Raw genomic sequence first — 59384 nt, forward strand, 5'->3', positions numbered from 1 at the left:
GCCAGGCAGGGAACTTGGAACCTTCTGCTCTTCCCAAGGTGGCTCCATCCCCTGAGAGGAATATCTTAGAGTGCTCACACATGTAGTCTCCTTATCACATGCAACCAGAGCAGACCCTGCTTAGCTAAGGGGACAAGTCCTGCTTACTACCACAAGACCAGCTCTCCTTGATCCAGCAAGGCTCTTCTCATGATCTTGAGACAGGAGAGGAAACAATCCTAATGTATGGAAGCTAGATATTATTACATGGTTATCATTAAGCATTCATTTCATCCTAATCTCTACTCAGAGAATGTACTACTACCACTGAGTATTTACATATCGCTTTTCAACAAAAGTTCTCAAAGCAGTTTACACAGAGAAATAGCAAATAAATAAGACCGTTTCCTGTCCCCAAATGGCTCACAGCCCCCCCCCCAAAAAAACACAAGGTAGACACCAGCAACAGCCATAGGAGGGATGCTGTGCTGGGGCTGAATAGGGCTAGTTGCTTTCCTCCTGCTAAAAACAAGAGTATTGCCACTTGAAAAGGTGCCTCTTTGCTCTTACAGCCCATGTAAAAGGGACGAGAAAACATCAAAAAGGGTTTTCTAACTATTCAAATAATGAAGCAATTATAGGGAGGCCAACTTTCCTTTCCTTGCAGATTTCTCCCCAAAAAGCTGTTCCGTGGCCTCGTGCCAGGAATGACATGGGCCAATAGTAGCCACCCATTTTGCCAGGTCAGTGCAGCACATGTGATCTTTTGCACAGTGTTTTACTCTTTCAATTCACTTGCTTCACTGTCTATCACTCTGCTTTTGCTGTGAGATGTTCTGGGGCTTTTTGAAAAACGTATCTTTAAAAACGGATGAATTAATTAGAAACTGACCAGCTGCAAAGGAAGTCAGGGCTCCTGTGCCACTTTACTGCACACAACAACAACAACAGTCCACATGTCAGCAATGTCACTCTTCCTGGTGGGATTTTGTCAGGGTGACATTATCCTTCACAAGTTTGCTCAGAAATAAATCCCCCAGAGTCTAAGCCAGAGTGACTCCCAAGTTAGTGCATGTAGGGCTGCCTACTGAAGTGGAGAGCAAGGCAGCAGCACAGCATCAGAGAGGCAGGCAGGATTCTATGCCACAGCCAAGAGGGTCCACAAGCCCTCCTGTTCCTGTTCAGATGAAAGGTGCCATGGCAGTTTAGCAAATATGGTTTAGAGGCCCAGGGGGCTCAATCTCTAGCAGCCCTACTTGCTCTGCCTGCCCCTGCCAGATGAGGTGAGGTGGATGGCTGTTAGGGAGAGGGCCTTTTCGGTGGTTGCACCTCGTTTATGGAATAGCCTCCCCAGTGAGGTCCGCCTGGCTTCATCACTTTGTTCTCTTAGATGCCAGGTAAAGACCTTTTTGTTCACTCAGGCCTTTTAAATTTTGATTTTTAACTGATTTAAAAAGTTTTTAAATTGCTTTTTTAATATGATACGTGTTTTTATTTCATGTTTTAATGCTGTGTTGCGAGCCACCCAGAGAACAATTTCTTACGGGGTGGCTAATAAATAAAGTTTATTATTCGTTGAAAGAATCTCTGGTACTAAGGGAAGGAAGTTATTTGCTCTGACTGGCAGCATCCACTTTCCACAAAGTGACTGCTGCCAGTCAGAGCAGACAACCCTGGCTCAGATGGACCAATGGCTCGGTATAAGGCAGCTTTGTGTGTTCAGGGGTGTGCTGTGCCTCCTGCATCTCAGAAACAGAACAGCCGTGTCAGAGGTACTCCAGTCCATTACTAAGGAGCCATCCTCCACGTTTCCGGTTTTTTTTAGCACCCTTACTCGGCACCGGAGTGAGGCGGCTCATGCCTAGGCACTTCAGGTCCATGGCCTATGTCTCAACCTGTATCGCTCCAGAATGCAGGTTGTCATGACTGAATGCTCTTCTATACAAGAAGCAAAAAAAAGTAGCAGTCCCAGCACACCCTAGAAAACAAACATGTTAGGGAGAAGAGTTGAGCCTAGACGTCTCCCCCTGACACGCTACTCTTCCACGTGCAAGGATTTTTTTTGGGGGGGGGATCTTTGTGCGGAGGGAGCAGTCAGGCATGGCAACCTCTCCGCCTGCCTGTGCCTAGTGAAGTGATACAGGTCGACCACCTCCGTGAGCATTAGGCCAAGGCAGGAGACAAGGCCGGAAAGGGAAGAGAAGGCTGCGGCCACCGTACAGACAAAGACCCCTCAAAAGTCTCAAGCCAGATCGCGTCTCCAAGCAGGACTTCTTCGTCCGACTCCTAGGTCGTCCCGCGTCTCCAAGCAGGACGTCGATTGCGGACAAGACAAGCGACTGCCGGCGGCTCACGGCATCGAAGATGGCCGCTGAAGCGAGCGGCAAAAGGCCGGCTTCCCCCTCCCCAAGGCTGGAGCCTGAGACCTCCCTTCTCTGGCTCCGGCACGTCTTTAAATAATAATGAAAAAAACACCCGCCCGCCTCTTCTTGGACGCGCTTGCCAGAAGACGGAGGAGGAGAAGGAGGCGTGTCAGAAGGCGACCGACTCCTCCCCCCCGCTTTTCTTTTTGTAACTGGCAACGCCGATTGGCCAATCAGAGCGCGAGCCGGCAAGGGGCAGCATTCCATTTCGGAATGTTGATACAGCGAGCGGGCCAATGGCGTGTCGCGAAGGTGGGGGAGCGGAGAGAATGTATCTTTTGCCTTTTTTTTTTTTAAACCCGGCTCGCTCTTGCACGAGCTCCGAGAGGGGCGGGGGAACGAAGCGCCGCCGCTGTTGCCAGCGCGGGCAGGCGGCAGGGAAGGGGGGCGTGGTCGGGGGGGAGCCGCTTGCTGGAGGGAAAGTCTCGGAGGCAGCGCGGGGGGCTCGCCCTGCACGGCTTTTCCCACCCCCGGGAAAGGGGGCCTGCTGCACGCCCCCCCCGCAAGCCCCGGTCATGGACCCCAAGCCGCGTCTTTTCAAACGTTCGGCCTCCCCCGGCGGCGGCAGGATCTGCTCCCCTCCGCCTGGCTTGACGTCAGCGGGATCCTGCTGCTGCCCTGACAGCAGCCCCCAGGCAGCCGGCTTGTATTGTGGGGTGGTCTCCGCCTGCAAGCCGCCGTCCTCCACCGCCCCCGCGGGCAGCAACGCCGTTTACACGGTGCTGGTGGAAGACGCGTCGCTCCGGAGGAGAACCCGGCGCAGGAGCTGCGAGGACGGCGCCGGCAGCAAAGGCAGGCTCCAGCTTTTACAGAAGGTAAGAAAATAATCGAGGAGGAGAGTTGGGGGGTGGCTTTCCACTTGGCGCCCCCCTCCCCCCCGCTCCAGCTGCACGCCGGGCCTTTGCCTTGCTGTCGGAGCTGCCACAGGCTTCGAGCGGGTGGGTGTGTCCTCCATGGCCTACAGCGGCAGCGACTTCGCGGGAGGGGGGGCGTCCTCGGCGGGGGGGGCGGCGGAGAGAGAAAGAGGCGCTGACACCTAGCTAAGTTGTCAGGGCGGGGAGGGGGAGGCTGGAGCAGCCTCTCGGGAGCATCGGACGCCTTTCTCGGACTTCCATTGGGGGGCGGGGAGGAAGTGGGTTTCCTGCGGTGGTGCACGCGGGGAGGGCAAGGGAGCCGCAGAGGAAGGCGGCGGGGGTGGTGTGTTAATGTGTTGTGTTGTAGAGAGAGCACCTAGGAGGGGGGAGGCTGCCTTGCGGGGGTGGGCTCTGTATTGGCAAGGGGAGGCGCTGGTGTTGGAAGGGGAGCACCCATATATGGCACCCTCGAAGGTGGGGCAGAGGAGTTGTATGGAGAGAGGGCTGGAGGGTCGTGTACGGAGCGCGGAAGAAGGGCCACGGCTGCAGGCCGAAATCCGACGGGTGAAGCACTTCTGCAGGAGTCCTCTTGCAGTGGAGGGAGGAGGGCACGCGCAGACGAGATCTGGTTTGGCAGAGGGGAAAGTGGAGTAGAGCCGACCCTAGGTGCGTCCTCCTACTCCGAAGTAGAAGCTCAGTAGGGCCTTCCTCCCAAGTAGTCCTAGCATTGCGGCATAAGCGCCCCTGGGTGGTTCCGCAGAAGCCCCCGGAGCAAAACAGCCGTGACAGTTTCCGAGTCTCTGCCCCGCTGCGCTTGCAAAGAGCGTGAGCGAAAGAAATCGCCGGCTGCAGCCGCCCTCGCCTTTGCAGCCTCGGCTCGCGCGGACACCCTGCGAGGGCCTGAACTTGCCGGCTTGCGCAAAAAAAAAAAGCCAGAGCCGCGGCTTCTCTGGTGCGGGGGTGGGGTTTTTAAAAAAAGTTTCTTCGTTCCTCTCGCTGGTGAAAAGATGGCGCCGCTCTCGGCGTCTGCTTTTGCTGCGCCGCGAAGTTGGCTGCTGCTTCTTTTAGAGGAGATTAGTGTGGCGCGGCTCACAAGTGAGCCATAACCGCCATGAATTGCATACAGTTCTGGGACTGTTGTCCAGAACCTTTTCTAGAAGCGGGAGTCTCAGAAGAAAATCCCCAGGAGACAAAAAGCCTGGTCCCAGCCTTCGCGGTTGCCAAAAACTGCACACGGGTCGCCATTTCCCGAAGACCCAAGGCAAGCGCCGCCGGGCCTCGAGAAACTTGACTCTTTGCCGAACACCGTGTTCTCCACAACCCCATCATACGTGGCCTGCTGTTTCCAGGAGACCCCATCTAGCACAGAGTGCCCGGTCCACTTTTCCGAGCAGATAAAGTTTTTCGGGTAGGGCACAATGGCCAGAGAGAAGGCGTCTCAAAATAGAGAGAGAGAGAGAGAGAGACTCTCTTGGCGTGGTGCAAAGTTTTGATCGAGGGGAGGGGATTAAGTGGGGCTGGGCCTTGGAGCCGAGCCGCCCCTGGCCGGAGTCCATCCCCGCCCAATCCGATCTCCACCCCTGCAGGTCGGGGCGTGAGGGGCTGGAAGGGACGGACCATCCATCATTCCCCCAACAGGACGCTGGAGACCCCCACGGCCCTGGGTGGGGGGAGGTTCTGCCTGTCGGGGGGCGGGGTCTGCCTAGGCTTATGGGCGTGAGCCGCGCTTCGCCTTTGGAGATCACAGCGGGGAGTGGGGGGCTGACACGTGCTCAGTGCCGGGCGGGTGGGGGGGGGAGAGAGAATCCAGGGGGCGGAGCACAGGAGTGGGTTTGGTAGACGGAGCCTGCCTGACGGGCTGGTGCTGAGTGGGAGGCAGCTGCTGCAGGAGAGTTGCAAGGAAGTTTCAGACGGCTGAGCCTCTGCGAACTTCCAGTCGTGGGGTAGCCCGGGTGGCCTTCTTTCTGTGCTCGATTGGAGTCAGAGCGCAACAGACTCCCACCCTCCAAAAGGGAGGCTTCAGCTGAAGCCACCGGGAGTCTTCAGACTGATGGGATTTGTAGTCCAGCAACCCCTGGGGACCCAAGCTTGAGAATCTCTGCATTAAATATAGTGAGGGCTCTCCTACTCGCTCTGCTCTCACAACATCCCTTCTCCTTGAAGCTGGGGCAGGGCTTTTTAAAAGGGAAACTCAGTACTGCTTGCTGGTCTTGTGGTAGCCACCATGACTTGTCGGCCCTAGTTGCTGCTGCCAGTCTGTGCAGACATTGCTGAGCTAGAGAGACCAATGGTCTGACTCAGTATATGGCAGCTTCCCATGTACTAAAGTAAACTTGTTGTGCCGTTGAGTCGGTGTCGACTCTTGGTGCCCACAGAGCCCTGTGGCTTTTCTTTGGCAGAATACAAGAGGGGTTGACCATTGCCTCCTCCCGCGCAATCTGAGATGATGCCTTTCAGCATCTTTCTATATCGCTATATAGGTGTGGGGAACATCCCAGCAGGGATTCAAGCCGACAACTTCTGGCTTGCTATTCAAGTCATTTCCCTGCTGTGCCATTAGGTGCCTACTACTACTATGAAATTGTGGCGGGGGGGTGATGGGAGGTGCAATTCAGCAACAGCTGGACAGCCAAGGTTGCTTATCCCTGAACTGGGGGGAGGGTGTTTTCTCTCTCCAAGGCACGATCTGCAGGCACAATCTTTGGGACACAAACTGGGAATTGCTGTCCTGGGGGGAGATCTGCTTCACCTTTGGTTTGTTTAAAAGAGGAGGTAGAAGGGCTTATGCAGGCTAGGAAACCATGCTGTTCGGAGGGCTTTATAATAGCAAAACAGAACATAAATGGAAATACTTTGGATGTCCACCATATTCACCCTGCATACATTTCTCACTCCCAGAGAGTGAGAAAATTCACATGATCCAAAGACTCATCACGTTAAGCCTCTGATTAAGAGATGGGCTTTAAATGTGAAGTGTTTTTTTGGGACTGTGGCATGCAGGGGTGGTTTAAGAGAGAGGAAAATCCCCAAACACCTCTCTCCCCTGTGCCTTTAGCCTGTTGAAAAATCGACCACCCAAAGCTGCTGCACGTCCCCGTTTTGGAGGGAAATAGCCTTTTTTGGGTGGGGGTGGGGGGAGCTTTAACTCCCCCGATGGTCCTGATTCAGATCCTGGTGGCTGCTCTGTAACACAGAAGAGCCGTTTCCTGTTAGATTCCTGTTTTAAACTCCTCTCTTAATGGCAAATTTAACAGCTGAATATATATAATGTGGTTTGGCCCTTTCTCTCTCCTGTTGCTCAGGGGATGGGAAATGGCAAAGTGAGACTGGCAAATCTGAGGGAAGGAAGGGGCCAGCTGAGAATCAAAGATGGATGGAGTAGAGCAGGGGTAGTCAATCTCGGTTCCCCAGCTGCTGTTGGACTACAACTCTCATCATCCCTGGCCACAGCATGACTGTGGGTGATGGGATTTGTAGTCCTGGGTTAGAGGGATGTGAGTAGGCCATGGAAGTACCATTGGGCCTCAGGGCCAGGGTGTATGCCTGGGTGTCTAATAGGCTGTGGCTTTTGAGATTGATCAGGTCTTAGTATCTTTGGAAATGATGCAAGACTTTTCTGTTTGGATCAGGGTTTTGTGCTGGAAAATAAGCAAGTTTTAGGAGTACATTTTGATGCTCTTATTGTGGTACTCTATTGTGCAATAACACATTTTTTAAGAGAAAGGGCGTTAACCTTCCCTGAGCCCTCATGGTTAGCTTGAGTTACATATTAAAAGCAATGAACAGTGAATGCCTATTGAAATTTCATAGTTTCCTTCCTAAAGGCTATTGGAACACATTCAATTTCAGAAGAACCATTCAAAGGAATGGGACCCAGCGTGATTTTGCTGGTTTCACATTAGTTTCTAGGGACTGTCCACAAATGGGCAAACAAAAGACCATCTCAAAATAAGAAGCATGAGCAGTGGATTTCAATAGCCATTAGCTGTTATTTTCACGAGTCCTGTTGAGCACTTGGGATTTACTTCTGAGTAGGCCCCTGTCTCCAGGATTAACTGAAATGGACTATTTAAATTTAATTTTAAAGGATTGTAAAGAGGAGAATTTACTGAATGCTGCTAAGTTTTGTTATGTTTGTGGTGTTATTCGGAATGAAGTTGTTAGTTCTAAATGATTTTATTTCAGTAATTCTGGCCATTGGCTGTACTAATAAAGACTGAGACTGAGTAGTACACCAGTGTGATTTTCTTAATCTGATGATTGGGCAGCTGAGTTTTGTGTGTGTTTATTTCTAAGTGTATGTGTCGCTTTTGAAACCGAAAAGGATTGAACCCTCAAAGTGGGATGCAGGAAAAATAAATCACCACAGTTCAGCACAAGGTCTTGTGCAGCACAGAACACAGCCAAAAGTTTCAGACAGTGCTGCTTTTGGGGGCTGGGGGCTGGTGGAGGAGGGGAAGGGAGCCAGGGGTAACCATAGGCAGGACTAATAGCAGGCAGGCCAAAGTCCAACCCTAAGTTAAAAAGAAATAAATCAGCAGCCCATGGTTTTCTCCATCTGTGAAGTTGTTTACTTGTCTCAACCAAAATCTCCATCATTCACACCAGCACTTGGCAGCTGGATATTTAGTGCTAATTTAGTGCTAAATTCCCCCCCCCCAGTTGGCTGTGAGTAAAGGAATCCTGCCCTCTAGTGTGGTTCATGGTGGGTGTCAGTGTGGAAAGTAGCAACCCCCCCCCCCAGTTCCCCTGCCTCTCCTTCCCCTCAGTAGCTCCATCCCTCCTTCTATCAGCATTGCCTCCATTTCTCCCCTCTCCTTGCAATCTCAGCCCTCTCCTCACCCCATGCAGGACTAGGCTAAGAAGATCAACTTAGTGGGGGCGGGGAGATTTTGAATATTGAGCCCCTTGCAGGTAGCACCTGCTTACACACATTTCATGTTGCTTGAAAATACCACAGTGTATTTGGCCCCACACAGAGCCCTCTAGTTTTCTTTCTTCTCACACACATGAACATGCATCCTTTTTTTTTTTAAAGCAAGCCTTATTTCTTCCTTTCTCACAATATAAGCATTTCTGGGAAATGTCTTTGGGCTGCAATCCTATGCACACAGCAGTTACTTGGGTGTGAGCCCCAATTAGTTTATTAAGGCATTTACTTGGAATAAACTGTATAGAATTGGCTGCAGTTCTATGCAACGTTTACTTGGGAGAATCCTTTATCAGATTTGGAAATTAAGGCTTATAAATCACAAACCTGCCTAAAGAACATATGCTGAGGACCTCTCCTTTCACCACTACTACTACTAACCAAATTTTTTAAAAGGTAAAACATAAAATAACAGCAAACAAAAACTAGCATCAGGACTATAGAGTGGTGGAACTACTTTATTTATTTTATTTATTTTTCTTTAAAATATTTCTGTACCACCCAAAACTTGTGTGTCTGGGCGGTTTACTTGACTATTTTGGACTGGTCTGGTTTCCAAGTTTTGCCTGTTTGGTTGCCCATGAAGAGAAGGCAATCATCTCAGAATTCTTAAAAAATAAAACATATTTCTGCATTAAAGACACACACACTTCAAGTAGGCCAAGTTTCAAGTTGTCCAATTAGTAATTTCAGTTAAAATTCCTAGTTTTATTTGTAAGCTATAACCCCCCTCCCTCTCTTTTACCCTCAAGAGAGGTGAGAGAGAAAGAGAAAGGAGCTAGTATGAGGCTTTGCTTAAAGTCCCAAAGAGGGAAAGCTGGGGGATGCTTGCTTGCTAGTAAAAGAACTACCCAGAAGAGTGCTGGTCCACCATATCCCCCACTTTCCCCCTCATTCTCTACATCTCTGAATTCTGCCAAGATTTGCTTGTGGCATTTTTAAAAGAAAAAGAAAAGAGCTCCCAGCAAATGCTGCAGACATCCAATACCTCCTGAGGACTTGGTTGGGGTACTTACTGAGTGAGGAGTAAAGGGCTGGCTTCCCTCTGGAGAAAGGTAAGCAGGGCTCCTACCTGTTCTGAACTCCGTTTGTTTGCAGACTGAATGCTCCCATTTTGCATACAAATCTCCAGAGAGTCTGCTCAGCCTGCCTAGAAGGACCTGGAAAATAAAATGACCGGGCTGGCCTTGTTTGGCTATTGGTCAGAATAGCTGCCTGTAAGCTGTTCTGATTGGTGAGGGGCTCGAATGGCCCCTGCCCACCCTTGGTGGGGGAAGAAAAGACAGGTGCATCTTGATTGGTGCTGAGGCACTAAATATGCAATTTGCATAGTGACTAAATATGATGATTGCGTCATATGGGGGACAACAGACCCCACTAAACAACCTAAGAGGGAGGAAAGGGCTTTATAAAGGAATTTAGAAAAACAACCAAGAGCCAGTGCCATCTACTGGCAAGCAGTGAAAATGCAAAAGCAACACATTCAAGCAAGAGAGAAAGGCACACAGAGGGAGAGACTGAAAGGAATTGATGGTATGTTTGGTGAGAGAATGAGGGGCTGGCAAGAATGTGGGATGGGCAAAGGGGGGGACCACCCCCTCTGCCCCAAATTAATAATAATAATAATAATAATAATAATAATAATTCGATTTCTATACTGCCCTTCCAAAAATGGCTCAGGGCGGTTGAGGAGGAGCCTTCTCTAGATTCAGAGAATGTCGCCCTCATTAGACCATTAGGCAAACTGCATGTAACAGCATAAAAAAGACCGGAAGCTGATCTGTTAATGGGGGGGGGGGGGCTTATTGGCAGGGGTGCACATCTCAAATACCCTGGTGGGCCAGAACCAACCATGACTTGGTATGCAGGGCCCGAGGTAAATTTTCAGTACATTAAGGGTTACATTAAAAGTATTAAAAAATTAGTGGTGTGCATGGTTCGAATTTCCCACGGTCCGGCACGGGGGGTAGTTTCTCTTTAAGGGGGGGGGTAGTACTTCCCACCCCCCCGCCGCCGCTCTTCCCCCTCCGGTGCTGGCAGTTTTCAAAACATTCTTGGGGCGGCAGAGTTCCTCCCTGCTAGCTTAAAAGTAGGCAGAGCTTGTGGCGTGCATGCGCCCTTTGCGGTGCGTGCGCTTGTCTCCGCCGCTGGTGTGCGTGCGCCGCAGTATGTGGTGCGCGCGCCAGCGGCGAAGACAAGTGCGTGCACCGCAAAGGGCGCATGCGCGCCACAAGCTCTGCCTACTTTTAAGCTAGCAGGGACAATGACGGGGGCAGGGGCGGCAGGGAGGAACTCTGCCACCCCAAGAACGTTTTGAAAACCGCCAGCGCCGGAGGGGGAAGAGCGGCGGGGGGGAGTACTCCCCCCCCTTAAAGAGAAACTACCCCCCCGCCCTTCCGAACCGAACCGGGGGAATTCCAGACCGGTCCGGAGGCCTTGTCAGAGGCCTCTGGACCGAACCATGCACACCACTATTAAAAATATTAATGAAAACCATTATGAGTTGTTAGTTGCCCAGGACAGCATGAGGATGGGAGAGGAGGCTCCTAGCACCCTTTCCTCTTCCCTGTGTCACATGCACTTCCAAAGCCTGCAAAGGTCAATTTTGAAAGCGGGGCTGAACCCACCAGATCCATGGGGCAAGGTGGCATCTTGCAGCTCACTTCAGGCACCACAATACTTTGGAGCCCGCAGAGGCCAGCAAAAAAGTCCCTGCGGGCAGGATTTGGCCCCCGGGACTTAGGTTGTGCAGGCCTGGCCAATAGGAATGCATTGTGGGGCAATCTGAACTTTGGGATCTGTTGAAGTGGAAACCACTATAAATGCTTTCGCATTCTGTTGTCCTGTTCTTCTCCCCACCCCGAAAGGCCTGCTGGGTCTGCCTTACGACATCTTGTGACTGGTGTATGCTGCTTTGCTCATCTTCCTCATGTTGAGCTGCATTCAGTGAAAACCAGTGGATGGTCTCCTAACTCGGATCATTTTTCACAGAACAAGCCTTCTGTGTGTGCCAGTGGTTTCCCCGGGCTTGCAGATGATGATTCACTGGCACAGTTGTGTGGCATGAAAACTGGAAGAATAATCCATTGTGGCAGATTTCAAAATAGTCTGCAATTCTGGGGGAAAGGTTATTTCAGACCTATGAAACATTGAAAATAACACCATTTATTTAGCCTGTACAGGAGGCGGGGGGAAAGGAGAAATCTCTGTTTCCCTAATACTTGAACTGTATGTGCTTTCAAGTACTATAAAAGTACAGCCGAATGCCACTCGTACACCTGGGCAACACTTGTATCTTGGAGTACACTGTAACCCTCATTGCAGAAGGAAAGTTTTAGTTCAGAAGCCTCTCAACTTCTCTCAACCCGCTTAACTATTAAATGAAAAAATAAAATAAATTTTTTCTTATTGACCTTTAACTTCTATCTGAAGTTTATTGGTTCCCTTTTGTTTATTGTGTTGCTTTTTAACTCAGATGATCTTCAAAGTAACACACCAGAGGGAACAAAAGTAAAAACAGAATTAAAAATGAATACAATAAAAATTCAGTATGAAAAGTTATGTAAATACAGATGCAATCTTAAGCATTCCAAAAGACAAAGACAAAGGCTACTGAGATTGCTGCTTTGCAGAAAACCATTAGCTATATTTCTTGCATCAAAGTATGGCCAGATTATTATCTGTCAGTAGCCTGTTTAAGTGGTGTAGAAAGCAGGGACGGTGTACTCACAGCATCCCTAAGAGAGCACTCTGTGACCCCGCCAACGGGCTGATGTGCTCAGAAGCTGAGGCAAATGCAATTGTAGACACATTCTTCCCCATGAAGAAGAACCTGTCCACAAGTACAGCATTTGTCTTTGCAGACAAACGTTGGAACCATGGATAGTGGGGTGTGCATGTATGTGCACGCACAGCTTCTAAGCATGTCTGCTTGGAGACGGGGCTTCAGAGTGCATACTTGGGGATGTTGTACATGAGTACAGCATCTCTGCTTTTTAGAACGTTGAGCAAGGCTTATGAATTACCATATTTATGCACGGAGACGAAACCAACGCTTCATGCTGATTGTGATACATTGCTGTGAGGCTGATACAACTAAATTACGTAAGTCCTTTGTACTCATCAAACACCTACTATTCTTCAGTAGGTCTTCTCTGGTTAGACAAGAATATATGTAACTGAATTGCCAACACTATCTTGTTGGCAGACTTATATATAGTATTCTGAGTTGAGGAATTTCATGTTACTTTAGTGGTTGGAATGAAGGGAGAAGACTATTCTTTAGAAACCTTGATTTAAAATACCATCATGCCAATGCAGAATTTCAGAAATGGTCTCAGCTAATAACCCATATATGACTGATCAGTCCACTGATCTTCCCCTGTCAGAATTGCTCAGGATACTTTTTGAGCAAGCCCTTACTCAAGCAAAGGTACTCTCAATCCCACCCATACTTCCAAAGGGTGCATGTGTGGATTATTCTTTTCTGAAGAGTCAGAACATCATATGGATTTTTGTTTTGATTTTATGGATTTCAAAGGGATCTGTTCTGAAAATATGGTGACACAAATGATGAAAAGATACTATTTTTTGAAAGATCCCAATAATTCTGAGAAACACACACTCCTTTACTTTAAAAATCATAGACTCTTGCCTGTGTGAATCAGTGGTGGTAAAGAAATCCCATGTAATCTATTACATAGCAAATGAGGGCGTGCATTGCTCTCCCAGCTATGGAAAGCTGTGTCTTCTTTGAAACCTTTTTCCAAGAGTGAAAAGTGATTGATTGATTAAGCGCCGTCAACTCTTAGCGACCACATAGATAGATTCTCTCCAGGATGATCTGTCTTCCACTTGGCCTTTAAGGTCTCTCAGTGGTGCATTCATTGCTGTTGTAATTGAGTCCATCCACCTTGCTGCTGGTCGTCCTCTTCTCTTTCCTTCAACTTTCCCCAACATTATGGACTTCTCAAGGGAGCTGGGTCTTTGCATAATGTGTCGGAAATATGATAGTTTGAGCCTGGTCATTTGTGCCTCGAGTGAAAATTCTGGATTGATTTGTTCTATGATCCATTGGTTTGTTTTCCTGGCTGTCCATGGTCTCCTCAAAAGTCTTCTCCAGCACCAAAGTTCAAAAGCGTCAATACTTTTTCTAGCTTGCTTCTTCAAGTCCAGCTTTTGCATCCACAGAGTGACATGGGGAAAACCATTGTCCAAAGGATTCTAATCTTTGTAGGTGTAGACACGTCACAGCATCTCAGTATCCTTCCCAAGGCCTTCATTGCAATCCTGCCAAGTGCTAGTCTGCGGCATATTTCTTGACTGCTGGTTCCTTTACTGTTGATGGCCGATTCTAAAAGGCAGAAGCTATCCACCACTTCAATGTCTTCATTATCAATTCTGAGGCTGGTTGCTGTACCCGTTGTCATTAGTTTAGTCTTCTTTACAATTAATTGTAGTCCTATTTTTTTTCACTGTGCTCTTTGACTTTCATTACTAGAGCTTGCAGATCATCCACATGAAAAGTACAATGATAAAAATGGAGGATGCTGTCTCTGAAGGCTCCAGTGAGTGTATAGAGCCACTTACTAGGTGCAGAATAGATGTAAAGGTTTTGCTGTGGGTTATCCCAGAAACTTGTAGCAAGTTCAGAATATTGGCCAGAAACCCCAGAACAAGAAAAAAATAAATAAGCAAAAATACTTTGCCTTTGTTGAACTATCCACATACATCCAGCCATATATAATATGGCTACATATTCTCCCAGATGTTACGGTTTCCTTTACATGCAATGATTGTGGAAGAAACTTATAAATGTATCTTATTGTCAAATAAAGATACTTCATTGCCACAGCTGATTTCACATGATGTTACATTTAGCCCTAGTCACTTCCATTTGTCCCCTCTGGTTATATACTACTCTGAAGAATGACTCAATATCATTCTGCTGAATTCTAGTAAGTTTCTAGAATGAAAGACCATGAAGAGGTCTTGTATTTTACTAGAAAGCAAATAAAGTTGACCACTTTAAAGAAAAACTGGGTATGAACAACGTGACTGATACTCTGTAACAGATCAGGAAAAGGGTGTTGTGAAGGCTCTTGACAAGAAGTTTCAAAAGATTAAAATGTGCTTTGCACAAATCACATTCTAAAAGATATGACCACTCAGATAGAAAAACATAGAGAAGAAAAAAGAGGGCCTGATCCTTATGAGGGACCACATTGGAAGTAACTCAAAATCCAAAATCAGTGCAGCCAGTCATTCAGTATTTTTGACCAAACTGAAGAATGAAATACTGAAGCACACAACCTCTTGTTACAAATTGATGTGCAGTCTTTAGCAAAGCACTTTGCAGCAACCAATAATATTAGTGAGAGGTCAAATAGAGGTCAAATTTATCAGAGGAAGGAGGTTGGAAGGAGTGGATGCCACGATGCTTTTGCAGTATTCCACATGCAGTCTTGCTTCCTTCTGGAATTTGAGCAAGCATATTGTGGCTTGGGAAAATACGAGCTGAAAGAGGAATTTTAACCAGTTAGGAAATGTGCATCAGAAGCTCAGTTTCCAAAGTGTCAACACCTTGAGGGGAAATAGTTGAAAGCACAAAATACAGTGTTCACACTAAGTAAAAAGGGCGGAGAAGAAGCCACGTATAGAATTACTTAGAAGGCTGTTGAAAGATTTATTGTAGACGCTGGTGGTAACTCTCCTTGTGCCCAGTCTGCTTTAACAGTGTGAGATGTTTGTGGTCTCAAAGAGCAGTCAGTTGTGTCAGTTTGTAATGCAGTCTCTTCCTGCATCAGAAGCGGAGTTTGCTCTCTCACTAACTGCCCAAATGGCAATGGATGTGCAGAAATTGAACATAAGACCAGCCCTGCTGGATCTGGCCCAAGGGCCATCTAGTCCAGTATCCTGGACTTTACACAGTGGCCCACCAGATGCCGCTGGAAGCCACAGGCAGGAGGTATGTGCATGCCCTCCCTCCTGCTGTTGCTCACCTGCAACTGGGACTCAGAGGCATCCTGCCTTTGAGACTGGAGGTGGCCTATAGCCACCAGACTAGTAGCCGATGATAGACCTCTCTTCCATGAAGTTATCCAAACCCCTCTTAAAGCCATCCAGGTTGTTGGCTGTCACCACATCTCATGGCAGAGAATTCCACAAGTTGATGATGCGTTGTGTGAAAAAGTTCTTCTGTTAGCTGGTCCTCAATTTCCTGGCAATCAATTTCATGGGATGACCCCTGGTTCTAGTGTTATGTGTGAGAGAGAAGAATTTCTCTCTCTCCACTTTCTCCATACCATGCATGATTGTATAGACCTCTACCATGTCTGCCCACAATCGTCTTTTCCCCCTAAACTAAATAGCCCCAGGTGTTGTAGCCTTGCAAAAAAATTGCTTCTAAACATTTTTACCCCTTATTGATGATGCTACTGAGAGGAAAACTTGGATGAGCACTGGAATCTGGAAGAAAGAAGTGGAGGCATGTGGATTTTGATGACACGGTTTACCCAGCTGCAGCCTGTGTCCTGCATGGAAGCATGTTAATATGGCAGTCTTTGGGAAGTATACAGCATCTGAGGTGACAAGAGATCGTGTTGGATTTTTCAGTACATTTCAGTCAGAAATATGTCTCACCAGTAATTGACACCAGAAAAACTCACCAGAAAGTCACAGTGGCTTTATGAAGAAGTCCTAGAAGTAGTAAGAAGGACTTTGATCTGTGGACCAAGACTCAGTGATGAGATCCTTGTATATCAAATAAAAGTATGTCCAAGTATTGCTATCAATAACCAAGATATGTTTTACCACAGTTTCCTGTACCACAAAGAAGTGCTAAATAAATATATTCTTCTGGTACCTTACAGTGCTGGTATTATGGAACCTGGACTTTATCTCGGTGTCAACTTACCTTTCTTTAAATATAATATCATTATGGATTCACATATGAATAGGAAGCGGGCCAAAGAAAATGCCACAATATTCCTTTCCATTGCAATAGCATGTCTTCAGTTGGCTGGGCTGTCTTTTTCAAGTAGCAGAATGGAAAATGTTGTTATACACTGATGCAGGCCAAAGGTGGATGACTTTGACTGTGGCATGTTTAGAAGTCTTGATTATCTACTTGGTTGTGTTTGGAGAGAAATACTCAGGTGTAGTAAGCTGGTATTCTGCTTGCATGTGGAGTGGAGTCAGTGTCGTAGAGCACAGCATGTACTGCTGGAGGAGAAGAGGCTATTGGAAACTAGTTGGTAGAAATCCATTCAGAAAAATTTTGATATGGTTTACTTGCCCTGAAGCTTCATGAATTGATAACTTTACCTGATAAGGCCAAATGATATTTTGGTAACTTGATCTTATCCGATAGCTTTTACCTGATAAGGCCAAAGTTCTCGGACCACTTTGAGAACTTTGGCTGAAAGGCGGTATATAAATCTTCCTAGTTGTAGTAATAGCAATAACTTGCAGTGTGTGTAAAAAAATAAATAAATTACTTACTTGCTGTAATGAAACCGTTATGGAACTTGCAGCTTGTTTTGTGTGTCCATCATGCAGAACTCATTATGGTAAGAGTAGACCTTTTCAACATATGCCATTACCTTTGTGCTAACTGGGCAAGGAGGCAACTTTTAAACGTGGTGATTCTCTTTATTTAGCAGGGGGAAAGTAACTGCCCCCCTATCCACCCCCAGCACAGGACCTCCAAAGACTGTTGCTGGTGTCTGTCTTATCTTTCTTTTCAGATTGTGAGCCCTTTGGGGACAGGGAGCCATCTTATTGATTTATTATTTCTCTATGCAAACCACTTTGGAAGTTTTTGTTGAAAAGTGGTATATAACTATTTGTTGTTTTGTGGGTTTTTTTGTTAACGTTGGTATCAATTGTTACCTTTTGTGAGTTGCACAGAGATGTAGACCTGCTACTGCACCAACACCACATCATAAAGCAGTCCTTGAGCAGGGTGAGGAGTCCCAGTCTTGGAAAGGGGCCCATTTGCTTCCCTTTCAGCCCTTGTGGGGGTGGAAAAGGGAAGGAGAGTGCAGGAGGCTAGGCAGGTACATAGATAAAGTAAAGTGTGCTGTCAAGTCGATTTCAACTCCTGGTGCCCACAGAGCCCTGTGGTTTTCTTTTGGTAGAATACAGGAGGGGTTTACCGTTGCCTCCTCCCATGCAGTATGAGATGATGCCTTTCAGCATCTTCCTATATCTCTGCTGCCTGATATAGTACCATCATAGGGAGCCCTTAATGCAGTCACACAGAGGGAGTCAATATAACTTAATAAAAGGAAAATGTCTCTCTTTCCATTCTGCTAATTTTGTACTAGCAATGATTGGAATGTGTTTTAGTCCTCATTTTCCCCACCTTCCGGCCAAGGGCAACAACAATTTAGAACAGCACTTGTTGCACTATTATTATTAATTCGATTAATAATTCTACTATTCTGCTCTTCTGGTTCTTTTCAGATCAGCACATTTTTACTTTTACTTTTTTGTAGTTTCAAAGTGTAGCTAGGAATGAGTTGAGAGGCTTTTGAATTAAAACTTTCCCTCTGCAGTGCAGGTTACACAGTTCTCCAACCAGGAGCCATGCAATACAGGGAAAGGGACAAGCGTTGCTTGTGTGTACGAGTGGCGCTTGACTATGAGTTGACTGTGGACATAGTTCAAGTATTGGTGAAAGAGAGAGGTTTCTGCTTTTCATGCTGGACAGGCTAAAAATATGGCGTTTCATATGCTCCAAGTAACCTTTCGCCCAGAATCTCAGACTATTTTGAAATCTGCCACAATGGATTCTTTGGCCAGTTTTCATGCCACACAACTGTGCCAGTGAATCAGCATCTGCCAGCCCAGGGAACCCACTGGCACACACAGAGGGTTTGTTCTCATGAAAAAACAATCCGAACTAGGAGGCCATCCACTGGCTTTCACGGAATGCAGCTCAGCATGAGGAAGATGAGCAAAAGAACATATACCAATTGCGAGATGTCCTGAGATACAGTAGACAGACCAGCAGAGCTTTTTGGGAGGGGGAGAAGAGGAGAATGACAGCACGTGGAATTATGAGCTAGATTTTTCAACTGAGAGCCAGTCCCATAGAGACTTATTATTGCATTGGCATTGTGTGCCGATTATAGATATATATTTTATTATCATGTGCGTAATGGGGTTTATATATGTCAATGGAGATTCCAAAAGGGCATCTATCCACATCTGGAAGCTCTCTCCAGTAACACCTGAACATCTCCGTGTTCTGAGAATGGGATTTCTTAGCCTTTGCTGTCTTGTGTGCATACCGACAGGGGTCCTATCAGGAAGCAGAAACTCGCAGCTGAGTCGTGATTGAGGCTTCCAGCCTGGTGACAGCCATAGAGTGCAGAGTGAAATAACTGGTCAGGAAGGACAGAAATTGAAGCCTGGGGGTGGACTGGGTTTATAGTGGTGGTACTGGGCGGGCACCGTTTTGAGGGTGAGGGAAAGACCATCATCCAGTGAAAAGCCTGGCTGCTTCCCAAAGGGCAGGAAGCTGTTGTTTGGGCTTCTTGGCCAGCTACTAAATTGGGCTGAGAGCCCAGGAGCATCTAAGAAAAAAGCAAGAACTGCTAACGGTGATCTTCCGGAGCTGTCTTCTACTGAGCTGTGGCGGCACCGGGGAAAATAATAATTGTGGGGGCACAGAAGGGCCAGAGTGTGTTTCTGGGTGGGTGAGCTGTGTCCCGCATGCTAGGGGCATTCTGAAACAGAAGAAATAGGGGCGGCAGCGTTGGGGGGCACCTACTTCGTGAGCCACCCTAGCTGCTCTGTCAGAGCATTGGTCCATGTTGTTCTAATTTGTCATAGAATTGCAGAATATTGCAGTTGGAAGGGACTTTGGAGCAAGGGCAGCTGGCCAGTGGGGGCAGGGGTCTGTGCCCCCCTCCCCCCCCCCAAACAACAACAAGCCCATTGTAGAACTGGAAAAGGTGCAGAAGAGGGCAACCAAGATGATCAGGGGCCTAGAGCACCTTTATTATGAGGCAAGACTACAGCACCTGGGGCTTTTTAGCTTAGAAAAAAGACGACTGTGGGGAGACATGATAGAGGTCTATAAAATCATGCATGGTGTGGAGAAAGTGGAGAGAGAGAGATTCTTTTCCCTCTCACACCACACTAGAACCAGGGGTCACTCTATGAAATTGATTGCCAGGAGGTCTAGGACCAACAAACGGAAGTACTTTTTCACACAACGCGTGATCCACTTGTGGGATTCTCTGCCACAGATGTGGTGACAGCCGACAACCTGGATGGCTTGAAGAGGGGTTTGGATAACCTCATGGAGGAGAGGTCTATCATCGGCTATTAGCCGGAGAGCTATAAGTCAGCCTCAAAGGCAGGATGCCTCTGAGTACCAGTTGCAGGGGAGTAACAGCAGGAGAAAGGGGGCATGCCCTCAACTCCTGCCTGTGGGCTTCTCAGAGGCATCTGGTGAGCCACTGTGGGGAACAGGATGCTGGACTAGATGGGCCTTGGGCCTGATTCTTATGTTCTAAACCCAGGATCTAGCAGAATATCGGGCTTACCAGCAGCCAGAGAACTCTCTCAAACAGGGAGCTTCCTCCAGTCCCTCCTCCCCATGCCTGCAACTTCCTGGCTGGGACAGCTACAAATCAAGCCGCTCCAGCATTTGATCCCTAGTGGGCGGCTCCTGGGATTGCCCACTCAAGGAAGTAAAAGCCGGGTGGGACAAACAGCCCCTGAAGCCTGAAGGAACTGTATTCACCCACTTTGGGAGGTGGGGCTGGGCCAGGCCAGCGCCCCCTAGCAATCAGACTGGCCGGAGCAGCTTGATGCGCAGGCTGTTCCAGCCAGTAAGAGCAGGACGGGAAGTGAGGGGGAGGGGGAAGCTCTCTGCTTGGGAGAGTTCATTGGCTGTGCTTCCTGTGTTGGGTTCTTTTTTGGGGGGGGGGTCAGAGCGAAAGACAGAGAAAAGGGTGGGGGGTTGGATGGCAAGGCTGGGAAGGAGTTTGGGGGGCTTGGTGAGAGAGGGGGCTCTGTCTGACACATGCGCACACACACCATCGAGCTTAGTGGGGCGGGGGAGGGCTCACAGTTGGCTCCACCTCTCACCATTCCTGGCTGTGCCCATTACCTGCCCTGCCTAGCACCGCCCCCAGTCTCAGGAGCCACCAGCCACCTCCACTGCCTTGGAGGTCTTCACATCCGACCCCCTGCTGTTACCTGCCACAGCATCTCATGGCTGTATGAAACCCTTCGGCTCCCTTGTCTGCTCTGACAGCAGGCAGCAGCTCTCCGGCACGTTTCCAGTCGCCACACCGGGATGGAAAAGCTTCGCCTGTTGAGTTTCAGCCTTATGCCGCCGTTGTAGTCCCCAAAGCCCTGTGGGGAAGGTGGCAGGCAGCCTTACTTGCCGGACTTGTGCACGGCTGAGAGGCACAAATGCGACCACCCTCAGGCCTTCGGGAATTGTATTTGGCTACTGTAGTTCAGGCAAGGGTCCCTGGTAGGTTCACTGCGTATTCTCTTGTGCAACGTGGCCGTTCTAGAGCTGCTGAGGCCTCAGACTGTTACTGTGGCTGATCTGGATCAGTTCCTATCTTGGCCCTGTCTCTTCTTGTTGCTTCTGCAAAGAGGAAAGCCGATTGTCACAGGTTCTGATCAGAATGACTGTTCTCCAGCCTTCCTCCTTGAGAGCTCTTTTGTGGTTGTGGTTCTTAATAGAATTGTGAGCCAGGACAGAAATAAAGTTATGTGCTCCATTCAGCTGATTTAGGTTGCCCCCCTCCCCAACATGTGGCCAGCAAAGAGCTTTAATCGGCTCAGACTTCCCCAGAAGATGGCACTGTGGTCAGTAGAAATGCCCTGAGCTTGGAGAGGTTTTTTGCGGGGGGGCAGCAAGGCAGAAATCTTATTGAAGTAGACCAGGGCTGCTCAACTTCGGCCCTCCTGCAGATGGTTGGCTTGCAATTCCCATAATCCCAGGCACTTGGCCACTGTGGCTGGGGATTATGGGAGTTGTAGTCCAAAAACAGCTGGGGTGGGGGCTAAGTTGAGCAGGTGGGAAGTAGACCGATCTGTTTTGGCCCCCAGCTTTCTGGGTTGCAGTTTCTCTGCTCAGCAAGCACAACAGAACCAGCATTTTAAAGCCAGCATTCTCAAACTGGAGGAGGAGAACTGGTCTTAGGATCATAGGAAGCTGCCCTATACTGAGTCAGACCATTGGTACTTCTGGGGACCCAGGTTTCGGAGCATAGGAAGCTGCCACATACCGAGTCAGGCCCTCGGCCCATCTAGCTCAGTATTGTCTACACAGACTGGCAGCAGCTTCTCCAAGGTTGCAGGCAGGAGTCTCTCTCAGCCCTCTCTTGGAGATGCTGCCAGGGAGGGAACCTTCTGCTCTTTCCAGAGCAGCTCCATCCCCTGAGGGGAATCTCTTACAGTGCTCTCATTCATATGCAACCAGGGTGGACCCTGCTTAGCTAAGGGGACAAATATTGCTAGCAACCACAAGACCAGCTCTCCTCTCTTGTGGTAGGGTAAAGTAAAGTGTGCCATCAAGTCGATTTTGACTCCTGGCGCCCACAGAGCCCTGTGGTTGTCTTTGGTAGAATACAAGAGAGGTTTACCATTGCCTCCTCCCATGCAGTATGAGATGATGCCTCTCAGCATCTTTCTATATTGCTGCTGCCTGATATAGTACCAGTGGGGATTCGAACTGGCAACCTTCGGTTTGTTAGTCAAGCATTTTCACCTGGGCCACTTAAGGTGACAAGCATGAATTGTCCCCTTTGCAAAGCAGGGTCAACCCTGGTTTGCATTTGAATGGGAGATAAGATGTGTCTCCTGAGCACTGTACGATATTCCTCTTAGGGGATGAGACCACTCTGGGAAGAGCACCTGTGTGCTTGCATGCAGAAGGTTCTGGTTCCCTCCCTGGCATCTCCAAGATAGGGCTGAGAGAGACTCCTGCCTGCAACCTTGGAGAAGCTGCTGCCAGTCTGTGAAGACAATACTGAGCTAGGTGGATCAAGGGTCTGACTCGGTATCTGGCAGCTTCCTATGCTCCTAAACTTGCGTCCCCAGATGTTGTTGAACTATCACTTCCCTTTGGCCATTGTGGCTGGGGGTGATGGGCTTTGTAGTGCAATAAGACCCGGGGACCCAAGGTTAAGAAGTCCTAAAGAATACAGCGTATGAAAGCCGTCTCTGTCTTCCAGAAGAGGGAGGTTGCCTTGCTGCGGTGCTAGCCCAGCTCCTCCTCGGCGCCCCTGCTTGTTGCCAGCTGAGCTGTGGCTGCCTGCTGTGAGTGCTGAAGAAGGAGCCTCCATGTTAGGACACGCTTATCGGCTCCGAGAGGGTTTTGCTGGCATGGGACGGCCTGGATTTCAGCGGCAGGGGGAGCAAGCTTGCTCTCTGCTTTTGTCTGCACCTGCTCTGTTTATCTAAGATAAAGCCAGAGGCTCCTGAGCTGGGAGAGCGGAGCCAAGCCCTTCCTGCCTGTTCACAGGCACGGGGGAGACTTTAATACCCGCTTGGGTGGAACCCCAGGCAGTGCCCTGAGAAAATCTCCCCTTTATGCCGGGCTGCGGGTGAAGGCGGGCACCGTTACCCTGCAGTGCGTAAACCAGAGTTTATGCAAAGGTGCTACTAGCCAGAGGGGGGATTCAGATGGCCAACATATGGAAGCATTCTCTCTCTGGCCCTCGTATATTGCGGGGTTGGACTGTGGAACTTGCTGCCACATGATAGTGGGGGCAGACGATGTGGTTGGCAGTCTCTCTCCAGCCATTGTGCACTGCAGTGTTGACCTGTGGAACTTGCTGCCGCATGAAAATGTGGTGGCAGGTCACGCTCCTGGGCTTCAGAGGCATTGGCAGTTCTCAGATACTGCGGTCAGCAGTGACCAGCATCTAGCCTAAGGTCCTCCTCCTCTCTCCTTCCAGAGCCCCATTCACTGCAATGGCAAGGCCTTGCCAGGGGAAGCTGAGCTGGTTAATGGCCGACCAAGGCACCCTTCAGATCCCTTGGTGCTGAAGCGGCCAGAGGAAGAGGCAGCGGCATTGCGACTCCTGGACCAGACCCCCTTGCACCATTCAGCTTACATCCCAGTGCCCAGGCAAAGGTAAGACCCTTGGAGGACGTTTTGGGTGTGGGTTAGGGGTCTGGTGGCAATCGCTTGCTGGCTGTCGGGGCTGGTGATGCCTTCTTCCGGCGCGCCCACGCCTGGGTCCCCAGGTGGTGTTGGACTACAACTCCCATCATCCACAGCGATTGCTGTGACGGGCTGGTGGGCGTTGTAGTCTAACACCACCCGAGGACACAAGCTTGGGAACCCCCTGCTGCCGTGTGGCTCCTGGAAACAAAAACTCACCGCGACTTTCTTTGCTGTGTTCGAAAATCTTTGGACTCAGTTAGCTGTTTGGCCTTGGCTGCATGAGATTTCCCTAAAAAACGAGTTTGACAGCTGCAGCTGCTGCGTATAATAGCGCCTTGCTTGCCAAAGGCATTCTCCCCCCCCCCCCCCCGCGCCGCCCTGCACCGTGAACATATTAACACCTGCTTTACCGGAGCGGTGCAGCCTGCCTGCTGGATGCCTGGATGTGCATCCCAAGCCTTCCTCATCCGCAGGCTCAGCCTGGCGTGCCCCAGTGCTCGGCAGAATGGGCCCGAGGCCTCAGCCCAGGCCTGCTCCCTGCTCTCTCTCTCTCCTGCTCTAAGGCTCTCCAGTAACAGGATGGGGGGAGCCTTTGGAGCAGTGCTGGGGCTGCTCTGATTTGGTGTAAGGGAGCCCCCTTGTGTTAGGACAGGGCAGGGCAGGGAAGGGCCGCCTGGCCCAGAGTGAGGGGCTGAGCAGCTACTGCTGCTTTTGCTTTATTGCTCTGCAGTTGCTGAGCTCAGCGGGATTTTGCACCACCGTTTGGGCCATGCTCTCTTCAGGCAGGGGGAGGGAATGCGGGATAGTTCCGGAGGCCTTCCTCCAGGATGGAATTTGCCCCCCTGCGTGCTAATCCTCCCGAGCGGTCTGTGTAAATGCCGCTTGGCTCTGAGACCGAGCTGATGCTGCCCTAACCCGCAAAGAAGTTGATGGTGCGTCCTAACAAGGCATCCTTCAGATGACAGGGCGGGCCTGCTCATGGGCGCAGTATCTTTGCGCGTTGGGGCTGTGTTCGAGTGAAGCGACCCACTGTTCTACCTCTTGTGTTCTCATGCATGTTCTTAGCACTGGAGATGGATAGAACCATTTTTCGTAAAAGGTACTGTGTGTTTGTATAGCACTCCTAGAGTGTTCAAGGTGCCTCATTTACACTATCTTGTAATTTGTAAGGTAGGCAGAGGTACAGCATTCTGGACATCTTGAATCTGTGGAGGAAACCATTATTTTTTTCCAGGGGGGAAAGAGAACACAAAATTTGGAGGAAATTACTGCTTTATCACACATGAATGTGCATTTAATGTTTTTTAATAAAGTGTAATGAATATTTTATAAGCCACCTAATGGCGCAGCGGGGAAATGCTTGACTAACAAGCAGAAGGTTGCTGGTTTGAATCCCCGCTGGTATTCTATCGGGCAGCAGCGATAGAGGAAGATGCTGAAAAGCATCATCTCATACTGTGCAAGAGGAGGCAATGGGAAACCCCTCCTGTATGCTACCAAAAGAAAACCACAGGGCTCTGTGGGCACCAGGAGTTGAAATCGACTTGATGGCACACTTTACCTTTTTACCCTTAAGGAATATTTTAAGCTGTATTGTTAAAACCGGACCCTTAAAATTGTACTGTTGGATGAATTTATTTTTTAGGGCAGAGTACACCATCCCTTTAGTTTTAGTTTAGGAAAAGGGTGACTGGAGTAGGGAAAACAGGAGAGGTTTGTAAGATTAAGGCATCTTGCTGTCAGAGTTGTGGTTTGTAGGAATGTGGAACACAGCCTTTTTGGTAGCAGCACCTACATCCTGGAACTCCATCTGCAGGAACACACCCACTTGCCCCCTTCTTTGCAGGCTTCCGGGCTTACTTAGGAAGCAGAGTCTGATGCTTGCTCCACATAGTTTGATGTAAACTGCCCTGAGCCATTTTTGGAAGGGCGGTATATAAATCAAATAAATGAATAAATAGGTCAGTATTGTCTATTGGGAAACACCTCTATCGGGCAGCAGCGATATAGGAAAGATGCTGAAAGGCATCATCTCATACTGGGCGGGAGATGGCAATGGTCAACCCCTCCTGTATTCTACCAAAGGCAACCACAGGGCTCTGTGGTCACCAGCAGTCGACATGGACTTGATGGCACGCTTTACCTTTTTATTATCTGACTGGCAGTGCTTCTCTAGGGTATCAAGTGGGTTGTTTCCAGCCCAAGCTGGGACCTCTTCATGCAAAGCAGATGCTTTCCTACTGAGCTACAGTCTTTCTCCTAGATCAGTTAAAATCATTTTATTTTGTTGGGTTTGCCCTTTGGATTAAAGGTGTTGCTTTTTCTCCTGGCATCTTGTTGGGATGTAGCAACAAATCAGATTGCTGGATTGGTGGGGGGGGGGGGGCAGCGGGGCAGACAGTTGTGTTTATGCATCTAGATTTGGTTTTTGGGTGTTGGGTTGGGTTTTCTTGGTGATGCATACTGGTTGGATGGCCTTTTAGTGGCCATCCAACCAGCAGACAAGACCAGGCTAGACAGGCCCGTGGTCCGACTCTGAACAGGACAGCCTCATGATTTTGACGCGCACACATTCATGAGGGCAGGGGTCCCAGCCTCGGGGCCGCAGATGTTGTTGGACTACAACTCCCATCACCACCCGCCACCAATGGCCAAAGTGGTAGTGGGGAGTTGAGAATTGTAGTGGGCCCCTCGCGTCGGGAGCCCCTTCCCTGGGCCTCTGGAGTCTGTCTCCCTGTCCTGACTCCCCCATGGATGGCCAGCAGCTGCTGACCCCCCTCCTCCCCCCCGCCCCAGCCTGGAGTCTCTCTCTGCAACGGGGCTTCCTGCCTGCGCCCAGCGGTGCTTCTTGGGAGCGGCCTGAGTCGAGACCGTGGCACACAGGCCAGCCACGTCACTCTGCTGGGGGAAGCACCGGGCTAAAAATAAGCCCTAAATCAGGAGGCAATTATGCTTGTTTAATCTTCTTAGATTACAGCGGGGAGGCGCTGGGTGGTTGGTCTGCCGTGTGTCTTGCCGGCTGCCTGCTCTGAGAACAGGAAACGGGGTGTTCTCTGCCCCAGGCGAATGCGGCTGCTGGGAAACGTGCGGCAGTGGCGCTCAGAGCGCCACCTGGTGGAAAGGGGATGCCCAGAGGACCCTTTCCGGCCTGTGCAGAGTTCAAAAAAGGACTTGGTGTCTCAGCTTCTGTGGTTTTTGGGGACCTGGCCATGTGCAGTCGCCTAGTGTGCTTGGTGACGCAGAGAGGGGTGCTCAAGCTTGAGTCCCCAGGTGGTGTTAGACGACAACATCTTGGCCCTTGTGGCTGAGGATGGTGGGAGTTGTTGTCCAACAGCGTCTGGGAACCCCTGGCTTAGTGGTTTGTGTGCTTGCACACACATACTTGCTCTCCTTTTTGCATTCAAAACCGTGTCTCCAGAAGACCTTTGGTTCGTTGTGGGGAGAGGCGATTATCTTCCCCTGACCCTGTTCCTTCAGCTCTCTCATCACACCCTTTGGCACCATTCCCTGATCCCTGAACCCCACTGTAACTGAAATAAATTCATGTTCGTTGCATTTAGACGTGCATCTTATTCACCTGCCTCTACCGTATCTCCTGTGTTGAATGTTTGATTTGTAAGCTCATTGGGGCAGAGACCTGGGTTTGGGGGTTGCAATGTATGTGTGAGAGAGAGAAATGGGGAGGGGAGAGTTACTTTGTAAAGTGCCCTGCACATTGGATGGTATTTATATATTTGGAGAAATACTGTGCTCGGCTGAAAAGAGATGTCCTGGGTGCCACCCAGGACTCTTTGGAGGAAAGAAGGGAGCAGGAGAATGTGGTGTGTGTTAGGTCAAGAAGGGAGTGAAGGCAAACGTTTCCTCCCCATTGCTTAGGAGTTCAAAAGGGAAGGTTGTGTCTTTTTTCCTGGGGGTGTGTGTGTGTGGCAGGGGGATGAGAGCATGCCTGCTCCAAACCCATCCCTAGCTCATCCTTTTTAAATTTCTGTGGACTTTGGCAGCAGATCCTGTTTTGAACGATCGGCTCCAACATGGGAGGCTGACGGAGTTCCAGGGCTGGGCTCTACTTCGTAAGAGCAGGCAGGTGCCACTTTTGGATAACTGCTGAACACGTACTGTCCGCGGACCTCTCTCCTTTCCTCTTGGTCCAGAAAACTCGGAACACGTGGAATATATTGTGCAGAACACTGAGATGGAAGATGGTGGTTCTGCGTTGCATAGCTTTCTGCCGTCTGCATGCTTTAGGCTGAATCTGATAGACTGAACTATGGCTGCTTCTTTTTTTTGTTTTGTTTTAAGGGAAGTTTTGTTGCTCTGTTCTCTCTCTCATTGACTGTTTTGGTGTATTTGTTTTTTGCTTTTGTTTTGTACACCGCGAGAGCACATCTCTGAAAGGCAGGTTATAAATACATGAACGTGTTTGTTTATTTTAAGACCTTGGTCACTGGCAACCATGTGGGGGTGGAGTGGGGCGCTGATGCAAAGAGAGTGCCGTCACCTCAGCACCCAAAGCGGGTTCCTGGCAAGCCCCACAACCACTGCTTCCTCTGCACCCTACTGCCACCTCAGAGTTGTGAGCTGAGCGCAGCAGCTTCGGCTCTTCAGAGGGCTGGATTTGGCCCTGGGACGTGCAATGGAACACTTGGAGACAGCTGGGCAGAAAATGGCTACAGAAGAAACTTGATGATTACACCACAGGTTCCCAACCTTGGGTTTGCAGGTGATGTTGGACTACAACTTCTGTCATCCCCGGCCTTCAGCTGTTGTGGCTGGGGGTGATGGGAGTTGTAATCCAGCAACATCTGGAAACTCAAGCTAGAGAGTGCTCTAAAAAGGGCTGAATATAGCATTTTGACAACAAATATCCATCATTCAGCAGTGGAGAGTCCTGTAAAATGTCTAGTAGCAGCAGCAGCAGCCGCCGCTGCCGCCTTGGGGGTTGGTTGCGAAGCATTTTCTTCTTGGTTTCTTCAGCGTGAAGCCGCTTGGGGCGCTACGGGCCGGGAACAGGAAGCTCCTGCTCGCTCCGATCCTGCCTTTCTCCAGCCTGGATCTTTGACAGCCGCAGCCTGGGCTGGGAGAGAAGAGAAGCAAGCAAGTTGTTTGTCTAGTTAGGGGACCAGGAGCTGCCACAGGAAGCTGTGTGGGAGTTGAGGGCAGAGGTTCACCACGGCTGGGACACGGAGGAGGAGGAGGAGGAGGAGGAGGAGGAGGCCAAGCCGTTTTCTGCACAGGGCTGGCGGTTCCGCTGGCAACGAGAAGGCGATAGGCGGAGAGTTTGGGAGGGAGGAGCCTTCGGGGGGGGGGACTGTGTACACAGTTTGTTCTCTTTTTTTAAAGACAGCGGTGTTTGCTGTCTGATGACAGCTACTTGTGTTGCTGAGGAGGCAGCTGGGGAAACCTTGTGACCTCCCCCCCCCCGCTTTTTGAGTAAAGCTCGCTTGGACTAAGAAGTTTGCTAGCTTCCTGCAAGGCTTATGACTCTGACAGCCTGCAGTGTCGAATGGATGACCAGAGGCTGCAGGGCTGTATTTTTTTATTTTTTTTAAGCTAAATTTAAAGTTCTGCATTCGGAGACTCCAAATGTGCCAAGCCAAGCTGAATTCTGCAACCGGCAGAAATGGCTCTGGTTTGCAGAACTTCTCTTATTTTTTGTATGATGGATTCTTCGGTGTTGACTGTGCTGCATAATTTCAATCCGGTTTTGCTGGTACTTTTAAAAATGTATTTGCTGTTCATTAGGCAGCAGCTCCTCAAACAGCATTGCAATTAAGCATAAGCCATTTGCGTTTACAAAAGTTGAACAGCAGAAACCATTGGAACTCAGTGCAGCCAAGAAAGCCAGCAGGAAGGCAAAAGGATTAGCACCTAAAACCAGCTCATTGTACCAGGCCTTTCAGCAGGTTGCATAAAAAGGTCTTTGCCTGTGCCAGAAAGACAAGAGATTTGGCACCAAGTGCACCTCTCTGGGGGAAAAATGTCCCAGATGTAGGGTGCCATGGCTAAGAAGGCCCTGCCTTGGTCCCCATCTGCCTGACCTTCACGGGTCGGGAGAAGGCAGTCGGGCCCCCAAGCCATTTCGGGTAATGAGCACCACTTTAAATGTGGCCTCAGAATAGACTGGCAGCCAGTAGAGGAGTTTTAAGACTGGCGAGATGTGATCTACAGTTCCAGTCTGTTCAGAATGTAGCCCCAAAATGGCAAACTGAAATTTCCAAGATACTTTTAGAGACAGCACATGTAGATTATGTGCATCACTTGCCTTTTGTGGTTCTCTAGTCCTGATGCCACCACAAACGCCACCAAAAATATCGTGTGATAGCCCACTAGGTAAAGGTAAAGTGTGCTGTTGAGTCGGTGTTGACTCCTGGCGCCCACAGAGCTCTGTGGTTGTCTTTGGTAGAATACAGGAGGGCTTTACCATTGCTGCCTCCTGCGCAGTATGAGATGATGCCTTTCAGCATCTTCCTATATTGCTGCTGTCTGATACAGGTATTTCTCATAGTCTGGGAAACATAGTACCAGCGGGGATTTGAACCAGCAACCTCTGGCTTGTTAGTCAAGCCATTTCCCCGCTGTGCCATTAGGTGGCTATAGTTTTTAAATCCAGGGGGCAGGGGGGTGTAACTCAGGCACAGGGACCCCCAAGTTCAGGCCTAGTTTGCTAGCCACCCATTCATTGTGGGGGCTCCCTCTCCCTTCTCTTCCCTCAGATCCTTTTCCTGCACACAGGCAGAAGGCTGAGGAGAGAAGCCAGTCTTCTGTCCTTTGCACTGGGAGATGGAGAGGCTGAGACGGTGGGAGCTTCTCTCCCGCTGCTCAGGAAGGATCTCGGTCGTTTCTTACAGTCTCACAAATGGCCGTGGAAACGAGACCTCTGGGGAAGAGTTCTCTGTGGCGCTGGGTGTCCTGGTCACTGGGGATGGGCATGGACCTGTTTGGAGGCCCTTTTACAAGCTGCTGAACAGGTTTGAACACTGGTGTGTGTGTGTGTGTGTGTGTGTTTGAAGTTTGAAGCCAGGGGGGGTGCACTTACCCCTCCCCCTGCTCCCCTCCCCAAACCCGTGCTTGGTTTCTGTAAAAGCCTTTGGGGCGGCAGTGTACATCCCTGCTGCCCCTTCCCCTTCTTCGGTTGGAAGTGGCCAGAAGTGCCAGGTGCATGCGCCGCCCTGAAGGCTTTTATGGGAACCGAACATGGGCGGGGGGGGGGAGGAGTGGTAATTGCACCCTCCCCCGCCCTTAAAGTGACACCCCCCACCCCCTTGAGCCGCCCCCCGCCTGGTTCCTTGCACATCCCTACGGGTCACCAGAAGGCTGAGGAATGTAGAACGCTGCCTTATAGCGGGTCAGGCCATTGGTCCATCTAGTTCGGTAGGGTCTCCACTGGGGACTGATCTAAGCGAGTGGATTTTTAGACACCTGCCCAGGCTTTGTGGTGTTTGAAGCTAAACAACACCCCAAACAGCAGAACTGGCTGGCGAACATGTCCCTGTAGTGAGAGAACAGAGTGGCATTTGCTGACACTGCAAATGGATCTTTGTGTTTCCTGTCTTGATGACATATTTTTCCAATACACATTGTGCATCTTGCCTTGCGGAGCAGAAGTGCGTGTTTCATGACTGAATGTTGCTCTCTGAAAAACAAACTATCGTGTGACCTATAGCCTATGGAGGAGATGCCCGTTAGTGTTAATTATCCTACTAATTGTCCAGGAAATTCAAGGCAGCGTTCTTCCCTCTCCGTCACACTATCCTCACAACAACCCTGTAAGGTAGGTTAGGCGGAGAGAGAGTAACTGGTCCACAGTCGCCCAGCGAGCTTCATGGCTGAGTGGGGATATGAAACCCAGATCTCCCCAGTCTAACACGCTAACCCAGGGATGCAAAACTCTGGCTTTTCGGCGGTTGCTGGACTACAACACCCATCAACCCTGACTGGGGCCACTAACAACAGCTGGAGGGCTGAAGGTGTGACCTTCAGGGGATATAACCTTATCCCCTGCTAACTGGGCAAAGAGGCACCTTTTACCGTGGTGATTCTCTTTATTTAGCAGAGTAACTGGCCCTCTCCACCCCCAGCACAGTACTTCCAGTGATTGTTGCTGGTGCCTATCTTATATTTCTTTTTAGACTGTGAGCCCTTTGGGGACAGGGAGCCATCTTATTTATGTATTATTTCTCTGTGTAAACTGCCCTGAGCCATTTTTGGAAGGGCGGTATAGAAATTGAATTAATAATAATAATAATAATAACCACCACCACTACACCACACTTCCTTTCTAGCCCACTAGTCCTCAATGTTTCTCAAACCTAGGTTTGATAATAATGTGCATTTGCTGTCTGATTATGATTCTGTCTGCAAGTAGTGCTTCATCAGAGCATGGGATTTGACAAAAGAATCTTAGCATTTCTTAATGATTTGTGGGTGGTCCTCTGAATGGGCAATACATAAAAAGAGCTTTGCTGGATTAGATGCAAAGCCCACAAATTCAGCACCCTGTTTACTGCAGTGGCCCACCAGATACCTTTAGAACATCCACAAGGAAGAGATGGAGGCATGCCTCCTCTCTGCTATTGCTCCCCTGCAACTGGAATTCGGAGGCATTCTGTCTCTGAAACTTGAAGTAGCCGGTAGCTCTTAAGACTAGTAGCCAGTGATTGACTTGTCCTTCATGGATTTGTCCAATTGTCTGTCTGTCTGTCTGTTTGTCTGTCTATCAGATTTCTATATTACCTGACTTGTGCATGCCTAGAGAGTGTACACAAGTTAAAATACAGCTACTATAAAGCCAGGATAAAATGATTAAAACAATTATGATAGAAAACCAATTAAAATTAATTAAGCCTAAGAAAACAGGTGCATCTTAGATCTTTCAAGCCATCTAAGTTAGTGGCCGTCACTTAATGGCGCAGTGGGGAAATGACGACTAGCCAGCCACAGGTTGCTGGTTTGAATCCCCACTGGTATGTTTCCCAGACTATGGGAAACACCTCTATCGGGCAGCAGCGATATAGGAAGATGCTGAAAGGCATCATCTCACACTGTGGGGGAGGAGGCAATGGGAAACCCCTCCTGTATTCTACCAAAGACAACCACGGGGCTCTGTAGGCGCCAGGAGTCGACACCAACTCGACAGCACACTTTACCTTTACTTTAAGCTAGTGGCCACCGCCAGGTCTTGAAGCAGCAAATTCCGCAGATTAATTACGCACTGCGGCATGAAGAAACGCTTTCTTTTGTTTGTTCTGAACCATTGCGGGATAGTATTGCCAGGATTGCTTTGGAAAGAAGCAAGGGGATGTTATGGACTTCAATCGGTTTGTTATGGCTCACCTTGACCTCTATGGAACCAGGAGATTTGCAGTTGTACAGAGTACAAGGGAGCCCTAACAGGTCATCTCTGTGTTGCTTCCTCCCTGACCATAAGAGCAGCCTTGCTGGATCAGGCCCAAGGCCTCTCTAGCCCAGCATCCTGGTTCCCCATTGTGGCTGACCAGATGCCTCTCCTGCTGTTGCTCCCCTGCAATTGACATTGACAGGCATCTTTCCTCTGAGGCGGGAGGTGGCCTATAGCCACCAGACTAGTAGCCATTAATTATGCGCTGTGTGAAAAAGTACTTCCTTTGGTTGGTCCAAATGTCCTGGCCATCAGTTTCATGAATTTTATCCCTGATTTTATCTGTGCACTGGTTGCATTGCAAGGACACCATTCCCTGCAAGGACACGATTGTTAAGCACACAGAAGAACAGGCCTTGCTGAAGGAGAACCAGCAAGTAAATGGAAGTAAGAAGTGGGGACCCCCATGGATCTGTACTGCGAGCAGTGCTCTTTAACTTGTTCATAAGTGCTCTAGAAATTGGGGCAAGCAGCGAAGTGGCCAAATTTGCAGATTACAGTAAACGATTTAGGTCGTGAAATCCACAACAAATTGTGGGAAGCTCCAAAGAGATCTTTCCAAACTGGTGAGTGGGCGACAAAATGGCAAATGCGGTTCAGTGTAACAAGTGTAAAGTGATGCATGTGGCGGGGGCAGGGGGGGGACACCCCAGCTTCACATATACCCTGATGGGTACTGAGCAGTGTTCTCTCGAACAGAGATTCCCAGAATCCTCAGGCAAAAGCCATTGCATCTGGGAATTCTGGGAGTTGTAGTCGTCAACATCTGGGAATCCCTCTTAGAGAGAACACAGTTTCTGAGCTGTCAGTGACTGACCAGGAGAGAGATCTTGGGTTTGTGGTGGACAGCTCTTTGAAAGTGTCGACTTGGTGCACAGCAGCTGCAAAAAAGGCCAATTCCATGCTAGGGATCATCAGGAAGGGGACTGAAAATAAAAATGCTAATATCATGATGCCCTTATACAAATCGATGGTATGACCACATCTGGAGTACTATGTACAGTTTTGTCACCATACCTTAAGAACACCACTGTAGAACTGCTAGAGGTGCAGAAGAGGGCAACCAAGATGCTCAGGGGCCTGGAGCACCTTCCTTATGAGGCAAGGCTACAGCATCTGGGGCTCTTTAGTTTGGAAAAGAGGTGATTGTGATCAAGGTGTATAAAATTATGCATGGAGCAGAGAGAAATGTAGCAGTGTGCCCGAACCGGTCCGGCGGCCATTCCAAAGAATGGCCGAACTGCCGGACCGGTCCGGCCCTGCCTGGTTCGGGTCCGGGTGGGGGGTATGCCTTTAAGGGTGGGAGGGCTTGCTTAGCCCTCCCGCCTCCTTGCCCCCACCAGCGCCCGTATTGAACAGTATAGGGGCGCTGGAAACCAGCCGCCCCCCCCCGCCGCCGCGGCGAAATAACCCCCAAAGCCAGCCAGCCCTCCCTCCCTCCCAGCTAGCTGCCCGCCCACCCACCCACCCGCTCGCTCACTGGATAAGAAACGAGAGGAGCTCCGGCACAGAGCTCCTCTCGTTCGGAAGGCCTCTTGCAGAATGGCGGCTTGCGCGCGCGCATGCGCGCGCCGCAAAGCACGCTGTTCTCCGGAGGCCCGGTCTACCCGCCGGGAAAGGGCCGGGTAGACCAGGCCTCTGATCGCTGGGTAGACCGGGCCTCCGGCGATCGGAGGCCCGGTCTACCCGGCCCTTTCCCGGCGGGTAGACCGGGCCTCCGGAGAACGGCATGCGCGCGCGCGCGCAAGCCGCCATTCTGCAGGAGGCCTTCCGAACGAGAGGAGCTCTGTGCCGGAGCTCCTCTCGTTTCTTATCCAGTGAGCGAGCGGGTGAGCGAGCGGGTGGGTGGGCGGGCAGCTAGCTGGGAGGGAGGGAGGGCTGGCTGGCTGGCTAGCTTTGGGGGTTATTTCGCCGCGGCGGCGGCGGCGGGGGCGGCTGGTTTCCAGCGCCCCTATACTGTTCAATACGGGCGCTGGCGGGGGCAAGGAGGCGGGAGGGCTAAGCAAGCCCTCCCCGCCCTAAAAACAAGGCCCCCCTTCGGTGCCGGTCCGGACTTCTCCGGACCGTGCACATCACTAGAGAAATGTTTCTCCCTCTCTCACAGCACTAGAAACGGGGTCATCCCTTGAAACTGAAGGTTGGGAAATTTAGGATGGACAAAAGGAAGTATTTTTTCACACAGCGCATAATTAATCTATGGAATTATCTGACATGGGATGTGGTGATGGCCACTAGCTTGGATGGCTTTAAAAAGGGCTTAGACAGATTCATGGAGGACAGGTCTATCAATGGCTACTAGTCTTGTGGCTGTGGGCCACCTCCAGCCGCAGAGGCAAGATGCCTCTGAATACCAGTTGCAGGGGAGCAACAGCAGGAGAGAGGGTGTGTCCTCACTTCTTGCCTGTGGGGTTCGCAGAGGCATCTGATGGGCCGCTGTATGAAACAAGATGCTGGTTTAGATGGGCCTTGAGCCTGATCCTGATCCAGCCAGGCTGTTCTTATGCAATCCTGAGGAGTTGAACCTTCTCCCCTGTTGGGGAGTGGGGTGGGGAAGGAGACTATGAAGGAAGCTGGTTCCTCTTAGGGTGCCACATTCAGCGTCTAATTCTGGGTGTTTAGCTGTTACTAGGAAGCCTCCCCCAAGCCAGGCAACTACACAAAGCTACATAAAGGAGTGGAATGTGTTTTGGTTAGCAGGGTGTTCAAGTTTAACTGGAGGATTTGGGTTGGTGGGTGCTGAAGTGCCCTGCTGTGTGTGTGTGTGTCTCTGTCTCTCACACACATACTCACACTCACACACACACCCCGCCTCTGTTCTCTGACTGGGGCTGCCTGCCCCCCTCCCTCGTCTCCACTGCCTTCCAGCCCAGGCTCTGCGGATTGCGCAAGACTGTGGTTAATCGGTGACATTCCAGGACAACGTTGGCTTCCAGCTGGAGCGGTTCCCCTTCTGCCTGCTCTCTCCGGGTCCTCTGCCCAGTCTCAGCAACTTCTGCTTTTCCCTGGTAGATTAGCAGGACTTCTTGGGGGTTTCCTGTGCCCTTCCTGCTCTGACTTCTGGCTGACAAAATAACCCCAAAAACAACGAAGGCAAAAGATGGAGTTTCTGCTTTGGACCAGGGCTGTGGCATCCGCATCAGTGCAGTGTGGGCTGTGACCTGAGCACTCTCCCCTTGCAGGCCTCTCTTGAACCTGTCCGGCTGCCTGGCATGGAGTCAGACTACTGGTCCCTCTAGTCTGTACGGTCTGCTCTGGCTGGCAGCGGCTCTGGAGGGTTTCAGCAGGGGCCTTTCCCATTCCTGCTTGGAGATGCTGCCAGCGATTGACCCTGGGGCCCTCGGTTTGGAAAACGCCTGCTCTGGCACGGACCTAGGGCTTCTTGACTTAGGAAGCTCTCTGATATCCAGTCAGCCCATTAGTCCATCCAGGGAAGTGCTGACGACTCTGCAGAGTTTCAGGCAGGGTTTTTTTGCCGGCATTACCTGGAGATGCTGCCCGGGACTGAACCTGGAACCTTCTCCTCAAAGGGATTGTCCATGTGTGTTTCATGCAGGTGATCCTAGGTTCAGTCCCTGCCCCTTTCCCCTGCCAAGTGGCATTGCAATCCCTGTGTGCAATGTAAGCACGTTCATGCACTGGCTGCCGATAGGTTTCCGGATGAAAGACAAAGTGTTGATTATTACCTATAAAGCCCTTAACGGCTTGGGTCCAGGCTATTTAAGAGAGCACCTCCTTTGTCAGGAACCCTCCCGCCTGTTAACGATCTTCTGGAGAGGTCCGGTTACGGTTGCCAACAGCTCGTCTGGTGGTGACCTGGGACCAGGCTTTCTCTGTGGCTGCCCTGGGACTTTGGAATATGCTCCCTGCTGAAACAAGAGCATCTCCTTCTCTGTTTGTTTCCAGGAAGACCCTCAAGACTCACCTGTTCTCACAGGCCTTCAATTAAAATTAATTTTAATAATTTGTTCTAATAATTATTTTAGGCTGCTGCCTGTGTTTATTTCTGTTTTATGCTACTGTTTTGTTTCATGTATTTTAATCTGTGCTGATTTTAAAATATTTTAAATTTTGTATCACATTCAATAGGTGTGCAGTAGTTCCCTCCCTCTCTGTACCCTGCATTTGAGGGGACCTGTACCCAGATGCACTGTTAAAAGGAACACCTGTATGTACCATCATTCATTCAACCAATATGCCAGTGTGTTCAGGCACTTGTAGGCATGTGCAGCGTTGTGTCTGAATAGGTCTGTAGAATCACCGACATTGTCATTGGAAGGGACCTCGGAAGTTTTCTAGTCTACCTCCCTCCTCAGTGCCAACCAGCTGACGTTGTCAACCAGACTCAACCCCCACCACAAGGCCAGGATAGACCTGCAGTTTTGGGGGCCTCTTTCTGCCAGGTTGAATGGCATAAGCCGGTGGTTCTCAAACCTGGGTCCCCAGATGTTGTTGGACTACAGCTCCCATTATTCTCAGCCACAAAAGCCTTTTGTAGTCCAACAACATCTGCGGACCCAAGTTTGAGAACTCCTGCCATAAGCCTTGCTTTGAGGCTGATCGATAAGCACGTCCAGGCCTGTTTGTTCAGTCTGTATTTAGCCCACCCGTCACGGCATGCAACCAGGGTGGACCCTGCTTAGCCAAGGGGACAAGTCATGCTGGCAACCACGAGACCAGCTCTCCTCTTTTGGCTAATTATATTTCTCTACATGGAGCACAAACATTCTGTGAACTGGGTAGCTAGCTCGTTTGGCAATTCGGAATCATGCCTTTGCTGTGGCTGCCCCAGGGCTCTGCAATACACTCCCCACTGAAATAAGAGCGTCTCCTTCTCTGTTTGTTTTTAGGAAGAACCTCAAGACGTACCTGTTTTCCCAGGCTTTTAATTGAAATTTAAATTTAAATATGTGCTTGCCTACTGAGACTGTGTTTATCTGTTATGAATGTCTAACTTTTATATTGGTTTTTATCAGACAGTATAGAAATACATAAATAAATAAAATAAATAAATGCTAGCCCAGCTCCTGCTAAATCTCATCCTGCATCAGTGCAAGAAACTTCTGCTTTTCTTCCCTCTGGTGGTGTTTATCCTGCTTCCAGCCTGTAAATCTTTTCTTGGCTTTCTGAAAGTTATTTAGAGTCACTTTGCGAAGAGCTCCCTGACTCCGTTGCTGTTCTGCCAACCACTGGCCATGGCCTTCTGTTAAACCAGAGCAGAGCGAGAGGGAGAGAGAGTGCACGTGTGCCATTTGTCTGTTTTCATTTGTTTTAATTCTACTTTTTGTATGTTGAGCTGCCTTGCGTACCCTTGTAAGACTACAAATACTTGAAAGAAACAGGGAAGGGTAAAAATGAAGGAGAGACAGTCATGCTAAATAAAAGGCTGTTAAAACATTTATTTGCCCAGGCTTTTAATTAGACTTACAGAATCTATCATTGTTTTCAATTGTTTTGTTGTAATGTTTTAACTTTGTTTTTCATCTGTGTTGTTTTATTGTAAACCACCCAGATGCATGAGTTTTGGATGGTGTGCAACTATGCTAAATAAAAAATGATAATAAATAATGCTGAGTGCAGAAGCTTACTTCACTCCTCCTGGTGCTTTTGCCTTCACTACCTATACATTTTCAGACTAACAATAATTATTATTCCACTTTTCTGTAAAACTCACTCATTCTCTGGATTTATGCAACGTAAAGACAGACACCAGAATCACAAAACAGACTTGAACTTTGCTGAAATTCTGTTTTTAAGGATTTGTTTGGCAAACTGGCTTGGGGTCAATTGGCTGAAAGGCAGAATGAACCTGTTTTAAGTATAAATAAACCTCATTTTGTGTATTTATAACCAAAAATAAAATGTGATGGCTCAACACTTCCTTTTGTTTAGAAATATCTTATTCCAGGAACAACTGTTGTTCACCTGTATAAACGCCACCAACATGGAAGCTTCTATTGAGAGTCTAGCTGGGATTGTATTCCTTCAGCTTTATCATTCTGGACCCTTGAAGAGGGCTGTTCTGGGATGCCAGTCTTTGATCCTGTCAGTTTCACCTCAGAGGATCTTAAGAATAATAGTTCTGCAATCTCTTCTTCCAAATGGCAAACCATGGTTGGGATATCGGTTGCACCCAGATGTCTGGATATTTCAGTATTGGACTCTCTATTGCACCCACATCCCTCCAGATTGAAATACCTCAGGGGATGGATCGGGGGCCTCCACATGGCCTCTTAGCCACAAGGCTGTTCATTGTATTTTATTTTTTAATAGTGGCAGCAGCAGGATTTTAGCAATAGCAATAGCACTTACATTTATATACCGCTCTATAGCCAGAGCTCTCTAAGCGGTTTACAATGATTTAGCATATTGCCCCCCAACATTCTGGGTACTCATTTTACTGACCTCGGAAGGATGGAAGGCTGAGTCAACCTTGAGCCCTTGGTCAGGATCGAACTTGCAACCTTCTGGTTACAGGGCGGCAGTTTTACCACTGCGCCACCAGGGGCTCTTTTGTAGGTGTGTTTGGATAAACGAGCAAGACAGCTCATTCATTGGACTGGAAACTCATCCTAGGGCTAAACCACCCAAGTGCTAACACAGAAAATGGACTTAGAGGTCAGATGTGGGCTAGCTAGCAAGTAGTGGAATTGAACTGTGGGACTCCCCAAGCCTTTCTACCCTGCACATGTTCATCCTATCCATCCATAGAATGTGTGCACAGGCATAAAATTTAGGGTTGTGTGTTTTTTTTTTAAATGGAGCAGAAGGGGTTGTGGTTCTGAGTGATCCACTACAATTATAGTTTCGAGAGAAACCTTATTTGCACATTATGTTCAAAGATGTACAGTCCGTGTACAACTGTCACGTGAAAAGTGGTTATGTTAGCACATGTGTCTGTGTCCTCTATTTGAGGGGGTCTGTACCCAGGTTCATCTAACCCAGGGATTCTCAAACTTGGGTCCTCAGGTGTTATTGGACTTCAACTCCCATAATCCCCAGCCTCAGTGGCCTTTGCTTGAGGATTATGGGAGTTGAAGTCCAATAACACCTGAGGACCCAAGTTTGAGAATCACTGATCTAACCCCTGCTTACTTGACAAAGAGGCACTTTTTAATGTGGTGATTCTTTTATTTAGCGGGGAAGACTGGCCCTATCCACCCCCAGCTCAGGACCTCCAGTGACTGTTGCTGGTGTCTGTCTTATGCAGAGGCGTAACTAGGGAAAATGGCGCCTAGGGCAAGCACTGAAATTGCGCCCCGCCCCCCCGCATGCTGATGATGTCATCTGAGCTAGATGTACCTATGGTCTGACCCAGTATATGGCAGTGTCCTATGTTCCTATGTGGGCCTACCAAGACGGGGGGCAGAGCAGAGACACTCTTACCCTTGGACTTCAGGGCCAAAGTCCAGGACTTTCACACCTCCTGGGGATGCCCAAATTTTCTTTAGTGTGTCCTGAGTGGTGTGATTGCCACACCATGGCGCTGGCCCCTGATGTGCCGGGTGGCCAAGTGCAATTGTGAACTGCGCTGGGTGATTTAGAGACAGAGGGAGGAGTGGGGAAATAAATATGTGGGACTAGGATTGATTCTCACAATCAGCTCCATAGAGCTCACTAATCCTGACTGACTGTTTAACCAGGATCCTTATAGTTGTGAAGATGCAGCCAGAGTCACATTTTACTGGTATAGCAGATCATCATACAATTACGTTAGTTGAATATATGTTTAACCAAAAGAGCAAACACCCTCTTTGCTTTTAAATCAGTGGAAGGCTGGGCTTTTGCAGAATAGAATGTTACAAGCACGTCTCACTACAAGCATTTTTATTTATTTTATTTATTTTTACATTTTATATCCTGCTCTTCCTCCAAGGAGCCCAGAGCAGTGTACTACATACTTAAGTTTCTCTTTCACAACAACCCTGTGAAGTAGGTTAGGCTGAGAGAGAAGTGACTGGCCCAGAATTACCCAGCAAGTCTCATGGCTGAATGGGGATTTGAACTCGGGTCTCCCCGGTCCTAGTCCAGCACTCTAGCCACTATACCGGGGGAAAACAAACGCCAAACACTGTCATACGGTATTAAGCAAGTCCACATAAGACTCCCTCCACACCAACAGTGATTGCTCTTTACTCAGCTGCCTACCCGCCGCCTGGCCCCTGACCACTCAGCCCGTCTCACTCTCAGGAATCATGGAAAACATCCATTTTGAGAGCGGTTGCGCACCTGCCCTCCCGCAGCTTGGAGCAAGCACGTGGTGGGTAAAAAGGGAATTTAAAAAGAGAAGACACTCATGCTGCGCACACACATACACCCCTTGGAATTGCTTCTTTAGGCTTGTCTTCTCTTGTGAGTGAGAAGCGACAGCGGGAGAAGCAAGGCTGGGCTCGCGCCGCCGCTCCCTCGATCCTCCCGGCTCGATGATCCTCCTGACCTCCGCAGCTCGAAGCAGAGCAAAGCAGGCGGCACAGTAGCAGACCGCCAGACACGCTCTCGCCAGCAGCCTCCCCTCGAGAGTCTTGAGTTGAGACAGATGCAGTGCACGCGGGGCACGTCACATGACGTGACATTGCTCCGGCTGTGAAATGTTGCGCGGGTGTGGCGGGGGGGGGGAGATCCATTTGGCCAATGGCAGCAGAGCAGGGTGCAGGCAGCGTGGCGGCCGGGTAGGTGCCTGGTGGTCGGAGCAGAGGCAAGGCGCCGCCCAAGGTCTGCTGAAGCAAGGATTTTGTGGGGGAGGGGGCGGGGCAGTGGCATTTGTGGCGCCCTCCTTGAGTGGCGCCTAGGGCACGTGCCCTGCCTGCCCCCCCCGCCCCCCGTGGTTACGCATCTGGTCTTACGTTTCTTTTTAGACTGTGAGCTCTTTGGGGACAGGGAGCCATCTTATTTGTTTATTATTTCTCTGTGTAAACCACCCTGAGCCATTTTTGGAAGGGTGGTATAGAAATCGAATAAATAAATAAATAAAGTGAATGCATGTATAGTCATTCACACCAATACATTTATATGTATACAGACTCATAGGAACATAGGAAACTGTCATATACTGAGTCAGACCATTGGTCTATCTAGCTCAGTATTGTCTTCACAGACTGGCAGCGGCTTCTCCAAGGTTGCTGCATGTACAGCATAATGAGGGCATGCACATGGGCAGGCCTGCCTGGGCTTGCATGGCCCTACCCGGGTAGGACTGTGTGTGGAGCACCAGGATTGGGCCTGATCCTGGTGCTGCCCTGCTGGGTAGCCCATGCCATTTACCTGGGCAATTGCAGCATCATGTGCATGCTCAGGTTGCCTACTATGATGATTTATATACTGCTTTTAAACAAAAGTTCCCAAAGTGGTTTATGTAGAGAAATAAAAATAAAATAAATAAGGATGGCTCTCTCTCCCCAAAGGGCTCACAATCTAAAAAGTAACAAAAGATAGTCATCTGCAACAGCCACTGGAGGGATGCTGTGCTGGGGATGGAGAGGGCTCTGCAGCCCGAGGGTGCACAAAGCTGGGTGGCAAGAGCGCTGGGCACCACGCGAATCCCCCAAGGCACCGCGCTTCTGGTGTGATGCATTGTGGGATGCTGGAGGACTTCCTCCCCCAGCTCTGCCGCTCACTGCAGTGCTGACTGTCTGCCTCCCCACCAACCCTTCCTGTTTTGTTCGTGAGAATGACCGTTATGCCTGAATAGGGCTTGAGGTGTTCTGGCCTGGGTGTGTGATGTTGATGGGTGGTTTCCAAGGTTTCTGCCTTCAGGGAACCTTTCCACACTGGGGAACTGGGGGGGACCCACCTAGACATGAGAAGCTGCTTTTATTCTCAGTCACACCAGCGATATGTCTAACCCAGCATCCCTCCCAGGTCTCAGGCAGAAAGAGGCCTGTCCCATAGATTGCTACCTGATCCTTTTTAACTGGAGACGTTGTCAGGGATGGAGCCTGGACCTTCTGCATGCTAAGCAGGTGTTCTCCCCCGCAGGTCTGTGGCCCCGCCTTATAAAGTGTGTGTCAGAGGATTCTGGAGTGTGGGGTGCACAGCCTGTTCACATGGGGTGTGGACCTGGCCTTACTGCCTCTCTGCTTCAGTTGGGAGTGCAAATTTCACACAAACCCAGCTTTCGACCACTGCAGACCTTTTCACTGGGGAATCCCTGATAAATTTCTGAGGAACTTCAGTGCTGATGAAAATCAGTGGTGTAGAGTCTTTGGTTAGTTGGAAGCGTTTCCAAAGGAAACTGATGGTTTTAGCCTAGACCTGTAAGAATTTAGTAGTGCACTGGGCATCCCCCAGGCTTCCAGAAAGGAGGTTCTGGAGGCGGCTCGGTCCCTTGGGGGTGAATTCCAGGCTGGAGGTTCAGAATAACTCATCGCAGGTGGGTTGATCCTAGCATGAGACTGTGCAGGTCATGCATACAAACGGCACTCACGACTTGTGTCTTTTCTGACCCTCAGAAAACTGTCGGAGAAGGCGGGGATTGATGAGGTCACGGCAGCTGCAGTACTCACCAGCCTATCAACCAGCCCTGTTGTGCTCAACAACCCGCCCAACGGCTTCAGCACAGGTAGGGCTGAGGGGAGGGGAGGGGAGGCTTGGATGGCCAACCCAGGAACTCCTGTTGGTTTCCCACTTGCCAGGTTGCTGCTGGGGCATTTCCTGGGCTGGTATTTTGGAGCCATGAGATCCACGTGCATAGGAAGCTGCCATTTTCTGAGTCAGACCCTTGGTCTATCTAGCTCAGTATTGTCTTCACAGACTGGCGGCAGCTTCTCCAAGCTTGCAGGCAGGAATCTCTCTCAGCCCTATCTTGGAGATGCCGCCAGGGAGGGAACTTGGACCCTTCTGCTCTTCCCAGAAAGTCTCCATCCCTTAAGGGGAATATCTTACCGTGCTCACACTTCTAGTCTCCCATTCATATGCAACCAGGGCGGACCCTGCTTAGCAGACCCATGCTTGCTACCACAAGACCAGCTCTCCAGACCCTATCTTAAAAGAGATCTTGTACTTACGGCGTTTCTGACAGATCCAGTTGGCCCAAGGCCAACCTCTGTTCTTAAGTGTCTGATCAAATAGTCTTCTGCACAGTTCTGCTGCTAAAAAAGAAAAAAAAGGGATGGTTGGTTACTCACTAGCCTATCTCCTTTTTTGCCTTCTGCAAGCGCTCTTCTCTGGTTGAACACTGGACTGGCAGCCGCTGTTAACTGTAACACATCACAGTGTCCTCGGCTGGAAGTTAAAGGAAGTACCTGGTGTGCATGTGCATGCCCAGTGCACACGCACATCTCAATCTCTTGCGTGCACGTTGGGTCCTTCCTTTAAGTTCTGGCCGAGGAGGACACCGGGGCGGCAGGGAGGTACGCTGCCGCTCCAGCGAGGACTTGTTCAATGGAACGCCAGCGGGGGAAATGTGGCAGGAGGGGTAAGGGCACCCTCCCCTGCCCTTAAAGATATGCCCCCCCCTTTCAAACCGGCAGAACCGCCGGTCGATTGAGCTGGTTCGGAGGCCCATAAAGGGGCACATCCCTAGTCCTGGGTCTCCCTGGACCACATGGGCAACTAGTGGCAGTGTTTGGCTACCTACACACATTCTCTTGCCAGCTTGACACTCTGAGAACAACGGCCACTTGTCCTATGCTGATAGTAAACATCAAAGCATTGTGTGCTGATGGCAAGAAATCTATTCGTCCTCGGCTTATCAACAGATGATGTTGGACTACAACTCCCACGGTGTAGGGTATTCCAGCAGGGTGAATACCTGCTTGAGAAGCCCTGCCTTAGCCTTTAAAGAGCTAGAAGGCTCTTTGTTTGCTTCCCCTGTAGTCAGTTCCATCCTGGTGGTTCCCAAGTCTGTGCCGTCAGCAGATCCATCTGACCATTCCCTCCCCCTCCCCCCCCCGCAGAAAGCAACTGTGACGCTTGGAAGGAAGGTCCGGCTATGTCCTCCAGCTGCTGCAGCAGTGGCAGCAACAACAGCGGCGACTGGGGCTGGGACCCTCCGAGCGACCTCTCCACCCCCTCAACGCCATCGCCACCACTCTCCTCAGACATCGCAACAAGCTTCCTGTCTTCCCTGCAGTCGGACCTGGAGGAGACGGAAGCGACTCACTTCCTGTTCGGCGACCCCATCCCCAGGAAGAGAAAGGTGAGAGAGGCCTCTGAAGGGCTCGGTTGGGATGCAGGAGGAAGCCTCTGATCAGGGCAGGCTATGAGTGCATCTCCCGCCCCCCACCATTGCAGTGAACCTCTGCCACTCCAGATGGCCGGCGTGAGGATTAATGTAGCGCCTGATGTTCACGCAGCCTACGCCAGCCCCAGGAATGCACGCTCCCTGCTCCCCCCCCCACCCCACCCCCACTTCCTTTGTAGGTTAGGGCAGGGGGTCCCAACAAGGGGGTACTGCTACCCCTAGGGGTACTTGAAGGGGTACTTGAAGGGTCCTCTTGCCTCCCCCATGCTGCAGCCGCGCTATTTGTTCCTCATTGGAAGATGGCTGGCTTGACGCTGATGTGTCTTTAGGGATGTGTCCGCTGTAGAAGGGGAAGGAGAAGGGTGAAGACCCTCCTCCTCTGCTCCTGATTGGCTGGCTACATGCTGGAGCTCAGCATGCCCTTCTCCTCAGCCTGACTGACAGGCTTCAGAAAATTAGCATGGAGTGCTCCCATTGAAATTTAATTGGACGAGTAAACTCGTCCCATTAATTTCAGTTGGAGTATTCGTGAGTAACTTAGTCTGGATGGAAGCCAGTGACTGGAGTAGCCTATCTCATAACTCTTAATATTTAAATTTGTGTGTGTCTATACATAAATACATACACTAAAGAACTCTGTGGGGTATCTGAGCTGAATGCTTGCAACAGAAGGGGGATTCACTTGTTTCAAAAGGTTGGGAACCCCTGAGTTAGGATATACCGAGATGGGATGCGATGGCCAAGCCTACCAGATCATGACCTGCTTGCTCCAGAGAACCCGAAGTCTGTAACGAACCACAGCCCAGGTCCTTGGGTTCTCTGAAGCAAGTAGGGTAGAATATGCCAAGACTGGTGGGTTCTGACGTTACAACTGATCTCGGCGTATCCTGACCTACACAGGAAGTAGGCCCTTGCACTGGGATGGGAACAGGGATGGCCATGCTCCCGGGCGGAGAGAGGTTCCACAAGGCTTGGGTTCCATGGGAAGTCTAATCAGGCCTTTTGAATGCTCCTTTCTTTAAAAAAAGAAGAAGAAGAATGGCTCTACTTCAGGGGTTCCCACCTGTGGTGCTCCAGATGTTGCTGAACTACAACTACCATCATCCCCAGCTATAATTTATTGTGGCTGGGGATGATGGAAGTTGTAGTTCTGCAGCATCTGGAATTTCTCTTCTAAGTGTGTTCCTTATAAAGGGGACAAAGAGAAGCCTGTTTTCCTTCCCCTTCCACTGTGTCTTATCACTAAGTCCAGTAATCTTGTCAAGTGCCCATGGTCCAGCTCCTCTAACTGGGCTGGCTCCTAGATCCAAAGAAAATTCGTCAAGGCCTGGAGTAACATAAGCGCACAGGGACAGGTCCCCGCCCCGAGGGGCTTGCATTCTTTCTTTCACATGGATGCTCTGCGCTGTTGTTTGGCATCTTGTGTTTGGCTTGTCCGGAGTTCAGCCTCTGACAGGAAAAGATTCAGCCCTCTTCCCCTGTGACTCAGTGCCGCTCTAGATGTGTGGCTTCTCCCAGTCCTTTCGACAGGACTGGTCGATTTCTGGGCCCCGGGAAAGCGTTCCAGCCCGAGCTGGATTATAAGCTCTGCAACTGCACTCGCTTCTGTTACAGAACTCCACCAAGGTGATGTTCAAGTGCTTATGGAAGAACTGTGGGAAGGTGCTGAGCAGTTCCTCTGGGATGCAGAAGCACATCCGGACCATCCATCTCGGGTAGGTGGGCCTCAAGGCTATTGGCAGCAGGTTTACCCCACTGCACACATATAACGGGCTAGGTTTAGAGTGAGAACCGGGAAGGAAGCATTGCCCACTGGTGACGGTGTTTCTGGATATCAAGCTCATTTTTTTAAAGGGGGTGAGAAAAGGGGTAGTTGGGAAAGAGCTGGGGAATTCACACACTTGGCTACGCCAGCCGTGCCTCCTTGAAGGCTGGGAGCCCCTGCCTGGGGTCCCCTCATGGAGTTGGACTTCATCTCCCACTCTTCACGGACCCAAGGACCGAAGGCTGGGGACGATGGGAGTTGTCGTCCAACAACATCCAGAGGCTCCAGGTGGAGACCCCCTGCTCTGAGGTGTGCCAAGCTGCTTAGTCTCCAGGTGCTGAGGAAGGGGAGCAGAGAGGTCTGGCGGGAGGCGGCACTGTGCGGAGGGTCTGGCTGGCTGGCTGCTGCTGCTGCTGGCACAAGGGGCAAGGGAGAGGCCAGAGCTGCGGGAGAGAGCAGCTGCCTTCCTTGCCGAGAGGGCCAGGCTCAGCCCCTCCTTGCAGCACGTCTGGGTCCACAAAGCTGAGGCTTTGCTGGAGAGATCTTGCAAGCCAGATGGGACTCTGCTGGATGGCATGAGATTCGCCATCTTGGCACATTGGGGTGCAAGTGCAGCCCGTCCATCGTGTATGCATCTGCAGGTCTGTACACAGGTGCAGCTATTCAGATGCTATATTCAGTGCACATACAGCAGGACACTTCCTGTCTGTACTTGGCATTTGAGGGGGTCTGTACCCAGGTTTGCTTTTAAGATAAACACATGTCGAGACCGCAGGGTTCCCTTTTAATACTGAGTATTTGTTATTTACTAGCCCTTGGAAGCTTTTACTCCATCAAGACCTTTAGGAATTTTATTGTTTTATGTATTAACAAGCTTTTATTAAAAAAAACCCTCTATGTATTAATAAGCTATTTATTGAAACTTGTAAGTAATTATGTGGATAAAGTATTGTGAATCTTAGAATTAGTGTTTTGAATAATTTCTTATTAGAATTTCAATACACATACACACACACACACTATCTATCTATCTATCTATCTATCTATCTATCTATCTATCTATCTATCTATAATATATTATATATTTTAATACTGGATACTGACCAAGCTCTATATTGTCCAAGCAGGAGCTATTCCTGATCTTTCACAGTTCTCTAGTTTCCTTGGGATCAGGCCTAGTCTGTTGCTGAGGGGATCACAATGGCAGGACCCTAAAGCTGCCAGTGGGGCATGTGCCAAGAACCCTCGAGAGTGGTTTCGTAGCGAGTAGAGAAGACATGCCAGCCGCATCCTCCACTGTACACCCCCCTCCAGTTCCTTGCTTTGCACTTTTCCTCCTGACCTGGCAAAAGTTAAATGCAGGCTGCCCCTTGACTAGTGAGGGCCAGCAGGACCCCCCACAGCAAATGTTAACTCCCTGCCTACCCAGTGTGGCTTTTCCCTGCACCCCCTAACACAACATTTTTGTCTCTGCCAGACGGAAGGCGGACCTGGATCAGAGCGACGGGGAAGAAGACTTCTACTACACTGAGCTGGATGTCAATGTGGACTCCCTGACCGATGGGTTGTCCAGCCTGACCCCCGTCTCCCCCACCTCCTCCGTGCCCCCCATCTTCTCCATCCTGGAGGAGGTACAGCAAACCCCCCCAATTCCATTCAAGCCAGAGGTTTCTGTGGTGTCTCATGTGAACCCGTTGACACCCATGACCATCCTGAGCCAATCAGCACCCACAAGTCTGTGCCACATCCAAACTGACCACGCCTACCAGGTGGGTTCCAGAAGCTGGAGCATCCCTGCTTTAGTGGGTGAGGCCTGCAGAGTGGAGAGGTTCTTGTCCAGGGAGTCTGTCGCAGGGTCAAATGAGATGAAGTGTTAAATGCAGCATTGCTAGTTGGGGGGGCGCTTATTTTTGCTGGCTGGCATGATGCGTGGCCACGTGGAGATGGGAGGGGGCTATGGGGCCGCAGGAAGCCTTCAGTGCCCCTGGGCCGAAAGTTTATTGTGCAGCAGGCCGGGCACAGAGGGGGAGTGATTTTGGCTGCTCCCCTCACCGCACAAACCCTGGTCCCCTTGCTTGAGTGGAGGCACGTGGACAGGGTTTTTGCAGCGAGGGCTCCCCAGGTTCCGCCTGCTGTGCAAAAAGCCTTCTGCACAGGGACACCCGAGGCTCCCTGCAGCCCTTCTTCCCTCATTGCATGCCCACTGCATGCCAGCCACTGTTGGTAAGAGCCGTTTTGGGGCTTTCCCACCACAAACCCAGCACAGCACTCCCCTGCCCCCAGCTGCTGTGGACCTCTGAAGACCGTGGCACCTTGAGGGACCGATGGCAGCTGTGGGGGAGGGGGGCAGATTTTCAGCCGTATAAACTGACAAGGTTATAGACTTCTACACTGCTTGGCTCTGTAAAGCCCAAAGAAGCATTTAACTTCTCATCTAGTTTAGCCACGGAGTCCCAACAGGAACAGAACAAAAAAACATAAGAAGAGCTTTGCTGGATCAGGCCCAAGGCCTCTCTAGTCCAGCATCCTGTTTCCCACAGTGGCCCACCAGATGCATCTGGGAAGCCCACAGGCAAGAGGGGAGGACATGCCTTCTCTCCTGCTGCTGCTCCCCTGCAACTGGTATTGAGAGGCATCGCGCCTCTGAGGCTGGAGGTGGCCTATAGCCACCAGACTAAGAGCCCTTGGTAGACCTGTCCTCCATGAATCTGTCTAAGCTCCTCTTAAAGCCACCCAAGCTGGTGGCCATCCCCACAACCCATGGCTGAGAATTCCATAGATTAATTGTCCCAAAACCTTGTGTCTTTTGTTTTGCACTAAACAAAACCCCTCCTTTGACTTCCAGGCAACAGGTCCTACTGGCCTCCTGGCCGATTTGAAAGCTCCGGCCACTGGGATGGAAATCAGCATACCCTGGCAGCAGCAGGCCCTGTTCCCCCCTCCTCTGCCTCCGGTCCTTTTCAAGAGCCCTTCGGTAAGTAGCCAGCCCACCCTCCTCCCCTCCCCCAGCTGGCTCTAGACCTTTGTTTCCAGAGGCAGGAAGGTTCAGCCTTCCTTGTTGGTCTGTGCTGCTGCCCAGCCTGGAGAAAGCTGCTCATCTCGGCTCTTTGGTGGCCCAGTGGGGAGGCTCTTAATGGGTTGTGTTCTTTCTCCCTCCCCAGGGCTGCCTGACTCCCATCCGACCTGCTGACATAGGAGAGAAGGTCCCTGCCATGCCCGTCGCCAAAGGACACCCCTTGGTGCCCCCTTGCATGCCAAAGCCCACCGCAGGCACGAGGTAAGTTGGCTGCTGGGGTTTGAATCCCCAACCTGATCTCCTCCTCCGGCAGCATCTACAGAGGAAACTGAATTTGCATGTTTCCCTCCATGAACACAGTCTGCCTTCAAAGTTTCTGGTTTTCATAGCAGCTGGCAGAACTTCCGCCTGCCTGTACCTGAAACCCCCACCCCCCCTTTTTTTTTTTAAAAAGCAGCATATGGAAACACACATTTGGGGGAGAGAAGAAGTTTGCTCAGATACTGCAACCATTAAAAATAGCACCGAGATTTGAAACCTTCATGGATTTCAGTTTGCTGTTGTCTTCTTGTGTTTCAAAGACACACACTAAGGACTGCAGTTCATCAAGGCCGGGGTCCCCAGATGTTGTTGGATTACAACTCCCATAATCCTCGGCCTTTGGCCACTGTGGCTGGGAATGCTGGGAGTTGTAGTACAACATTATCTGGGGATTCAGGGTTGGGAACCCTGGCTTTGGTGGAATCGAAAATGTGTGTTCCTTACAATAATGTCCCATCTTGCAATACCTTCCAGTAAGAGTGTAGGGAGGCTGGCAGCGGCCCATGTGTGGCCACCACCACGGCCCCCTGGCCCCGCCCTCCACATCTGATGTCAGATGTGGGGGCGTGGTCTCCCTCCCAGACGGGGTCGTGCGGCCCCATTTGGAAGGGAGACCGGCCTGCGCTGCGTTGGGCAGCGTGGACCAGAGCGACTCTATTGGCCTTAAAGACGGAGAGCCGTTCCGGCCATGCTGCCAATGCAGTGCGGGCCAATCTCTCTCCTAAATGGGGCCGCAGGGCCCTGTTTGGGAGGGAGAGCGAACGGCCCCGCTGCATTGGCAGTGAGACCAGGAGCGGCTCTCTCTGCCTTTAAGGCAGGGAGAGTCACTCCGGCTGTGCTGCCAATGCCACGTGGGCTGATTTTGGTTCCAAATGGGGCCGCAGGGCCGCGCTTGGGACTGAAATAACGCCCGCCCCGCCCCCAGTGTCTGACATCAGACGTGGGGTGTGTGTCTGGGGCTGCACCCGTGGGCCCTGATTGGTGGCGGCCCGGGCTCTTTGAACCCATTCGCCCAATGGTGGCTCTGCCCCTGCTTCCAGTCCTCAGTGTTTCACATTTTGGTCAATGCAGGAAGCACCCGAGCCACTGATCCTGCCATCTAGTGCAGTATTGTCCACACTGGCGGGCGGTGGCTCTCCGTGGTTCCAATCAGGAGTCTTTCCCAGCCCTCCCTGGGGATGCTGCCAGGAATTGAACCCAGGATGCCCTTCTCAGTGGTAGAGCACCTCCCTCGCATGCAGAAGGTCCCAAATTAAATCCTTGGCATCCCCAGTTAGGGGACCGCCTGCTCTTAGATCCCAGAGATCCGCTGCCAGTCAGTGTAGGCAGTCGTGAGCCCCATAGGCCAATGTTCTGTTTCAGTAGCACACCACTTCAGAGGTTCACTGAGCTACAACCCCTCCCTCTTGCTCAGGCATGGAGAAATGTTGACAGGCAGACCTGCAGTGTCCTAAATCTGTTGTGCTTGGCCTCTCTGGGCAGGTAGAAGCTGGTCTGAGAGGAGAGCTGGCCTTGTGGTAGCAAGCGCAAATTGACTCCTTTGCTAAGCAGGGTCCACCGTGGTTTGAATTTGAATGGGGAACTATATGTGTCAGCACTATAAGAGATTCCCCTCAGGCGATGGGGCCGCTCTGGGAAGAGCATCTGCATGCAGAAGGTCCCAAGTTCCCTCCCTGGCATCTCCAAGATGGGACTGGGAGAACTCCTGCCAACAAACTTGGAGAAGCTGCTGCCAGTTTGTGTAAACACTACTGAGATAGATGGACCAATGGACTGACTCAGAGCAAGGCAGCTTCCTATGTTCCTTCAGCACAGGGCCATAGGAATGCATGGAATTTCCAAATGGCCATTGGTCTTTTGGAATTCCATGGCCATTTAGAAGGAATGCTAGTGGGTATTCCCTGCCACTCACTTTAGTACTAGAGGGCCTTAATATCCGCCTATTCATTATCTGAGGATTTGCATATCAACGTTTGGGTAAGAGACACCCGACCTCAGCATACACAGAAAAAAAGAAAGAAAACATGTTGGCCTTACATATCTGTGGGTTGGGAGTGGCTCTATTTTTTTTTTTTTAAAGAAAGTAAAAACTGGCAATTTGGGGGCATTCCGGGGCACAGGACAACTCGGGGAGCAGCAAAGCATGGTAGAGACCTCCCCCCCGCATTTCCCCCACAAATTTGGCCAATTATAAGTAATTTTCTGTGATTTCCCCAGCGCCCAGGAACCTGACCCCCATGATCCCATAGCCCTCAGTGACCGATATTCACGGATTCCATATCTGCGGTTACAGCCAGGAACGGAACGCCCGTGAATATCAAGGTCCTCCTGTACATTCAGAAGGTTCCAAGCTGCATGGAGGAGGTTCCCAGTGCCCTCCCTGGCAGCATCTCCAAGATAGGGCTGAGAGAGACTCCTGCCTGCAACCCTGGAGACGCCGCTGCCAGTCTGGGTCAACCATGCTGAGCTAGAGGGACCAAGGGTCTGACTCGGTAGAAAGCAGCTTCCTGTGTTCCTGTGCACTCCCCTCTGAACCGCCCTTTGCTCTGCCTCTTCCTAGGAAACCGCGTGGTGAGGCCAAGAAGTGCCGCAAGGTGTACGGCATGGAGAACCGCAACATGTGGTGTACAGCCTGCCGCTGGAAGAAGGCTTGCCAGCGGTTTGTCGACTGAGCTGCGTCTTCCTCCTGCTGAGCTCCGAGACGCCGCCAGCCGCAGCTCCTTGTCCTTGCGCATTTGCACCTCCGTGCCTTCCAGCCTGATCTCCCTCGCCGTCCACCCCTTTCCCGGCGGCTCTCCCCCACCCCCCGGAGGCGGGGGGTTCACATCCGTGCCTTGGCTCAGGAAAAAGGAGTGTCTGGTGTGGACAATTGCGTTTGTTGCTTTGCTGATGGAAGGGTGGAAGAAATAATGGCCCTTCCCCGGCTGTGCATACCACCTGGAGCGCCGTCCGGGGCTTCTAAATCCTATGATTGGAACCTCCCTGGCCTAGTTTTTTTTTTTTAAATATCTTTTTTATACTTGCCACTGGCCGTAATTGGGCTAATGGCAACTTTACCCGTGTGCGCACATGTGAAGACTGGGTCTTTCCCCTGTCCTTTTTTGAAATAAGCTATTTCTTTTCTGTTCTCTCTCCCACTGCCTGGACCACTGGTTCTTACCTCCCCTCACAGAGTGTCTAGCAGCCGTCGGGGTCTGAGACAGGGAAGAGCCAGCAGTGCCCTGTCCCTGCACGAAGATGTGGCCGCTGGATTGTAAAAGCCAACTCAGCCCAAGTTAAGCTAAGCTGGTGGTAGCTGTTTGTCTTTGCTTTAGGTGGAAAAGAGAGCCAAGATGCTCTCTTCGCGAACGGGGAACATGGACTTTTGTATCTCTTTTTCCATGGCTTTTTCTTTTCTTTTGGGGGGACTTTCTTGTTTTGGCCAATGGTGAACAACGAAGCAGGCACTCGAAGGAAAGGAAATGCCCTTTCTGCAGGCTTTCCCATTTTTCACCTATTCAGGTATTAGTTGCAACAAAAGGTTGAGAAGTAGAAGGGTATGTCCCCTTCTTGTTCAGTTTCTAGGTGCCATGTCGGATCACACAAACATCACACAGGCATGATTGGAAGTACTGCCCAGTACCCCTGGGACCTGAGGTCTTTCTGCCCCTCGTGTCATTGACCGATCCCCCCCACTTCCCCAATGTGATGCCTGGAGAAGAAGGCTCTGCTGTAGGAAATATTCAGACATTTGCAGTCTGGCTTAAGAACGGGCCCATTTCGTGTGGCTGAAGGCCTTCGTTTCTTGCAAAGAATAAGCTGTGCCCAGGACAGCCAGCGTGGTCTTTCCCACGGAGGCGGAATGAATTTGCATTACAGTTTTCTCTGACCACAGACAGGAACGTTTCCAGATGTGCAATCCAGAGGTTCTCAAAAAAGAAACAGACCAGTGACAGATCTGTTCTTGAATTGCAGTAGCAAAAGGCAACTTTTTTTTTTTTTTGGTAAATTTGGCATGAATCTGAATTTTGGAATCAGGTTTTGAGTTTGGTTCCACATAGGTGGGGAAAGTTGCCAAATGTCAGACGATCATTGATATGTTCTTGGGTTTTGCTTTTCCACTTTGTTCCTTTGCTTGTCTGAAATGATGCCGCTTATTTTTGAGGGCCATTGAGGGGAAGCCAGAACCCAGCTGTGGCGTGCTCTTCTGCACTTAAACGCAAGTGCACCGGGCAGTGACATGAGTCCTTGAGAGCCTCAGCAGACATTTTCTGGTGTCTGCCCAATGTACCTGTCGCATTCTTGCACAGTTTGCCCTGGGGCATAGCTCTCCTGGGAAGTTCTCCTGTGCAAGTTGCCCAGGGGTGACAGGGTAGCGTTGTACCCTCAGCTTCTTAATCTGAGTCAATGACACTTTGGGAATTTTAAGTATTGCACATGTAAAACCTGTCGATATTCTAACCAAAATTTCATACTTTCCCATAAACGTTTAACTAGGCTGTTTTCAAGTTCTTCATTTTATTTTATTTTAAAAGAGGAGCCAGCTCTTATCTCCAAGCTCCTCCCATTCAGGCTCTGAAGTTTTGGTTTGCTCATTTGAGCATGTGATATGGTTCTTTTTATGGCACATGGCACACTGTCCAATACCTGGATGTGTCACATAGCTAAAAGTGCTACTCATCTGAAGAAGATAGGTCTTGTAATCTGAGGTGGCTATTCATGGAAGTCATTATATCAGGGGTTCTCAAATGTGGGTCCCCAGATGATGTTAGACTACAACTCCTATCATCCCATGCCACTGGCCAAAGGCCTTGGTGGCTGGGGATGATGGGAGTTGTAATCAACATCATTTGGGACCCGCGCTTGAGAACCCCTGTATCATTATATGATATGGCCATAACAGAAACCCTATTCCTGTGCACAGTTGCCCAGGAGCCAATGTCTCTAAAATAATGAGGGGCGCGCATGTCTGCTGCTGTGCAGCTGCCCGCTGCTTCAAGGGAGCTTGTGCACCAGTTGTTTCCAGGGCTGTGCCCATCAGCTTCGTTCTTGGAGAATGAGGCTGAACCATTTGGGGATAAAACTGCCGGAAAGTGCCTGACTGACTCTCTCGTCTTTGCCGCTCTATGCCAAACTGCAAAGGTGTATGTTTATTTTTTGTATTTTGTTCTTCAAGAAATCACTTGGCAGCAAAGCTGCTGTTCTTTCAAGGGCGGCCTCCTCATGTTTGCAAGACTGATGGGGATGGAGACTGCCCTGTCCTCCTGCTTTCCAAAAGCACAGCTTCTGTTCTTGTGGAGTCCAGGAAACTACATTTCCTACAATGCATTAATCTTTTCCGTGTTCTCTTAGGCTCTTCTCTTTACGCAAACTGCACTGGCTTTTGAAAAAGGTAGTTCTTCTCTCTCCTTTCCCCCCTCCCCCCACTGGTGTCCTTTAAGCTTTGCTTTGCAGCCTCTTGGCTGCCTCGGGATGGACAAAGTCCTTGCGAGCTTGCCATGATCATTAATGTTGAGAGATAATCAACCCCTTCCCCCAGCCCCATTCACAGTGGCCTGTCCTCTGCACAGTCGCGCTCAGGAGTATGTCTCATGGAGCTCGGTGGGACTCATTCCTGGGTAAACATTACTAGGATTGCACTGTATGGCAAACAACTCTGTGTGTATGTGTGTGCGTGTGTGTGTGTGCGTGTGTGCAGGGAGCTTTATTCTTTCTTTCGCTTTTAAGAAAGCCAGCCAGCTTTTGAGCTTGTAAAAAGGCCAGCTTTTTTTTCTTTCCAAAATGTATTTGAAGCGTAGCAGGTATCTGCAAAGAGCTATTAAGGCAGCAGTCCTGTACACACTTAGCTTGGTGTAAGCCCTGTTGAATGTAGTGGGACTTGCTTCTGATTAATCATGCCTAGGGTTGCACTATGAGGCTGTGATCCAAATCCTTTGTGCTTGAAAGTGAATCCTGTTGAAATTAATAGGGCTGATGTAAGAATAAATGGGGGTCAGGATTAGGCTGCTAGAGCCAAAACCCAGGTCGAGGGCAGTACCATTTCAGAGCATAGGTGGACATGACTTGTGCTTCATATCCATGGTTTCACTGCAGACGCAAAATGTAGCATGGCGAGAGAAAGACTTGTTTAGATCTTCCTTTCTAACCAGCTCCTTCCACACGTCCAAGGAGTTTTCCTAGATGGGTCCGTAGTGTTCCATGTGCAGTCCCAAATGGTATAGTCCAGCAGCAGATTCATCACAGGTGTCTGCTAATTCTGTAACTTGGCTTGAAGATGGGCAAGGCCTTCTCTCCTGTTTTTAAATTGTGCCGTCTTGTGGTTGGAGGTTGAGTTGCACTTTTTGCTCTATATTCTGTCCCAGTGTCGCAAAGTGGCGCTAACACACACTTACTGCAAAGTACACAGAAGGAAGCAAGATGAAATAAAGAACCAGAACGGGGAATTACCTCTCTGCCAAATGGCTCAAAGAAGCAGAGGCTAGCAAGCTTCAGCAATCTGAGGAGTAGGCTCTGGAGTGTGAAGTTGTCTGCTAGAAGTGGTAGGTCAAAACAGTGAGCCCTGCCTTCTCTGTGGCTGCACAGGCATTTCCTAGGAAGGGGCACGTGCTGCTGCTTTTCCTTTGGTCTGCCCCTCCTCCTGTCCTGGTGTGATTAGTGGGATAGGCAAAGAAGTAGGGACACAGTCCCTTTCCTCACATGTCCCTAACTGGGCTGCTTTTGGTTTAAAAAACAGAATCCCAGCAGGATTAAAGCAGGAACTTATTCTGGGGTTGCCAACTGCTGGGGTGGAGGTGAGAAGCTTGGTCTGCTCCTGTGTCTTTAATGGGCTGGATCTGCAGAAGGCAGCCTTTTCTCCCCATAAAGAAAGTTGAGTCTTGTTGCCAGCAGATAAAGCTCCTGTTACAGGCACAGGTGTAGGGGCAAGTTAAAAATAAATAAATAAATGGCAACCTTACCACCACCATCTCTGACATTAAAAGCTATTTTTAAAAATTGGGCATTTTTCCCCTTAAAAAAAAAAGAGAGAGGACAGAATTTTATTTCAAGCAAGTAATAAGTCTGCTGGCGCTTAAATGTGCCAGGTCAGCCCTATACATGAATAGATCACACTTGCACTGTCTCTCCCCTGAATCAGAATGGATTTTTTTTTGCAGAGTATTCAAGATTTGGCAACTAACAGTCAATCACATTAAGATACATTAAGTGGACATTTGACAATGGCCTGCAGTGCATTAAGCGCAACTTGCACAAATGCTTAAATGGTACAAGGAGACTTGTGCAATTGCTTGGCCACTGGAACGAATGGCCATGTGATTGCACAAGTCCTTTGCACTTCTGCAAGTGTGTGCTTTTGCCACTTGCATTAGGAAGACACAGAAATGCCCCTGTTTTGCTAAATGCTTGCAGGGTGTTGTATGGTGTGTCAGCCACTGTTTCTACAGTTAAGGAAAGGGTGCCAATTTTTCTGCCTAGGGGTGCTTTTGTGCTGTTCCCAGCTGTGTGAGGAGCAGAAAATACATGTTGGATTACCCAGCAGAGGGAGGCCCCACCTCATTTTGTACGTGGCCTGAATTGTCAGTCTAGAAAAGCAATTGATGATAGGCTTTAGAAAGACGACCAGTACAGCCTTGCACAGCTGCTCTGAGGCAGCCTTGGAAGGTGGCAATACATATTGGTCATTGTGCCAGCTGGGCTCCATTGGGTCAAGGGAGCAGCAGCTCCACTCGAAAGCAGCTGTGTGAATCGATCCTGACGGGAGAAGTTCCCTGTTCCAGGGGCACTGGGATGCACATCTGTTTGTTCAACCTGTGGGGGGTGGAGCAATTGATTTCCCAGACTGGTTCCAAGCTAGAAGCTGATCTTGCTGCAAGATCCATTTGGGTGGTAAGTTGGAACTCCTTTTGCGGTAAGGGCATCCTAGTGATGGAGTGTGCACAGTCCAGCACCCGCTGTATCTGCTTCAGTTACCAGTTTGTAGACTCGCCGAGGTTTTGACTACAAATTGGCTGGCCCTGTTCTGGAGCGAGTACTCTCCTAATCCCCCGTGGTCTTGACACTGCTGGGAGCTCTGTTGCTGGTAGCAAGGGCCTCTCTCTCTCTTCTTCCTTCTGTGTTGTATAAAAATAGCAACCTAAAACATTCCTAAGTGCTGTCAAAGCAAAACAAAATCCTGTGTTGTAACCCCCGCCCCCAGCAAAAGCTTTTTCATGAACCAATAGAAGGGGAAGCAACCAAACTAGCGCTTTTGTCTGCTATGGCTGGGAAAGATATTGACACACTGTGTTGGAAGCCAGAAGAATGGGTCTGGTTGCTTGTCATGGACCAGACTCCTCCAAACAGTATCTGGCCCTTTCAATTTACAAAAAACACCAATATCTAAAAAACCCCACCCCTTTTTTCCAGGATATTATAAGTTTGGTGATGATGCTTCTTGTACCAACTGTGTGTTTGCCTGTGTGTGTGTGCTGTGCTCAGGTGACCTCCTTTTGTATCGGAGAAAGTGTGCCAATCAAATTGAGAGACTTTATCAGCTATTCAAAAAAAAAAAAAAAAATTTCCCCAAGAAAATACTTGTGTCTTGGAGTTTTGTGGGTTCAAAGTGGGAGAAGTTCAAGTTGTTCATTTTCAGACGAGAGGAGGGATTATTTAGGACTGGAAGCAGGCCACCTCTCAAATTTTTATCTCTTGCAAACTGTTTGCCTTGATCCAGCAACTTCTGCTTCATCCTCCATATTTTTCTCTCTCATGCACACACACTGCTAGAACCTGAAATCAATTGCCAATGCCATAAGATTCAGGGCAGAGTAATTCACACATTGTGTGAGTCGGGGCTTCTCAAACGTGGGTCCCCAGATGATGTTGAACTACAACTCCCATCATCCACAGTCACAGTGGCCTGGCCTGAGTGATGGGAGTTGCAGCCCAACAACAGCTGGGGACCCATGTTTGAGGACCCTTGAGTTAATTCACATTGTGCCACAGCACATGGTGATAGGCACTGGATGTCTGGTTTCCCAAGGGAGTTGCACACATTCATGGAGGATAGCTGTATTAGCCATGATAGCTAAACATTTCTGTCTTCAGAGCCAGTATATCAGCATTAAAATTGGCCTTTCTGGTCAAATTAAGAGCTGGTAGCATTGCTTCTGTATTCCCAGTAGTGTGTGTACTGTACAATCCAGAGTTTGAGGGGTGGTTGTTTAAAGGAAGGTGCTGGGCTTGAAGGTGTGAAAGACGGCGGATAGAACTCGGCAATTCCAGAAGGAGCAAGTGTGAGAAGATGCACGAGCAAGATTCCCAGAGGTCAGGTCATCGGTGCTCTGCATATATCTCCTCACATACACATCCCACATGCACAGGGGGAGCAAAATGTTGCAGAATAAGCAAT

At 49.8% G+C, this 59384-nt stretch overlaps 1 protein-coding gene across 3 annotated transcripts; it reads left to right on the forward strand.

Annotated features, from left to right (window-relative positions):
• Nucleotides 1-2709: 2709 nt before the first annotated feature.
• SLC2A4RG (SLC2A4 regulator) lies at nucleotides 2710-54499 on the forward strand. Of its 3 annotated transcripts, none has more exons than XM_053249661.1 (9): nucleotides 2710-3217; nucleotides 23129-23307; nucleotides 43183-43292; nucleotides 44629-44870; nucleotides 46530-46630; nucleotides 48158-48449; nucleotides 49526-49654; nucleotides 49842-49957; nucleotides 52578-54499. In XM_053249661.1, the coding sequence occupies exons 1-9, from the start codon at nucleotides 2918-2920 to the stop codon at nucleotides 52687-52689; spliced, it is 1581 nt and encodes a 526-aa protein (XP_053105636.1). In that variant the 5' UTR covers nucleotides 2710-2917; the 3' UTR covers nucleotides 52690-54499. The 3 variants fall into 3 exon arrangements, with proteins under 3 accessions (XP_053105636.1, XP_053105635.1, XP_053105637.1); XM_053249660.1 differs by having other exon boundaries at nucleotides 43183-43291; nucleotides 44625-44870; XM_053249662.1 differs by having other exon boundaries at nucleotides 43183-43291; nucleotides 44625-44870; nucleotides 48158-48311.
• Nucleotides 54500-59384: the final 4885 nt, after the last annotated feature.

This window comes from Hemicordylus capensis, chromosome 4 (assembly GCF_027244095.1).
Source record: "Hemicordylus capensis ecotype Gifberg chromosome 4, rHemCap1.1.pri, whole genome shotgun sequence".
NCBI lineage: Eukaryota > Metazoa > Chordata > Lepidosauria > Squamata > Cordylidae > Hemicordylus > Hemicordylus capensis.

Excerpts from the sequence above, each read along its gene's own strand:
- SLC2A4RG (XM_053249660.1), top strand. The coding sequence starts at position 2,918 with ATGGACCCCAAGCCGCGTCTTTTCAAACGTTCGGCCTCCCCCGGCGGC. Across the intron at positions 23,308-43,182 it reads ATCCCAGTGCCCAGGCAAAG|AAAACTGTCGGAGAAGGCGG; the intron begins GTAAGACCCTTG and ends TCTGACCCTCAG. Across the intron at positions 49,958-52,577 it reads AAGCCCACCGCAGGCACGAG|GAAACCGCGTGGTGAGGCCA; the intron begins GTAAGTTGGCTG and ends GCCTCTTCCTAG.